Source organism: Haemaphysalis longicornis, unplaced genomic scaffold (assembly GCF_048455015.1).
Source record: "Haemaphysalis longicornis isolate Haplotype H1 unplaced genomic scaffold, Haemaphysalis longicornis Haplotype H1 scaffold_5, whole genome shotgun sequence".
NCBI lineage: Eukaryota > Metazoa > Arthropoda > Arachnida > Ixodida > Ixodidae > Haemaphysalis > Haemaphysalis longicornis.
Window position 1 is genome coordinate 195,009,595 of NW_027526385.1, and position 71,820 is coordinate 195,081,414.

Genomic DNA, 71,820 nt, shown 5'->3' on the forward strand with positions numbered 1-71,820 from the left:
GTTGATATTTTCAAATTCCCCAAGTTTTCCAGGTTGACTTGCAAGCTGTACGAAGTGAGTTCTCACTGGAACCAGTGACTTCAGACGGCGCCATCAGCAAAGGCGCCAGAGGGCTGTCCACTTTCACCTCGCTGTTACTCGAGCCAGCATTACCATGAATTTCGCTTCCGTTATAAAGTACAGCTAATTTTCCTTGATAGAAGCACAAATTCCCTGAGTTTTCCCCGAGTTTTTAAAGACTATTCAAAATCCTGGGAGTTCCTGGTTTTGTAGACATCCTGTTAATGTTTGACTATTTGTCCAAATGCTGTTTGAACTGGTTAAATGTGCTTACAATACACTAAGACTTCTAAGACTCTCCTGACAGCCGATTTCAATGTTTTTCTTCAGTGTTTAGGGGTTGAACACACTGCAGCTCTACCTGAGCTGCGAGGCGTGCCGTATTGAAGGACTCTGGATTGATTTAGACCACACGTTATTTGTCAATGTTTGTAACCTCTTTCGGTATCTCTTTAAAAAGTAGAACAAGTGGCAGGGCACCTAATCTGCTGCCAGTAACAGGTCACACAGCTCCAAAAGCGATTCGCTTTAATCACCGTTCTGTGCAAGGTACAGGCACTACAAACGTACCCTCCCCCCACAAAAAAACAAAGGCACAAGTTGAATTCTGGTCCGCTTCATAAGTCGCCATAATGAAGTCCCTCGCACAGACAGCCATTGTATTTTGCTGCCAATAGTACCTAGGGACATAAACGGCATTTCTGAGCACTCAGGTACTAGTACCACGACCCCCTTCAACAACATAGTGAGAGACTCTATCAACAAACGGTGCGGAGTAGTCGGCAAAATTGCACTATGTCGCACTTTTTTAAGCCCCTTGTCCACACAAATCCACAAGAATGTGCATAAGGCATTGTCCTGAAGGTAAGGCAACCAGCTTGGATGCCGATGAGATGAAAAAACTAGGCGATGAAATAACAGCTCTGTGAGAGCACCTCGATAAATGCTGAACGTAAAACAGCAACGAAATGCAAAACAAATGGTGCACTTTTAAGAACACTAGAAACACGAACAATTGCAAGAACATTGGATTTATCAGCAGTTTACAAATGCGCATTACTATCAATTTGCCATTTTGCGGGGAAAAAAGAAGAAGAAACAAGAAAATAATGCTTACATAAACTTTTTTTTTTACGCTGCAAATTGCACTATCTTTTCAGAGCACGGAGCTCTTCCAAGTGAGATTCACTTTCACGGCTGGTTACAGCAATAAGCAACACTGTAGCCAGCTTTTACCACCACTAACAATAGAGGAGTTTGATTGAAAAAACAAAACAAAAAAAAAACAGTGTTGCATTGTAGCAGTGAAAGTTGTTCAGGCACGGGCATAAAAGTGCCTAGTGTTCCCTGTCATTACGAACGCTATCAACGTTTCCTCACGAGCACAGCGCAACTCGACGTTACAGTCGTTAAGGCAATCTCGAAGCTGCGAAACAGTGTCTGAACACGGGTTTTTAAGAGCGACGAAAAAGATATCACAGGAGTATAGCAACGCAAAAAGGGGGGGATTGCTAAGCAAAAATATGCCTCTCCGACTTTAAACGGAACAATCTGTGCAGCACAAAATATGCACTCTGTGAAAGACAAGGTGATACGGCCGAAACCCGGGCCTTAACGTACCTATGTGTTCTCCCCTCTGAACTGGATTATTCCCTGCAAGTGTTGGTAAGATGAACGAGATAGTTAAGATGATAACACAAGATGAACATCTAGGCTCATGTGAAAATAGACTAAAAAGTAACCCACGTAGAATATACTTTGAAAATCAATTTGGACAATGTTATCTCCGTAGAGGTATGTACATTTAAATGCACTATTGTTGCGTCAGGTGCTACAACCCACTTCACAGTGAAAATAGAGGCAATGTTTATGTTGATGCTTGTAGCACTGGTAGAAAAAAAAAATTGCTAACTTTTAGTTTGTCTGACAGTCAGCCTACGGGAGTAAAAACTTGTGGTACACGCCGGCTAACAAACACACACAGGTAAGACGTTTGGACTGACTTCTGGGTAGACAGATGAAACCGTGAGGTGATGAAGCTACAGTGGCTACAAACCGTTTTTTGCCATTAGCAAAAGGGTTAGCTCTTGCAATTCAGTTGAGAACACACGCTCACATTCCTGAAGTGTGCAACTGCACAGCAGAGGGTGTTTTTCTCGTGCATTTTCCTTGGTTTTGCCAACGTGAAGTGCATTGGTCCCTCAAACCATCAGTGCCCACAAGGTGACACACGTAATTTCAAACTCGAACACTCAAAAGACCGAGGGGAAAAAAAATGGAGACGACCAGACGCCTCACCGAAAGAAAAAGGCTTAACCAGTCACAACCTCAAGCACTGCTTGGTGCTTCCACGCACGCATTATTTCATGCTTGTGCCCGTTTGGGCGCAATTTGTACCACAAGCGTGTCAAGGAGCGGGTTTTTGTTGTGCCATGTGACTTGATCCACGTGACGAAATGTAAAAGCGACAAATTCCACACAACTTACATTCAGTACGGGTGCTTCTAACCTGTGTGGAAAAAACATATACAGTGGAATCTCGGTCATACGAATCTCAAGGGACGGCAAAAATATTCGTATCACCCGAAAATTCGTATCACCAGAAAACGAGAAAAAATGGAACAGTGCCGCGCATGTGACAGGCGGCGGCAACATGGCGTCGGCTCTTGCCGTGAAGAGGTGTAACCTTTTGTTAAAACGCAGCTTAAGGTGTAAACTAAATTGCTCATGCGGGAAAGAGCTCACAAAGTGGGAGAAAACTGCGCTATAAAATATCATCCGCGCCAAATATCCGCGGCGGAGGTGGCCCAGCCAGTTGCTGCGAGCGCTTCGAAATTGCCGCCTTGAGGCACACGTCTCCCCATTGGTGCAAGTCATGAGGCTCTTCCCACTACCGTTCGCGGCAACGTTGGCGGGTTGGCGGCAACCGAGGCTGAGGGAGTACGGCCGGGCTAGGGCGGCGGCGCAGCGCTGTGTCGATACCAACGCGCGCACGCCGCCGCTCTAGCTCGGCCGTGGGCAGAAGTAGTAAATCGTCAACGCGGGAGTAAAAAGAACGCATGCTCACCCTCGCCCCCGCGACAGATGCTACCTCGCTCGGAAAATGACGCCCGACGTGCCCGACGCGCGCGGCAGCGGGAGGAGGAGGCAGTTTGAAAACGGAGCCGGAGATGTTTAGGCTTAACACCCCAGCAGATATTGAATGGGCGCTTTCACTAGCGGCGGGGATGATGTTTTTATAGTAGCGTTTTCACCCACATTATAAGCTCCTTTACCGCTAAAGCAACTTCGCACAGAACAGGGAGCGATATTTAGAGAGCGCTTAGAAGTGGTTGCTCGAGCTCCCGACACCACTTCGCGGCCGAAGCCGCCGCCATGTTGCCGCCGCCGGCCGCGGTGCGTGCAGGTGGTTACGCGGCAGGGTCAGTGCGCCTGAGGCGTGCGCGGCGCGTTTTCGCGAGCAGAAAACGCTCCATGCGATTCACGCTCAATGCTTTTGTGCCCGCGCGCAACCTAGGCCGCACGACCACACCAACACTCCCGCCTCCCGTCCAGGCCGCAGTCGTCTGCTCGCGGCTCGCGTGTTCGTATCACCCGCACCGGAGTGGTAAATGCGTTCGGATCATCCGAATTTTTTTACATTGCATACAATGCATTTTCGCCGGGGAATTTTAAAAATTCGTATCACAACGAAATTCGTATCAACCGAATTCGTATCACCGAGATTCCACTGTACATGACTGTGCTGACCGCACTGTGACTTCTCGCCGCTAGTCTTGGTAAAGAGTCAACGGTCACAAGAGCCAGCTGACAAACTGACGACTCACTTGAGCAGTAGTGGCTGCCTAGCCGGCCAAAACGCTGGATTCTCCTTTTTACAAAGATCCATCCAACTTCGTAAGTCACTATTCAAACCCCAAGTAGCAAACGTGCTACTTGACAGTGCAACAAAGTAACTGCCACCAGTTCGCCTAAAGGCGGGCAGAAATCCACCCATGGTTGTACTACCGATCATTTACAGTGCAAAAAAGACTTTTGTACAGAGAACAAGGCCAAAAAGGCTCCTGCACTTTTTGGTCCCCTCGTCAAATGCAGTAAGCAGTAATGACTTTGCTGTCGATCTCACACGTACACGTTCCAAGGCATTCCAACTGAGGCCATTTCATCTGAACACGCACATTTGTAACTCTGCCTTCCTCGGTGTGAGAGCAGCTACACGCAATAAAAAAAAACTTGGGTTTTCAATGACGGTAAGTCAATAAGTAGCACGAAAAAAAATGTATTCACACAGCCCGTGGCTTTGAGCCTGTCTGGTTGGCAAAATGGTGTAAGATCTCTTTGTGCGTGTTTACGGACATGTCAATTAGTTCCACAAGCAAGGCAATTGCCCACAAGGCAATGTCGCGTCAACAACCCCAACACAACCTTTGCAATTGCTTCCTCAAATTATTGCACTTCACAAAGCAGTGGTCCACGGTTAGCAACTACTGCTAAAGCGCTGCTGCTGTAAGAAACGCACCGTTGTCAGAACAGCCATCAACCCGCGTGTTTTGACTTGCACAAGTGGGTTCTCGTGTCAACCGTTGATACAGGAGCCAGAGAAGTTATGACCTCAACGTAATCACCTCAAGGTTTCCAGCGCAAGTCGACAGACCTCAGAGCACGAGAAAACTGCAAAAAGCACGGACTCGACAGCGTTTTCCCCTCTCAACACAACATGTCTGTAAGTTCAAGGCACAGCACAGTAGCAGTGAGCCTCTCTAAAGTTCGAGACTGCAATCACAGAACTCAACGGTGCCACGTGATGTCGAGCTGCCATGCCTGTCACAAGGGGCCAAGTCAGCCTCAGCCGAGCCAAGTCAGCCGCAAAAAGTCGTGAGCTGGGATGAAGGCGGCGGGAGGCTACCGGTCGGGCAGGTCCTCTTGCGTTGCGGTGCCCGTGTCTGTGGTCATCCGAGGCTGCTGCGAAGACGGCGCTGGTGGTGACCGGTCCAGTCCGCTCCTGCGGAAAAATTGGACACGTGTTTTGTTGCTGGGAAGGCGGTGAAGTACTGCCACGGAAATCTCCAAGCACACTATCATGCCATGTTTGATCGTGTGCAGAGAATCAGAAACATATTCTAGGAACTGTAACAAGTTAGTCTAGAATGTCTAGCCCATGTTCTAAACTATTCTTGCTGAGCGGAGATATTTCTTTTTTGTAACAAGAAAAGCACATCGACAAGTGCTGTTTCTTTTGCACTTGCACTACTCTTTTCGTGGGTTTGTTGACGCCACTTCTGGCACGCCACTGGCAAGTCTGCATACAACAGGACGGTTTCTATCGAATGTGAAACAAACGAAAACCAAAATTTTATGGCTTCATTACAAAGTACATAAAACCACATCAAAGAGACCGGTGTGATGCTCCTACAGTATTGGGTGGCCATGAATGCTGCTTGGGTTTCTTGTTTTTTTTTTTTTTTTTTCTCTTCCTCAGTGGGAGTGCAACTGACCAGGTCGCGGCGATAGCCCGAGCCTTTCTGGACTGAGAAAAGGCCACCCGCCTTTCTGTTTTTTACTTCATTTCTTTTTACTTGGCTCCATTAAACATTTTACTCACCCCCTTACTCAAGCTTTACAAATAAACTGAGACTTCAGAGTTCCACTAAACAGTGGAATGGAGGAACACTTCACCTGGAGGTATGTAGTGCAGCCACAAACAAAAGTTTGACGGCTTCACTTCAATGCCTTTTTCACAGATAATCACTAAAAACAGCCGGAGAAGACGCGGGGAACGTCTGGAGACCTTGCCGGCGCTACCAAGGCGGCTTTTACAGGAGGAAAAAAAAAAAAAACTTGATCACTACAGTGAACGAACACGCATTGTGCAGGGGGAAGAAATGCCGAAAAAGAAATCAAGGAATCTGTTACGTTAGGCCGCCTAGCCTGACCTATCAGGCCACGAGATGCATGACCCACTGGGTGCCACAAAAAACATTCATGGCAAGACTCGCAGGTTGAAGAGACACCACTCTCCACCTATGCTAACGTTGATTGCTCCCTGAACTGGGGTTGCAGGTGAATGCTTGTGTGCAACACGGTGACCTGTGTAGCAAGCCGGGCTTATTACTGGGCTAAGTACAAAGAAGGTTTTCGGGCGTGCCAGTGGACCCGGCGCTCGATCACCAACTGACACACCAACGCGTCTGCCGTGAAGACGTGGTGCTAGTGTCGCACCCTGCAGATCACAGTTGCCAGAGAAGGTGGAGGCGAATGCGCTTCATATTGTAACGGTGAACTCACACGTTGAGGGTTGTACCAGGTGGAAAGAGAGTTTATTCTAAAAGGCGAACTTGTGCCAGACAGCAAGGCAGTCGAAGTAAGCTTCGACTTCTTTCTCGTCTTCTTCTCTCGGCCCCCAAGCGGCCCGAGACCTTCCTCTTCTTCTTTAATGCATTATCAAAATCCCTAATAGGATTCCGCTGAGAACGGAATCAACCTTACAATCGTGGCAATATAGTGCACCCCCCCCCGTCCTCCCCCCCTCTCACCACTGATTAATTGATTGGGGGATCTAACGTGGCGACGCTACACAGGCGATGAGGCGCGCCGTAGTGGAGGGCTCCGGATTAATTTTGACCACCTGGGGATCTTTAACGTGCGCTAAAATCTCGAACACACGGGCGTTTTTGCTTTTTGCCTCCATCAGAAAAGCGGCCGCCGCAGCCGGGAATCGAACCCACGACCTTGGGGCTCTCACCATTAAGCGACAAGCAAGCAAACCACCACCATAACAGTGGTCCCAATGTATTCGGGGCTTATTTAAGCGTGTGTCTGTCTGAGAAGTTAAGACAAGTCACCGCTCATATGCAATTTTTCTACAGTTCGAATTGGTTGAGAAAAAAGTAAAGTTGAAGCAAGCATGCAATGCCAAAAGCCGATAACAGCTGGTCTGCCTTAATGTTAACAAGGGAGAGGGGAAAACGAGGGGGAACAACGGAAATATGCACCAGAGGTAATCTACCTGCGAGATGCAGTTCCTACTATACTGCACACCGAACGACACCAAAGGACAAATGCTCGGAACATCCTTCCGGCCTGTTCACACGGTACTCCCACACAAGTTCACTATTTCATGCCAGACTGAAGGCATGCATGGAAGCCCCGTGTACGAAATTAGCATGCAGAGGTATGCGGGTAACCGTGTTTCCACAAGCTAATTGATTTGATGATACCACCGCCACCGTCATTATCAGTCTGCGAAAGCCTGCTGCAAAACAAGGGTGCCCGTACTTTGAACCAGTGTTGTCTGAAGCGATACAAGCCCAGTCTTCTCCACCAAACTCCCTTGCCTCTTCCCTCCAGAGCGCTTTATGTGCAATGATTATTTTTAACTCCAGATCTCAGTAGCCATTCTGTTACTCGAGCAGTCAACAAGCTGTCCGGTCTCCACATTGCACGGAGCCTAACTCCACAACTTGCTTTTAATGTTGGGCTGTACTCGGGTACAAGTTAAGAACTCATGTAGTGCATAACTCCGCCAAAGCAACGGGCCCGGACGTCAGTGCGTGCGTTTTGAAATGAGATTTCGCTTAACACGTGCCGTCATCTTTTTTTTTCACATGTAGTTTTTTGTCATCACTGCAAGAATTTAAAAGCAGATTAAGTGCATGACACCACAGAAACGACTCATATCCCGTTCAAGATACTCGCAGTAACGTGCTCTTTGCGCTGCGCTGAGCAACTGTCGGCTGCGGTGATAAGGCGGAGGGGCAACTTCCCTAGCCGTTCTTAATTAAGTTGTCCCCGAGTACAGCAGGGTTTCTACAAAAAGAAAAAAAGAAAAAAAAAAGGCACCCAAAATGGCACCAAGAAAAAGAAATACACAGCCCTTGTATGAAAACCATACCTGCCAGGCTTGCCGGGATGGCATTAGGGAGATCTTACTGGGGGGGGGGGGGGGGGGGGGGGGTAGTAGCTACAACAGAATGGGTAACTTTACACACATTTTGTTTTTTTATTTGCTTAACACATAGCAGGAAATGAACTGTTTCTTCGTACAAACTACCAAGAAGCTAGACCACTCAAATGTTCGATGAGGCTGACACCGCCCTTTCCAGAAAGTCCTGGAAATAGTACTGCAAGTGCAATACAAAACAGCAGGAACTGAACTGTTTTGTTGTTTCGTCTAAGCTAACAAGCTACACCACTGGTGACTTGCTAAATCTTCAGAACCGCCGTCCAGAACGGCTGTGCTCGTGTGTAAATGAAAGCGGCGGCGGCGGCGCTGCGTTTTTATAAACAGTAAACTAACAATGGGTCGAACAGGTTCACCATCTACACATGACCGACTACGCTTTTTAAGCACTCCACTGATAACGATGCCAATTGGTGTCGCGTTGTATTGTCAGGTATACCTCCCTCACATTGTGGCCACACTGGGAAAGAGATTTTGCCAAAGACGGGTGCATTTTCGGGAGATTTTTGTTTCGGTCGTACAATCGTACAAAACCATGAAAATTCGGGAGTCTCCCGGAAAATTCGGGAAACCTGGCAGGTATGGAAAACGCGCGGAAAGAGGTCAGAGGTCATCGCAAGCAGCCCCGCTCACTTTGCAGAGGTGGGGAGGGCGTAGGGCGGGGCGGAGCGAATGAGCAGCAGGGCCTCCTCGTAGGAAGGCGGGTCCTCCTCCATGCCAGTGGTGGTGGCCATGAGCAGGGGGAAGGCCGCTCCCGCCGCTCCCGAGTGGATGGGCGAGTCGCAGCCCGTGGCCACGGCTTCGTAGGGCGGCGGCAGGGAGGCCGCCCTCTGCTGCAAGCCCCTGCGGGAGTTTCCATGGTGGACGAGGAAACAGAATCAGTGACTGACTGATTGATTGATTGTGGGGTTACAGTGCTGAAGCTACACCATATTGGAGGACTCCTCTGGATTATTTCAGATTCCCTAGGGGTCTCTAACAAGTGCCGGAATCTAAACACACAGGCGGTTTCGTTTTTGGCCTCCAATTGAAAAGGCCGGGAGCAAGCGCGCAACCTTGGGATCAGCAGCACAACGCCTCAGCCACTGAGCCACCGCGGTGGGTCGATAGAGAATAAGTGAAGGACAAGAAAAGGAGGAAGAAATCACTAACTGCCTTGTCTACACTGTCACACGGGCTCATCGATTTACAGCCCCAGACTCACTGCGGATAGTCCAGTGGTAGTCCAAGGATTCTCAATGCCACTAGCATATAAGGGAAAAACAAATGCCACATTGCTTGTTGGCAAGTCCGTGGTGGCTGCAAGACAGGCAATCAAAGAGCCCCGGCATGTGTAACATGACTCCACACCTCTTTGCAGAGCAGCGAGCAATGTTTTCTGAAGTACTTCTCACAGGGATACCACTCTTTTTTTCTTCTTAATTTTCTTCACTGGTGGGAACATGTGTCAGCAAGAAGGGCAACAGTTCTGTTTGCACCAAAACCAATGTGGCCTTTTAAAAGGAGTACAAACACCAAAATTTTATGCTCCTTTTGTATTGCTTTTATCAATGCCTAATGGCCTGGCGAACCCAAAACAGCAATTTAAGTACTTCAGCGCACGATAATTATGTTGAACGGCCTGAAAATCGTCCGTTTTAGTTTCCCGTGCTTCCAGCCCTGAGGTTCCATTTGACAGAATCATGGTATCACTTCACCGTTTTGTGCAGATGTAAAAACACTGAAAAGGCCGGTGAAGGCGTTTTGACCACCCTGCCGCCGGAGCTGAGAGGCTGAGCTGCCTGAAGGCATTAGGTGTAGCATTGTGGCGGAAATTTGAAGACCGGTTTCGATAAAAGTCCTGATGACGACCTTTAATACAATTTCCCGGTATACATTGTCAGCTCCTTTCAAGCGTGTGGAACTTTATTTCTGGCAGGAGTTCCTTTCTGGGCAGCGGTTATGCCTGTAGGCCTGGCTATGTGCATCAGTTTGTGAACGCACCAGTGCCCAGTCACCGTTCGCCAGACCGCGCGTGCGAAGCGACGTCCTGAGTTTCTGGCGAGCCCTGGAGGCAGCCAGCTATGTCACTCCCTTTTCCTACGGCAGTGTGATGTCACACTGGTGTCCGTTTGCTGTGCGCCAGCCACTCCGTGTGCTGTTCCAACGCTGCCTGTATTAACATTGCCTGACGCGTCGCGTGCTTTTCAATGGGAAGGGTAGGGACGCTTAGTTCAGGCACTGATCCGCTATGTGGCACGTGCCGGCGGACACCTTGCCTTACGTCACTGCTCGCAAGTCGCGAACGCTGCACCCACTTCTACGACGTGTGTCTGTCAGCTTGCCTGTTGGGCTTCAAGAGCCGTTTCGCTTACATCTTAGCCGCGACGGGGCGCTAGTTCTGTGGCGCACTGGGGATCTCGTTCAACGTGTCGCTCGCTTCATACTTGCTGCATTTTTCCAAAGATAAAGACGAAGGCGGACTCAAATAGTGTAAGGACATGCTGATTGTCGGGTAGACATATAGCTAACAGAAAAATGATATTTTCGGATGGGGCAGCCATTATTTTACTGATATTTTTCTTTCTGGAGTATTTAGAGAAGAAAAAATTGCGTGCACGTTTTTTTCAGGCGCTCACTTCTACGATTATTTTCCAATAATATCACGTGCTTGTAAACTTCAGAAAATTATAGGAAACAAAAGGATAAGCAGCTGGGATCCCGCCACGCTGTCCGGGCGCTTCTACAGTACAGTCCTCAATTTTAGAAGCGCGTACCAATGCGGAGTGTGAACAGCGGGGTCAAAACAATACCTAAATGCGGAGGGGATAGAGGTGGGATGCCCCACTCAGAAAATTTCAGAGCCTGTGATCCGAGTAGATAAGCGCGCAAAGCCGGCATCAGCCTGCGGCAGCGCAAGGGATTTTGCTTCGTGACAAAGGAAGTTTTATCAGTGACAGACCAAAGCAGACAGGCATGGTGAAAAACAAGAAGGCGTAGGAGCGCCGCCTCGGGAACGCTAAACAAACTTTCTACTATTTTGCATAGTTTCCGAGAAGCGGCGCTGGCTGGCGGACACGAAAGCACACTGGAAGGCTACGGAGCGGGGAAGGGTAGGAGAGAGCAACAAGAGAGTGGCTGTTTGGCCATTTTTCGCTCACGCGTTAGGCAATGTTTATACAGGCGGCGTTGGCTGTTCCGTCAGCGCAATAAATGAGATTAAATTGAAGTATGTTCCATGCATTGCAGGCCGGCACACTGGAAGGCTACGGAGCGGGGAAGGGTAGGAGAGAGCAACAAGAGAGTGGCTGTTTGGCCATTTTTCGCTCACGCGTTAGGCAATGTTTATACAGGCGGCGTTGGCTGTTCAGTCAGCGCAATAAATGAGATTAAATTGAAGTATGTTCCATGCATTGCAGGCCGCTCATATTTTAGCCAGGGTATTCTGTTTAGTAAAGGAAGCGAACTGTGCAGTAATATTAACACCGAAAATTTGTGTCAGTGCCCCTTTAATTCTTCACATACAAGGGAGCAAAAAACCGCAATCTTTTTGAGAGCTCTGTTTTTATTTATTTTTAACCCCACATCCCTTCCTGCATCATACGGAGGTGAACGAGGCAATGAAGGTGGGCTAGTTGATACATGATCTTTAAGGTGAACAACAGCGCAAATGCACAGGACAAAGTAAAAAAATGCAAAACACAGCACTGTGATCAGCCATGCTGAGCGGTCTATAGTTCATCTCACAAGCTAGCTGCAGCACTGTGGAGGCGACATTGTTGTCCCCCTCAGGGCGCCTAACTCACCGCGAAGGAAGCGACAAAAGGCGCCGGGGCCGTGCGGTGCCACTTGCCGAGAGGGGAGAAGGGAGTGTTCTTTCAGGACCACCTTCACGGCGGATTAGGCGCCCTCAGTGGGCGCACTATTGATAACAATGTAGCCTCCACAGTGCTGCAGCTAGCTTGTGGGATGAACTATAGAACTTGTTCTGATTACATAAGACTGCTGGCGGCTAGGCAACTTTTTCAGTGACTAAGAATATTGTGAGCACCATCCGACACCTTTTCATTTTTATAAATTTTTTCTCTTCTTTTTCTTTTATCATTTGGCATAGCAAGCCAGCACGACAGCTCGACTAACATCACCACATTTCATTAAACTCTCTTTCTCTCTCTCTATGCTTTTAGAAGAAGTTCTAACAGTATGCAGTCATAGGGACCACAAGCCATAAAAGCCTACTGCAAAAATATGAACCTCGAAACACAGATTTCAAAAAAAAGTTTGCCTCGTGGAAGAAAAGTAACTGTCTTGTATGTGTACGTTTACGCTTATTAAGTACTTTAGCCTTCCCTCCTGATGAATCATTCACATTTGTGGGATCAAGGCAGGGATTCCACTCAATCCAATGTGCAAGCAAATAATACTAATTAGTAAAGAGCACGGTGGATTTGTAGGGCACTTTGTTGCCATCCCCATGTGCCGAGCCATCGTAGCTATACTCCAAAGCTCGATGACACCGAACTGGGAACACCACTAGATATTCTAAAAAAAAAAGATAGGCACTGCACATGATGCCAAGGCCACACAAAACATGCGCCAATTGGAACAGGTGAATACTTCCCTCAATGTACTTCTGTAAGTGCACTAGCAAGGCTTAAAAAATTCGGCTGCCTTCACAATTGAGATGCGAAGGCTGAGGAAACAGCAGAGTTGGTGGACTTCACTAACTGGCTCTGGACTTTTCCAAAGACCACTTGAGCTCAGCCAAGGTCCAAAGCCAATGCCCGCACTATGAACCCAAAGGGAATGCTGAGCGCCCCGAATGCGATGATAGTGCAATCGGATAGACCCTGGTTTCATAACGCAAGGGAGCCAGGTTCGATTCTGAACCCAGGAACCGTTTTGTTCCTTGAGGCGAGACACTTCCAGCACCTGCTCATCAGTGCCTTGCCTCCGCACCATTTCTCCTCACACTTCTTGGCCTAGCACTATTTCCCCCCTCTCCTCCACTTTGCTGCACTGAGTTTTGAGTGACCTCACGCATGGATGGAACTTGAGCTCAAACAGCTCCCCTGCTAAAAGGAAATGGGGGAGGGATTTCTTTTGCTCTAACAAATTGGTGGAAGAGGGTTTTTATAGTGTGCATACCAACAATACACATGTATGCGCCTGTTGTGTGTACAAAGTTAAACACCCCACCACCTATCACTGCATCATACATTCCTTGGAAGAAGAATTATGAACATTTTTTTAGGTACTAGTAAACCATATGCACTCTCTGCTTAATCTTTTTTTTTTTCTCGTTTTTTTCACCGGCGAAAAGCAACCAATGAGCTTTATCTTACGACGTTTTAGATTTGCGAGAAACAAGAAGTCAACAGATCTTAGGCCTGGGAGACACATACCGCCCCAACAACGCATTTTTCAACACCGAAGACACTTTTAGAACATCGCCAATGAATGCATCCGGTACCTTTTAGATTAGAAGAAACAACCTCCGAGCCAAACAGTATTACTGCCCTACCTACGTGCATCCAATACCTCACATTGACTCAAAGTATTTTTCTCTCCTGATGGCATTTTTCAAAGCCCTGGCATTCTTCAATGCGTGCTCATGTGGCATCACGCAGGCAACATTTCTGCTACAGGCCAGCTTTTGAATTTCAGTCGTAAAATAGCCTTTTCAGTAACTGCAGCCATAACTGTTGCTTTTGCCAGTGACTCAAAGAACAAAAGAAAGAGAGAACGCCTTTATAAAGATTCACAAAGCAGGGAGCTCGGCTGAAAATACCCTGGGTGTGAGCAAGTCCACCGCCATTGCAAAGAACCTACACCTCCCTTGTCACCTCGTACGACCTCATTTATCGCGATACACTTTTGGCAGGTTGGTTACACAATACAACGGCAAAAAACGGAGCAAAATAAGGATGACAGGGGAGGGCGTTAGGACACAGCACACTGTCTCGTCACCTGTCTCTTCTGCAGCTCTAACTGCATTCAACCTTTCAAACCAAGACTCTCGCAAAATCCTCAGGACATCCACTGCTCGTGTCAATTACACGAGTGCCAGTGTGGCCACTTGCAGCGAAAACATACATGATAAACAACATAGTTTGGGAGTAGGATAAAAGTGATATTCCATTTGATATGCCCGTAACAGTCCTGTATTTCGGTTTTGGGTTTATAAATTATTTTGCCGCACAAACTGTATTTTTTGGGAAACTTTGATGCACTGGCAAGACATAACGACTCTGAGCACGAAACTGAGTGAAAGAGTCCTAAAGTAATGAGAATAGTTAGTCTTGAAATCAACATGCCTAAAACCTTTAAGGGGGAAAAAAAAAGAGTAGGTGGGAAAAAGGGGGAAAAAAAAACAGAAAACAAACCTCAGCAGGGTTGGTTCCACAGCCACCAGGTGAAGTTCCTGAAGAAAGAGAAAAAAAAAAGGCATACATTAATCACATAAGCTACACAGAGCACGCAGCTCAAAGCTTTGTTTATGCTGGTGAAAAAAGTTTTGCCACAATTAATTTTTATCATTACACCTTGCATCAAGCTCGTTATATAACAAAGAGGCTGCAGATGCTGCAAAATCAGATTCTTCCAATGCAGGTGGTCAAGACTAACAGTCAGACTCAAAATTTCTGCCATCATTGTTCCTGGAACGAAAAGCCCAATTAATCAGCACAAAAAGCTAACATCATGTTTTATTATTCCATAATTCAATGCACGTGACATTCCTTGCTGAAGAGCTCCATGTTATCAAGACTGTAACCAATAGTAAGCTGGGAAAACATTCAAAACTTTTCCCAATGTCATTTCTACGCAGTGCAATTGTAGTGTAATAAGTGACCAACAGTGGACAACAGGTGATGTCACAGTATGGTCCAAGTCCAAAAACAGGTGTTTCAACAGAGTTCCCAAATAAAGTGCACGCAGATTGTTTGATTGTCCCAAGTAAGCATCAGACAGTCACTTGTGAAGAAAGCAAAGCTTTATATGTTCAGGTGAAAGGGAAATTTGGCGGTCCATTAACGCAAAAAACTGCCCCAGTGCAACCCTATGGACCTGCGTAGAAAAACAGGTTGGAGGAGTGCAGTTAAAAGTAAGGGGACAGAGATGGGCTGGGCTTATGGGTGACGTAGACACACTCTCGCATCTACCGATTCTGGCATATAGGAACAGTGCATCAGAGGGAGCGAAACACACAAGTAAACACCAACCACATGTTAAAAAGATAGAGACTATAGGGTTTAACGTGCCGATGCTACACTTGAGTTATGAGGTGCACCATAGCGAAGAGCTCCAGATTAGTTTCCACCATCAAGGGATCCTTAACGTGGCCGCACGTTAAAGTTTCACCGGTTAACCACCTGTACGAAGTGGATGGGCACACTGTGTGTATGACTGATTGCTAAGAGCAAGCGGACGCATCGATATTTCTGGGTATTTTAAGCACTTTGTGACACAAAAAATTTATTCTTGGTATTTATCATTTTTGCTTTCACTACAATGAAGTGCTTTTCTGGATTCCTCTTTCAAAGGGAGATGTTTTGAAAGGATGGGGGTTAAGAAAAGCAGGCTCTCAGACCGACACACAACTATCAGCTGACCTACTGTGTTTGTATTAGGACGAAAATATCTTTGTAAATCTCTCTGATTACCAGTAAAGGCTTTCAGCACGAACAAAGAAAATAAAAGTGATACACTCTTTAATTGATTGATTGATTTTAGGGTTTAACGCGCCGACGCAACGCAGGCGATGAGGCGCGCCGTAGTGGAGGGCTCCGGATTAATTTTGACCACCTGGGGATCTTTAACGTGCGCCGAAATCTCGTACACACGGGCGTTTTTGCTTTTCGCCTCCATCAGAAAAGCGACCGCCGCGGCCGGGAATCGAACCCACGACCTCGTGCTCAGCAGCGCAACGCCTTAGCCACTGAGCCACCGCGGCGGGTGATACACTCTTTAAATAGCCCCCCTTTTTTTTTTGCACTGATGCATTAATTTAGCGTCAGAGTAGCATGATCCACTGTGGTTAAAGCCACAACCGACGCTAACAGTGTACGAGACATACCTGCTAACACAAATTTCCCCTTTTTTTTTTCACCGCACTGATCAGCTATTTCACAATGGATAATAAAAAATAGAAAAAAAGATAATTAAAAATGGAAAGAAAAAAATATAATTAAAAATGGAAAGAAAAAAAATAAAGAAATGTCCCTAATAAAAAAGAAGCTCTTTCGATATTTTTGTAGCAGCAAAAAACCACAAGAGGACGGAGGGCACAAACACAGCGTTGAATCACAACTGAAAGTTTATTGTTTCACGTGCAGAATAAGTTACCCTTAATATCAACAGCTGGAGAACTATGAAAACTAGCAAAAAACAGCAATCCCACAAAAACACAAAACAAAACAAGAAACCCACAATAACACCAGACAGCACTCGCAGTAATATCACGTGTGCTCCCGATTGCCCCTCCATGACCGCACATCTACGTTTCGTGTTCTTTGGGATTGTTTCTTTTTTCCACAAGTCAGCAGTTGTTCTTGATAGCAGGAGTATATTTACGCTGTGTACAAAACAGTAAACTTTCAGCTGTGAGTCAGGACTGCGTTTGTGCCCTCTGCTCTGTCATATTAGGAATCCATCTGATAGCCCTTAAAACTGCTCTTCAAACAGCTTCCTTTAATTGTTAACGAAACTCTGCGAAGCTTGTCGGTCTTGCTGCTTTTTTTTTCCCAGTGATTTCAAATACGACATTATTTTGTTAGCCAGTCAATTAGTTACCAAAATAATTAGAGAGAATTATTCATTTTTTTAGGAACAATGGACAAAACAGTGTTGGTCATAAAACTGTAATCTTTATATTTTCCAATACCATGAAACCTGGTGAGTGCAATAGAGAATCTGTTTTTTGATGCACCTCTTGGAACTAATTTGACAGCTCATTAAACTTTGGTGGCACCAGTGGCAAGGAACCATTTCGAATGCCAATTTTAAATGCCAAGGTTTATTGCACTCACCAAGGTTCATAGCATCGGGAAATATAAGGATTACAGTTTTATGACCAACACTGTTTTGTCCATTGCTCCTCCAAAAATGGCCAATTATCTCTAATTATCTTGGTAACTAATTGACTGACTTAAAAAATATTGGCACATTTGAAATCACTGAAAAAAAAAACAGCAGCAAGACTGACAAGTTTCACTGAGTTTACTTCAAAATTAAAAGAAATTGTTTTAAGAGCCATGTCCCCCCTTAAAAATAATTTCTCCTTTTTAATTGATTCTTTGCTAGGCTTTGTTTTTACTTGTTCCTCCTTTCTCAAATAAAATTTATGCATCCCTCAGTAAGCAAGCAGACCACTGTAAACTGCTGCATGGTGTAATATTTGGGTAAATTGAGCAGACATCTGGCATACTCTAACACTTCAGAGAAGACCCCAAATCTGGCCCCTTCTCCCATGTCCTCTCTGTACCTGGATAATATTTTCAACAGCCAATCTTCCAAGTGGTGTAAGGGTTTTCGGAGAGCTGCATTTGGCAGCAATGCCATCATTCACACTCACGTCACTTTCTATGGTAGGCCTAACCGTTAGCTAGAGGAAATGTCAAGCCGGTGTGAAAAATAGCTATTGCAAGCTCGAAGCAATTTCGGGAAGAGTGGCTGTCACAGTGTGATCGCCTTATAGTTTTGTGCAGCAATGGTTTCCACTGCACCAGCACCACCCATGAGACAGACAAAGTGACCCATTTTAATTTTCAATTGCAGGTATCAATGACAAAGCCACTCAATCTCGCTCTGTACACCTCCCAATTATGTTTAACTGCTGCTATTTAATTTTCCCGGAAGGCCATTGGATCACGAGGAGGGACATCTTTCGTTTGATCCTGCAATTTTTACGTGTCACAAGCCTCAGCGAGTCCATGGTGAATTCCTGCGCATAGCGGTAAAAAGGTGCTGATCGGGTGAGCAATTGCCAGCATATCACGCAAGGCTAGGTCCACCCGTCAATACACATCACCACCACCACCACCACCACCACCACCAGCACCTGTGTTAAAAAATCTAGCCATTACACCTGCCTTATCACGTTCTCACTCGCGACAACTTGTCTCGAAGCACGAGGTGTGACTACGAAATCTGTGCTAATTACAGTGGAGGAAGCTGGACTCAGCATGCAAAGCCTCAATAGCTTTGAGACCGAAAGAACCAATGCATCAATTCCCACCTCTCCTCCTACATTGCGAAATTAGCCTAGAGTAAATAAAGTACTGCTTATCTCCGAGGTACACAGCCCATTAAACTTTGTCCTTGTTCACGAAAACGCTTTCTGCTACTCCAAGGTTTCTTGTGCACTAAACTGGACTAAAACTTACAAAAAAAAAAATTTGTGATCCCCAGTGCAACTACTTTCCAAGTGGCTCACTTCTTAGCTATTTTTGCATTCAAATCCATGACGGGGAAACACAAACTATTGACAAACACATTTGTCAAAGATTATTCAATGTAAGGAAGCACCCCCCCCCCCCCATACAGACACACCAGAGAGGAGGAAAAGTTTCTCGCATGCTGCCTCCACTGGGTGCGAGGCTACATTCCCCCCACCCAACAGAATGGTCTATACTGCATGGTCACATCACTTGCAAAGAGCACTGCTGTGTATTTACTGTACAAGCCACATCACCCATAAGCAGGCCAGCATCAAGTTTCAACAGCGAGCATTTTTGTAATTTTTTTCAGCGGTGCGACTACATGGTCATCATCTGTTGATTGCAGGGTAATGAATAGTCAGGCAGTTCCAAGAGCCCATCACTTTCACAACCTTGTTTAACTGCAATTCAGGGTTTCAGCTGCTGAACAGACCCCTGGGCTTTGCAGATATAAACACGTAACTGGCGTACTGGCTATGCAACTTTCCAAAATGTAGCTACATGCAATTCGGCGTATAACTGCTTGAAAAACGTCCAAGTGAACCCTACTCTCACCCTGAGAATGCTAAGAGACAGCATGTACTGAACAGAATGGTATCAGGAAGCGGAAAATGCGAGACATTTCCTTGCTTTTCTTTGTTTTTTGTGTTTGTTGTACAACTTCAAGACAACAGTGCGTTGCTTCAGTGACACCCACTACATTCAACGTTGTTGGTAAACATTTACCGACACATACACATTACTAAATTTTAGCAGTGTGCTCTACCTTGGGTACATATTCTACGCTCCACCCTACATTATTCACAACCTGTTCTTGTTTCAGTGTCCCCTTAGATGCTGTTTAGTAAAAAAAAAAAAAAAAAACTACTGAGTACCGAAAAATAGCAGCGTGTTTTCACCAGGCTTCCTGGAACAGTACAGAAGTGAAAGAACCACAGAAGCAGCAACAAACAGGAAGCCATTTTGAATAAGTGTAGGAAAAAGAAAAAAACATGACCGTCCCATCAACATGACTGAGAGCGTACGGTGTAGTAGAAGCCCAGCTTGTATACTGTACTGTGTGCTGGCTATGTTATCGTGGAGTACAGATATACCACATGTTTTAACAAACGCCACCTGTTTGAACAGTCTAAAATGAAAAGTTCCCCTCACCGAATCAAGAGCTTCCTAGCTCACGCGGCGACCACCGTGGCAAAACAACTGAAGCGCAAGAAGACCTCACGCGCCCTCCCAGTTTGAGACCTTGTGCAATGAAGTGCACGTGTCCCAGGGGAATGAAAACAGGAAGTTTTTGTGCAATGCGCTCAGAGTACACTGTACGTTGGCTCTCGAACCGAGGCCACTTTCGCGTATTTTTCTCTTTTATTTCAGAATTTAAAGAAAAACATTCGAAATGGGCACTCAGCAAGACAAATATTTGCCTAATCCACAAGGAGCGCCTTAGTGAAAGGCTATAGATTACTTTAAGCCACCTGGGGTTCTTTGAAGTGTGCAAAATCATGTGAACACAGTTCTTGAATCAGACACTTTTTTTGGGAGAAAGAGAGAGAAAGAGAGAGAAGGAGAGAGAGAGATATATAGAACCTGTGGAGCCAACAAAGCATATGCCTGTGCGCATTAAGGCAGCAACTACAACAGCTGCTATGGCCACCTCAGTAAACACAGACGCAAGAAAATAGAGTTCAGCTTCTTCACCCCCCCCCTTCTCTGTGGATGAGTTCAAAGCCATCCTGCTGTTAATAGTCACGTTGCTGTTTTAGAAGTGCAGAAATACAAAACTGTTTACTATATTTGTTTTTGTGAAGTAGAAGTTTTAAGCTAGTTGTTCAAAAAACACTGCAGGTTTATATAACTTCAATGTTTTGCCAGATGTGCCCTTACATGACCTTCTCTGGTGTGTTTCTTTACCCGCTTTTTAAGTTTTTTCAAGTGGTGAAGTTGTTATGGGGGGGGGGGGGGGAGCCTAGCAGTTCCTGTTGCCCACAATATCTTTGGCTGCACTTGATGAATTAGTGAAGCTCTCAATAGCCAACTCGACAACAAATTACTAGTAAAACGGAATGGACAATTTGACATCTATTTAAAAGCAGAGTACTAATTCATATACAGCATAAGAAACGCTGGTATTTCTGCAAGCTTAGTGGCCACAATTACCGCGACCACCACAGTGAAATGAGAACTACAAAAATAAGGCTTGCTCCTTATTAAAACATGTATGCAAGATTGAGGTATTCTTTTAGCCACCTCTGTTTGTGCAGAGAGATACGTAATACTAAATCACTGTTTTGCAGACGACCGGGACGTTGTATTTTTATCGGACATTTGGAATGAAACACTGAGAAAATTTATGGATATCACGCCATTCTCACTCCAATTCCTGCTGTTTAAGATGCCTGGTGAACCATCTTTTGACATCTTTAATGTTACTTGGCCTGTATAGTCGGAAAAGTTGTTGACTATGTGTTAGGTGTGCCAAGCCACTTAGATTAACAAAATCGCATCTTTGTGAAATTGTGGCACTTGTATAGTGTGTCTATATAGTTCTTTGGAGCAATCACCTGACCTGAATTTTAATAAATTTGTGTTCACTTTGATTTTCATCTTTTTTTTTCTCTACATGACCGTGTAATTCCCTCATACTGTCGTTATGTTTGTACAGGTCCGCGCAGAAGTAAACGGAGCACGGGAGCGGTGGCCGAACTGCATCGCTGCGCCGCGTATGGGCGCCGACGGGAACCATGGAGCACCGGTCAAAGAGTGTGTTCGCACTGCCCCCGCCGCCCTATCTGATATGTAATCACCGCTCTGCTGGCGTGTTATTCTCGGCGAGATGGTCTTCAAAAGGCAGCGCTGGGCTATAGAGGGGCGCTGGTTGCATTGGCGCTCGCCGGCATCAGCGGCGAAAGAATCCGCTGCCCATGAGCTGGACGATGCTGCGCGCGCCCGGAAACGTGCCTTGTTGAGCGCTGTAAAGGGCGGAATAAAATTGTAGGCCGATGCGGTCTGGCATAGCGTGTCATTGCGATAAAATTAATTGAAGCCGGCAACAAAATTTCCACGTACAATATAGAAAGCACATTCATAGACATTTTCGTTGTTAAAAAAAAAAAAATCTCGCTTACGAGATTTCTTCTTTAATTTAGGGTTGGTCCCAAGTTATTGCTGCCGGTCAGTCCAGGTCTGTTCTGAAGAAAGGGAAATAAAAAATGTCCATGCGGTGGAAATTCTGTATTAGAGAACAGCGTAAAGAATAGGTACAATCGTTGCCTGCTATTACAGCGGGCCTCATAGGACGCCTATTTTGTTGTCGCATTAACCCTTTCGCTCCCGTTGATGAGGATAGCCGTCATAAGATTTTGTACCAAATTAACTGATTAAGAGTATCGTCGCCATCGGTTATAACGACTATACTCGTCATCGGTCATTTTGAGGCCTTGACGGCGCTTTTCTGCACAACATTGAGGCCATGCGGTGAAGTCATCTTTCAATTCAATGCGGAGTTTAATTTAAATCTGCAACACTTTCTTAACTAATAAAAGGTGCTCGTTAAAAATAACAACGTTGGTTTTAATGCGACAACAAAATATGCGCCCAATGATGCCCGCTGTAATAGCAGGCAACGATTGTACCTATTCTTTACGCTGTTCTCTAATACAGAATTTCCACCGCATGGACATTTTTTATTTTCCTTTCTCAGAACAGACCTGGACTGACCGGCAGCAATAACTTGGGACCAACCCTAAATTAAAGAAGAAATCTCGTAAGCGAGATTTTTTTTTTTTAACAACGAAAATGTCTATGAATGTGCTTTCTATATTGTACGTGGAAATTTTGTTGCCGGCTTGCAATTAATTTTATCGCAATGACACGCTATGCCAGACCACAGCGGCCTACAATTTTATTCCGCCCTTTACAGCGCTCAACAAGGCACGTTTCCGGGCGCGCGCAGCATCGTCAAGCTCATGAGCAGCGGATTCGGTCGCCGCTGATGCCGGCGAGTGCCAATGCAACCAGCGCCCCTCTATAGTCCAGCGCTGCCTTTTGAAGACCATCTCGCCGAGAATGACACGCCAGCAGAGCGGTGATTACATATCAGATAGGGCGGCGGGGGCAGTGCGAACACACTCTTTGACCGGTGCTCCATGGTTCCCGTCGGCGCCCATACGCGGCGCAGCGATGCAGTTCGGCCGCCGCTCCCGTGCTCCGTTTACTTCTGCGCGGACCTGTACATGCTCTCTAATGTAGTAAAAAAAAAGCCTCCATGGTATAGAGGTGCAACTGCCTTGCTGCTAGTGACCCGAATCCAAATTCTGGTAGCATTTTGTTTTTTCCTTCCCTCCCTTTGTTTTTAATTTGCACTCAGGCAAGATTTATTCAGTGACTGATCAAACTAGATGCAGGCAAGTTTTGATCATTATATCGCGAATTAAGGGAATTTTTTTTTTAACCTTTCAGACTGGTTTTGGCAGAGGGTGCAGCAAACTCCCGTGTTTTATAACTGCGCTGAACAACACTTCTGGTTCGCTGTGTCTTTGACAAGATGGACATATGCACCATGGTGCCAAGGTGTTCTGGGTTCACAGACACCATTCACAGCGCTTTAACGCACAGTTTACATCGCGTGCATGTGCAATTTTCTTTCTCAGATGCGACACAAAAACAACCAAATGTTCGAACATCCTTGGCACGAGGCACTTATGGCTGCGAGCCAAGGAAGGCCGGCTATCTGAGCCGATCTCGGCCGAAACAAGCAGACAGCTTGAAATTTTATGAAGAAACAGGTTGCGGGGGAAAAAGCTGATGAGTGAGTTCATTCGCCTTCAAAGCTTACACACACTAGCCCATTATGGACTTTGTTTTTAAAACAATCTTCTTAAAGGGACCCCGAAAAGCTTTGTGAAGGTGGCAATCAAATGCATTCAGGTGGTAGAACACATAACGGGGGATTTTTGAGCCAAGTGTGAGCCCCATACGTTGTACAGATAATTTGTAAACAATTTTTGAAGATCGCCTTTCTCAGCCGATGAGCGCGACGCCGCAGCGAGCCGACCGCGGCTGACGCAACGGCGACCGCGGGTGACGCAAGGGCGATCGCTGCTGACGCAACGGCGAAGGCGCCCCCTGATTCGCCCAATCGCCGGCAAGGTCGGCCGCCGGCGGCGTCACTGCCATTGGCTTCCGGCTGCTCTTCCTCCTTCCTGCGCGATCCCGAGGCAAAGGCAGCAAAGGCGGGTCCGCAGTGATTGACGCGAGCCTAGGCGCAGGAATGTAGCTAGCTGCTTTGAAGGAGGCAGAGAGGGAGGAGGAGTCGATCGGCAAGTGGAGAGAGGTGCCTTTAAGTGCTTCTGGCGCAGCTAATACTGAATGTAGATCAATAATTCCAACGGCATTGCATCGCTATATTGGTGCTACGTGACAATACAGGCCTTTTGTAACTTTTACAGAAGGCTTTTCTGGGTCCCTTTAAGACCTGAAATGCTTCAATAACGTGCCGTGTGTAGAACCGGAAGAAATACCAGTTCGGTTATGGTTCGGGGTTTGGGTAAATTCATTTCGTTTCAGTTCGGTTCCAGTTTCACCAAATCGTGCACCGAACCGGTTCACAAACCGGTTCAGAGTTGAATGATTAGTGCAATGGAAAAAAAAAAAAAAAAAACATTTGTAGTTTCAAGTTGTCATAAAAACTCAAATACAATTTCTGCTCATTCAAAATACTGTTTTTTTTTTAATAAACATGGTGCAATATTATACCCCTGTCACACGGGCACTTTCAATCGCGATTGAGTCGATCCGGATCGAGCTCAATCCGGATCGGACACCTGCTACACGGCAGTTTCAATCGCGATCGAGCTCGATCCCGCTCGAACTCAATCCTGGTTTCTCAAGCGCGATCGAGGCTTCCAAGCGCGATCGAACGAAAGCGGCGATACTCTCGTCCCCGCTCAGTAATGTCACCGAATGTAACAACTTCAACTAACGCCACAAATTGTGTCAAATAACTTGACCCAAATAAGCGTGAAATAATATTTACATAGTTACGTATACCTACGACCGCGCGAAGTTACCAGATGCCGGCCGCAAGTACATGGTTAGCGCCATCTGGCGAACACGAGCGCAACCCGTTCAACTTCTCAATCGCGATTGAAACGTGCCGTGTAGCAGCGGCAGTACGCCGAGCGCGCTCGAAAACTCGATCGCGATTCACTTCAATCGCGATTGAAAGTGCCCGTGTGACAAAAGTCGAATTCAAACAATTAGGCGAGATACCAAGGAAAACTAATGAGCCTCTTTCTCACCCAGCCCTTACATTGTCCTATGAACATGGGATTTACTGGTGCCTCCTTTTTAGTTTTACAGTCAAACCTCGGTACAATGAACACCACATTAATGAACTTTTCAGATTAACGAGCGTTTAAGAAATCCCACGCCGACTGCTTATAGTTTTAATGTAAAATTATTTCACTACAACGTACTTCAGAATAGCGAACGTTTCAAAATAACGATCGTTTTATTTAGTTCTGTGCCATGTTAACAACACCTCAGTACTACGAACTCATATTTTCAAGGCCGGAGACTCTTAGAAGTCCGTTAAACAATCGCAGCAACCGGGGCAGTGTGCTAGTAGACGACACGGCAAAGCGCAGCGAAGAAGAGGACGTCTTGCAACTTGCTCCGCGGAATGCGGCAGCCGATGCAAGAGGGAGAAAAAAGGTGAGGAGAAGAGAAAAAATGAAGCATGGGTAGCCTTCTCCATCCCGAAAGCCGCGGCCACGCTATTCGCGCTCACCCCAACTTTTTCTACGTTCCGCAGCTGCTCACGTGGCTTGCTGGATCTTCACGGACATCAGCGGAGCTGACAACAGAGAACATTGCCCAGACCGTGAGCGTTCAGGATGAAGAAGTGAAGATGGCAGCAAGGATGGCATGAACAACGATGCCTCTGAGGGTGCCGAAGCAGCACTCGAAGACTACGACGAGCACGCAACGACTGCGGATGTGGTGGACAGCATACAAAAACTCCGCACATGTCCGGAGAAAAACCGCACTGATTCACTCCCCAGGAATGTGTAAGAGTTTGAGTCCTTCGTGCTAGGAAGCTTGGTCTACTCGCGCTAGATGAAAATCGCCAACCACTTTAAATAAACGTGCATTGTTTCATGATCACTAGTGCATTTTTTTTTGTGAAAAATGACTCCAAGGATGCACTGCTGTACACGTAGGTCATTGTAGGCATTGAAATGCTATTTGTTTTCTTAAATTTTGCGATTTTCACTATAACGACCTTTCAGAATAACGAGCAATTTTCCACGGTCCCCTGAAGTTCGTTATATCGAGATTTCACTGTAGTACCAGTTGGAAGCTAACAAGAAGTTAATACGATGACCCTATTTAAATTACTTCCTCGTTCCGTCACTGCTGACGATTGGAAGCAGAAAACTTAAATGTCTTTTTATCTTTGATATCTTTTCTGGTGCAAACAACGTCCTTGAAGCCATATGGAAGTTGAGCGAGTTACCAAAGGCTTTCGAATAAAACGAGGTTGCGCTTTGTTGTCACAGTCCACTCTACGTCGCAAGCCAAGAAAAATAGCCGCAGACAAATAGTGCCGACCCAAGGACTGCGGCATGTTTGGCATCGGTCTTGCTATCACATCAGCCAAGAAGGAACGCCACCTTCATCCTCATGCCAAGGGAATCAACAACAACAACAACAACAAAAAGAAATCAATGTCAAATGCGCATGGACGCACTGTTTTTCCTTAGCCTCAATGTCAGTGCTTCCAAAGTATGCATGTAACATCTCCAGGTTGATGTGCTGCTGTTTAAATCGCTGCATGATTTGAATGTACTGATGCTTTACATTCCTATGGACCACCCCTGTAACGGCCGAAAGGCTAACACTATTCGGAAAATAAATAAATAAATAAATAAATAAATAAATAAATAAAATAAAATAAAATAAAATCCACCTGTGAAGAGCAGTGATTGCTGAACAAGAGACTATAGTACGAAAGACTAGTGTCAATATGTGAGCTTGAATGTGTAGTACCGACCGCTGGGCACACCTCTCAATTCTAAAGGATACAATCTCAAGAATCTCGAATTCACACTTGAAATTTTTCGCTAGCACAAGTCTTTGAAATTTTTCGCTAGCACATCCATCCGGTGTTTGTTTTAAAAACTTACTTCTGCAGCGCCCTTCACGTTCTTTCTCCCTCTATCTTGCTGCATAGGGTTTGCCTCACTTGTATAAAGCTGATACCTCGAACCAATAAAAACATATGGTTTGCATAGTAAGCGGAATTCTGCCCCCTTCCTTCCACTGCCCTATCTATCACGGTGTTGTTTTCACTCTTACAATTATGCAACAACCAGCAAAAATGCAAGCACTTCTGGGGTGCTACAAGTGGGCGCATTTAAGGTTCAAATCTTTGCCGGCTTGCTGGCCCCTGCAGAGTCCCCAGCGAGGGAAGAGCGAATTCGGTGCTTCAAACCTCCTGCAGGCTACAGAGTGTGGAATTCCTTTCGTCCAGCTTTGCATCCTTGCAATATTGGTGCGCAGTCCTTTCACTGCATTGTGACCATGTAGAGAGGGTTTACAGCAGTTTCATTCACCTGAATGTGAAAAACGTGCAAGAGTTTCCAAAGTTGACGGTGGGTGAAAGAGACAAGCCCCGAACGACACTGAGCGCAGGTCTCTTCCGTAGTCAGTCAAAGTCTAAAACTAGTTGCCACTGATCAAACACTGAAACGTATCAGTTGGGCTAGTAAGACTCGCAGGACTAAGGGGACCAACCATGCAGTGCAGTGGGGCCCCTCTGTGGGTCCGAAATTCTCTCTATTTGACATACAAAAGTTTTTCACCCCTATCACCCGTGTTATCAACAACGGATGGTCGGACCGTTTTGTCGAGAGAACGGTAACCGTTATTCCATTTTTCGGCTCCCTTCCGGTTTGGGTTCAGCCTGCACAATAACAGTTTGGGTTCAGCCTGCACAATAACAGTTTGGGTTCAGGTTCAGTTTCGGGAAAAATACCGGTTTGGCTCCACTTTTCAATTCGGTTCTGGTTCAGCACCCTGATAGTGTGTTTATAGTGTACAACCAAGAATGGACCTGCCCTTGTGTATTTTACAGTTCAACCTTGGGACTGAAGAAGGTTGGTTTTAATAGCAATAATAAATTGAACTGTGTTTAAATGTAAAATTTACTGACTGATGATATTCAAGCTCCTGTAGACTACCAACAGTGCATTTAATCGAAAATGCGTGAAACTTTATGAAAATAGGCCAATGTCATCGCTCAAAAAACACCTGCTACCATTTTGTGTGAGAAATTGTAATTACTAATTAGCGCAAAGTTCTGAAAACAAGACAGTCGTCTATGTTGTAAATAAAGAAATACCCGTTGACGACCTCCACAAAAGCTATTAACTGGAAAAGTACGTACAATAAGGTGACGTCGTCGTAACTTAAAAAGTGAAGATAACTCATGACAAGCTGAGCTTGTCCAAGCCCTTTATGGGGTTGAACCGTGACAACAATACCTTCGAAGCAATGTGACATACACAAAGCTCACGAATAACAAGAGAACTGGTTGGTCTTATACCTGAACAAGTAGCAAACACTTGCAATCATGCCAAAGACTGCAAGATTTTCTAACAAGGGGGGTGGAGAGAGAGAGAGAGAGAGAGAGAGAATTTTGGCTGAAGGGCACAGGAATTTATCGGGGACAACTAACATGGTGGAAATAATAACGAAGCACATATGCAACACCTCTGTAAAATAAAACAATAATTCTGTATTAACGAATGCAGCAAGGAGACATAGCGTTGATTAAATGCACCACATGGGTGATCAGAAAAGTATGATAGATAACTTTGCATGTGAATTCATATTCACAGAAAAACACCGTGAGCTTCCAAAAACAAATGTGCTGCTGTCAAAAGAAAGAAAGAAAACATCTGCAGGCCATCATCGAAAGTGCGCTGTCATCAACATGTTAAACTGAAATAAAAATTTAAGTTTCTGTGCCTTCATTTCATTATGGTTCAGTTCTGGTTCTACAGAATTAACGGACCTGTTCAAGAACATCCAAAATGGTCAAGAAACTAGTTTGGCAACCGCAAAATGACAACATAAGCACCAAAAACTTTAAGCTGAGGAGTTAAACATCCTACACTGAGTGTGTAAAACTCAATGGAAACAGGGCTTTTGAACAGGACAGCAAAATGAGTTGTATCTTGGCTCCTGTTGTCTCGTTTAAAAGCAGTTTTTATTAAAAGTGAGGAAACACTGCGCTGACCATGGAATTTGGAGCCGTCGGCACCAAGCTGCCATTCAACACCACATAGGAATGCTACTTAGAACCTCCAGCAATCAGAAAGCAAGCTTGCACATAACACACACACACACGCACACACACAAACAAAAATGGGTGTTCACTGCACCAGTAAAATGCAGTTTTTCCGGTGATACACAACTGTGCAACCACCCAAACTGCATAATGGTGTAGATGTGGGCACCATAGCCACATTCCTGCAATGTGTGAGTGCAGACAATAAAACTCACAGACTTTCCAAGCATAGAGAATGACTATGTAAGAATGCCTGGAAAACAACACGTGTTTGATGCATGGAGGCTCTGGCTGGCTGGTCCAAAGTAGGCTAGTCAAGGCCTATGAAGGGAAAAAGCTAGGGGCTATGATTTGTTGGGTCGCAATTTGTTCTAAAAAATCCGTGTAAGTGCATTGTGACTAGCTCGAGACGCAAAAAAATGCTGTAGTCAAATGCATTAGGGACAGCATACACTTCGTTTTTGTTTATTTGTTTTCTAACAATGCACACCAAGTGCGCGAACGAGCTCACCAACTTGCAGAGCCCAGCAAGCCTTCTTAATTTCGCTTGGTTTGTGTGTTTGCAGGTTTAGCTCAAAGCAATCATTCGCAGCGATTGTTCGTCTTTGCTTTCAACTGAGCCCCAACCAGTGAACCTCTGTTTTTACAAGCTTCAACTGTGAAACAGGGCCCATTACGTGTCACACCACTTCCCTCCTCACGCTCTTGTTTTTTTTTTTCATTGAAATTCCAATTTTTCCTACAGAATAACATCCCGTCACACATGAAACAGCCAGAGTTATGTCAATGCACCAACGCGGTGGGGGAATAGAACGTTTATACCATTCTGACTGTTTGAAGGTTGAAAAATGTGCAAGCGACCATGAGGTCTATGGCAGGTGAAGGAGAACGGTGCAACCGGCCCTGACTGCGCATTATCAACAGCGCATGACCGAACCCATTTTGTTGTAAACCGGTGAGCGGATGAGAAAAACGTGCACTTGAGCAGAAGAAAATAAAAAGGAAAGGCAAGGCGGGCGGCCTTTCCTCAGCTGAGAAAGATGTGAGCTGTTGCTGCTGTCCGGGCTCACGCGGTCAAACGTTCTTGAACTTCAGGCTGTGAGCTGGTCAGTTGGTGCAGGATGCCATATTTTCGTCCATATAACCCGCCCCTGCATATAATCCGCACCCCCCCTCCCAGAAAAGAAAAAAAATCCTTGCGCATTGCCTGCACATTTGATAGAGGAAAGGCTGCACCAAAGCTACTGCTCCAGCAACACATCACATACTATGCAGACAGAAGAAGCGTATATTTAACGAGTATAAAACACTGGATGCAAGGTGAAAGTCTTAATTCAGTAGTAAAATTCAGCTGTTAGAGTGCGCTCGTCCTGGCTTTTTCTTCCTTGTCCTTGTATGTTTTGCGCAATCGCTGCAATGGAAGGCTTAGTCAGTGTTACTGCGTAGCAGCTTCATGGCACAATGTGCATTGCCATGAAGCTGTACTAAAGAAAACACCGCACGTATTATCCGCACCCGTACTTGGCCACTGAAGTTTTTGCAGTTTTGGTGCGGGTTATATGCGCAAAAATACAGCAGCGGAGACGGCTGTGTCGGTAGTGGTAGAGTATTTTAGAGTAGAAAGCAGGAATGAGTTGGACGAGGGGTAGTACCGCCGAGTTGTCCCCTCTCGACCAGAATGCCTGGAAAGTGATGTCGCGGGCGTGTCTTGGAATCATCACAACGTGGATGCAGGGGATGGCTGGAACTGTTTGAAGGAACTTGATGGGTGGGTAGGATATGCTGGCTGTGAGATAGCTACGTTCTTTTTTTTTTTTTTTTTGCATGGTTAAGTTTTGATTCGGATTGAGTATGCTAAAAAAATACGTTTTGTCTCTGCTTCCGGTTTGAGTTAAGTTCGACAACCTGGCTGCGATTTTGGCATCACTGAACCCCAATTGGCCCTGCACCAAAACCAACTGCGAAACATTGCGGGCAACACGCCTTCTACGTTGCAAAGCCACAGTGTATTAAGCGGCCCACTTGTTCCTCAGAAAACCCTGCAGTGCACGAAATGCAAAAATTTCACCCTCCAAAAGAACAAGCAGGCAGGCAAATCGCTATCGACAGCACATGACACACAACTGCATTCACTCTTGAGCAACCCCCAGTATCGCCATATGTCCACATGTAAATGTGGACACTGTGAAACTGGGAAAGATGACCTTGCTGATCTATCTAAAGGGGGATTGACCTTGCCATTCTTTTTCAATGGGGATGTGTCGTGTTCGCAGTATGTGCGCACTGTCCAGGGCACCAATTTTCCAAAATAGCTGCTCCCAGTTGCAGCAACATCTGTGATCAATAAACTCTCCTCGCCCTGGTATAGAAATTTTAGCTTACGCAAAAGGCCGGATTACATTACACCCCCCGGCAGCAACACACTGCTTTGCAATGGCCATAATTTGTTAACTGGGGACCACAACCTATCATCACATTTGTCGACACTCAGCTGAAGGGCCAATTTTCCCAGCCCTCCATTCCTGAAAGTCAGGCGTTCAAATTATGGGCTTCACTGGTATGAAGAGCACTGTCGTAGATGGCTTGAGGATCAATTTTGACCACCTGAGGGGGCTCTTTAACGCGTGCCGAAATCTCGACACAGGCGTTTTCACTTTTCGACTCTTATCAGAAAAGCAGCAACCACGGCCAAGAATCGAACTCGCGTCCTTGAGCTCAGCAGCTGAACACCTTAGCTGCCGAGTGACTGCTGCAGGTAAAGGTCAGGCTTTCAAGACGAGACAAAAACTGCCATATCCACCTCCGGGAACTCCACTCTATCACAGTTTAGCAACTGTGAAATAATCAAAAACAGTATTCTATCATTCACTGCATATTGTAGCTTCCTTCACCTAAAGGACCTTTCTATCCTAACAGAAAAGGTTTCATTAGGCACTCTCTCCCATCTCAAGCTCAGCCCCAAGTCAGCCTTAAGATGCACCTATGGGTTTGCAATATCTTGAGATCTCGCAAAATTTCTCCTTTAACTCACACAGGAACTGCTTAATCATCTTTCAACGTTGCAGAACATTTTTCACTTCCATTTTTCATTTCACTTTCATTTTTCAGTTGTGGCACTGATTATAAACCGGAAGTGTCGTTTTGTGTGACCGTAGCCGCTTATCCCAGCGGCTCGTGTTCATGCACTGTATTTATTCGAATACAAGGCGAGGTTTTTTCCAAAATATAAAGTCTCAGTCATACCCTGCCTTGTATTCGAAGCTCAGTATATATATATATATATATATATATATATATATATATATATATATATATATATATATATATATATGGAGATTTTTTTTACTCTCCAAACTGCACCCTCGCCTTACAATCGAATAAATACAGTTCATTCGCTTCACAACAAGCTTGCACAACATACCTGTGAGCTGCCACAATACAGCTGCAACAAATCGTGAAAAAGAAATGGCAAGCAGCTATGACAGCCAAACCCTGTTGTGTAGTGATTCAGCTGATGTTAGTTCTCTGCTTTTGACGACTTGATAACTCCTAGAGGTAGTCGAAAGCATATCGCACATTCTTTTCTATTATGGCCGGCTGCCAATGTTTCACTCGCTATTTTGGACGCTCTGACCAGAAACCTCAGATTGCAGTTAGAGCTAACTGGCTATGCTGATTTATGGCAGACTAGTTTAATTTGTGAATTATTAGCTTGAGGTGAATGCTGTTGGCTCATATAATTATTAGCTATATTCTTTCTCGCTATGAAAACCCCTGAACAGTTAGCTTTCAATTGTTTGTATTGCTCAAGATAAACCTATCGACAATCTGATTACTTCCTTGTAATGATTAGGCGTACATCAGCTGTTTCGCCGGCAACGAATATTTGGCGGTAGTTTAGGGGATTTAGATTAACATAACTGGCAACAATAACGAATGGAGCTGTTGGTTTCGCAAATGACTCCTGGAGGAAAAGTTCGCAACGAAATGGTTACACGCCAAGTCTATTTCGAGATACCGGAAGTACATGTGCGCATCAGCATTGCAAACCGCACAAATTAAAATCACCCACTTTCCCATCAAAATATATTTGCCAGAATAACAATGGCATCCGTTTCTTGGTTCAGTCATCAAGTCCGGGGACTCAACCAAGGCAATGCGCGATTCAAACAAAGCTAAATCAATTTCGATAGCCAAGAATGTTCACTGCAGGGTTGATTTTACCGCAGAGGAAACGCGAAGTCGTGTCAGCCGTGCGTCAACGGCGAAAAGGGTTCATAACCGGATCGAACTTGAAGCTGACACGGCGTCACGTACGCCAGAGCGCTCACAACTGACACGCCAGAACAACAACGCCGACTGCGTTTCAAAGCCTGACATCCCGTGCACATTTCAAAGAACTCGTACGCGGCTAAAGCAAGGTCAGTAGGTGTTGTGGTGCCAAAGGTTCTGTTGCATACTTTCCCCAAGAACAAAAAAAAAAAAACAAACATCAAAGGTCCAGATGCAAACGAACCTGTATATGCAAACTAGAGCATGACCCGTTTAGAAACTACGTACGATCGGCGCCGCGGCGCGACCGATAAGAAGTCGAGCAACGCGTCGGAATAGAAAACTCACCCTCAACAGCGAGTGCTGCCTCGCCAAGTAAGCGATCATGGTCTCCCTACGGAGGTGCATGATCGTCTTCACGGCGAACATGAGTCCGGAGCTGATGAATATGGGGCCGATGAGCCACATGTGCGTCAGGTTGGGGAACACCTGCTCGCTGTCGTCAAGCACGAGTATCGTGAGCACCGTGCCGAGCGAGAACAGCACCAGCGCGAGCGAGAAGTAGCAGTACGACGCGCAGTTGCACGACGCCAAACCGCGCGAGAACCTCCGCCCGACGCCCCTCCGTCGTCGAGTGGGGCTGTCGTCCGCGGACGAAGGCTGTGCAGCTGTAGCGGCGGAGTCTTCTTCGTCCATGTTGTTCCGTGGCTGTCGACGACGCTGGTAGCGATGTCTTTGATGTCTTCTCCTCAGACGCAACCGCCCGCGGCGAGCGCTTGCCGGAGCAGGTCCGTGGTTGCCATGCGGGAACTCGGCTGTTGTCGCGCGCGGGCCGTAGAGGCGGCGCGCGGCAACATGCAGCTTGTGCGACTACGAAGCGCGGGTACGACACCTGTTTGGAAGCGTCGGAGGGACGAAGTCGTCGGTGTCGATATGGCAGCGGCGGCAAATAGGTTGGAGGAATAAAATAAAGGAATAAAACGAGAGTTGCGGCAACACCGGATGCCGCGCTGCTAGCTAGCGAGGTCAGCGAGCGAGAGCGAACGAAGCGTGAGCACTCCTCGCTACACCAGTTTTGGGTACCTATTTCTAACGGCCGCGACACGCCGCGATCGACGACACTGCAACAGCAGCAATGAAGGGGAAAAGAAACGCGCGCCCGTGTTGTGTGATTGCACGGTCTTTGTCACGTGACAGTTCTTTCTTTCTTTTTGCTTCTTTCGAAATGTGGCGGTTTTTACGATGTGCGCGTTTTGCGCCTCAGAACGGGTTTACGCAGAACGCCGCTTCGGGGGGTTATTTCTCTGCTCTCGATTTAATCGGCATTGACGTCAAATGGAGAGTGGGATCCCTGACCTTGCGTCGAAGAAGCATCGCCTCGGTTGGTTGGTCGAGTGCCTGTTTTATTGTTTTTTTTTTGTTCTTTTTTTTTTTGTCGGTCGGTTTTCGCGTAGCGGCTAGCGTACGCGGCTAGCGTCGGAGGGTACGGGGACCCGACTGGACATGTGCGCATTCGTTCCGGAGTTCCAATGAGCGGTGACGCTAATGGCTGGGCCCGCGAGCGCTTGCACAGTCGAGTACCGCTACCCGCCGGTCCTCGCGTAGAGTACGCTAGCCACTATGTGAAAGCTATATCTATTGTCGCTGACCGCGTGTGAAATGACAATGTTGGGGTGAAAACTCAGAGCTGAACAATATAACGATGTCTAGTTCCGACGCACTTCACCTCAAATTGATATTCGCGGCCTTGTTTATTATGCGTTACATATCGGTCATTTCCATGCCAAGCGTCCCAGCAGTAAAGTCGACTATCGCGGATTTCTTCAGTAAAAATTGGGGGTCATCCTTGCATGGCCCGTAATGCTCCCTCAAAGTATTTTTGTCGAGACATATTTTTCTCTTTTTGTAATAAACGTCCTTTTATCGAAGGATTAAAGCAAAATTAGGTCTGTGAAAAAATTCGTCAAAAATCACTTTAAAAAAATTGGGCCCATCTCCCCGCGAGGGGGACTCGAGTAAATGCGTCGCATAGGGAGTGGGTGTATTGCGTTAACGTTTAGTGTTTGGGGAGTTGGTGGTAGTGAATGCGTTGTATCAGCAGCTTCTCGACGTAGTTTGAATGAGTCAAGAATATAAGGCGCGTTCGTAGCCTCCCATTCTGTGTCGGCTTTGTGGCGCAGTGGGTAGAGCACCATGTACATTGCGTTCCGCCCGCAGGGTCGAGGGATCGAAACCAGGCGCCGGATAGTTTTTTTTTTTATATATAGTGTAGGGGGAGGGGTGCGGACTACGACTACGGACGTCAACGCGGGTGACATCGTGAGTTACTGAAATGCTCTGCATTTAAAAAATCGCTACCATTATTTTTCGTGGACATCATGTTGAGACGCGCCCTGAACTGCGCTATGCCACATTTTTAAAAGATTTTTTTTTCTCTCGTCACGCCATTGAGAAAAAACACGATGTTGGGTATTTTCAAACATTTTTAGCAGATACTAGCACACTCTTTACGGACATTGAAACCTTTTTTTCTGAATTTAACCATTGTGAAAAATTCGTAAATAATATATTGGCACAGAAAAAAGGAGAAATGCACGAGAACACATTTGTCAAATTTGGAAAAATCTCCTTTCCGGCCCGTTTTCACCCTTAAGGTGCGCATTGTTGTGCTCGTATTAAAAAAAAATCGAATGCACGGCATTCACTAGTGCAAATAATCGCAGTTTATTCCAGAACGTTTAATGGAAACAGTTTTTGTTTTAGCAGAGAAAAACATATTTGAATTTGTACACCGACACTTCGCCATATGTTGTTCCACAGAGCGTCTTCTCTGCACTGCATGCGCCTGCCTTCATGAAAGACACGTGAGCCAGCACCTTCGCGCTGCAAGAATACTTTTCCCTGCAATAACGTGCTTAAGTGAAGGCTCGAAGGGTAGTGAAAAAGCTTTATATGAACCATCTTCCCCTACCCTTATTCCCATATCGCACAACAGGGCCTCCTGGCCTCCTCCTTCCAAAAGTCATCCTGCAATGGTATTTAGTAGCTTCAATACGGGAAAAAGGACAGACGCGTGGGAAAGATGCCGCGTGGAGCTATTGGTGGTGCGTCTTCTTTACGAGTACGTGTAGACTAGTCAACAGCTGGCTGGGCATCAGACGTCAGTGCAGTGCATGTTATGCGTGGTATCCCGTGTGTATGCCGAACGTTAGGAAGCAAACTGCGGCCTAGTCATCGAGTTTAGCGGATTTATTTCGCTGCGTTAGCGGGAATCAGATACACCGATGCTATAAATGCACCTCTGATGTCCAGCCAGCCATTGAGTCTGCACGCACTCATAGAATGGGCGCACCACCGCACGTTGTACTGTTCCCACCAGCACGCCAACTATCCCTTTTTTTCCGTACAGACGCCACGAAATACTATTGCAGGGAGAGGTTTTCTTGCAGCGCGAAGCCGCTGGCTCACGCGTATGTAATGAAGTCAGGCGTATGCTGTGCAGAGAAGACATTCTGTGGAACAACGTGGTGTGAGAGAGAGAGAGAGAGAGAGAGAGAGAGAGAGAGAAAAGCTTTTATTAAAAATATGCACGCAGGCCTTTTTAGTCCTCACATTCCAGAGGACCTCTGGTGACGTCTTCAAGCCGCTGCCTGGTGTACGCCGCCAGTTGCCTTTGCTCTTCGTTGGTGCTTGTTGCGGTCAGCCATCCTTTGTTGGGTGTGTTTGTAGTGTTGTGTATGGTTGTGCAGTTCCAGAGTATGTGATCTTGGTCGAGTATGACGTTACAGGTGGAGCAAGTAGGGGGTGGTGTGTCAGGATCTCCCCATATCTTGTGTAGTCTAGCTGGAGTGTCCAAGGTGTCTGTTTGAGCTTGTCTTATTAGGGTTGCTTGGTGTCTTGTGAGCGTGTCAGAGAGCTGTCGCAGTTAGTGTGGGTGTACAAATTCAAAAATGCTTTCTCTGCTAAAACAAAAACTATTCCGATTAAACTTTCTGAAATAAAATGCAATGATTCGTACTAGTGTATTCGTGTACCTTGTATTACTAGTGTACCTTGCATTCGATGTTTTTAATACGAGCACAACAATGCACAATTTAGGGGTAAAAATGAGCCAGAAAGGAGATTTTTCCAAATGTGACAAATGTTTTCTCTACATTTCTCCTTTTTCAATGTCAGTATATTATTTACGAATTTTCCACAATGGTGAAATTCAGAAAAAAGGTTTCAGTGTCCGCGAGAGTGTGCTTGCATTTCCTAAAAATGTTTGAAAATGCGTAACACCGTGTATTTTCTGAATGGCGTAACGAGAGCAAAAAGAAAAAAAATCTTTTTAAAATGAGGCATAGGGCATCCAGGACCTCAACATAATGTCCACGGTGCGCTTTCAAAAATAAAGTGATTGTTTGATGATTTGTTTTTTACATACCTAACTTTGCTTTAAACCCTCGAGATGAAAGGGCGTCTACAAAAAGATTTTTTTGGACAAAAATACTCTGAGGAAACATTGTGGGCGCCGCAAGGATGAGCCACAATTTACTGCAGAAATCCGTGATGGTAGACTTCGCGGCCGGGATGTTTGGCATGGATTGACCCATATAGGGTAGGGTGTAAGCACTTGAGAAAACTCCCATTTCCCCTCGCGGGAACCCCTGTGTAGATGCGACGAATAGGCGGAGCGGCGAAGGGACCGCGTTTTATAGCGCGCATAACGTTGGGGGGACTGCGTAACCCGGTCCCAGTCGATGACGACGTTGGCGTACTTGTAAAGCGGTGTGGACACTAGGTGTTTGAGCCAAGCGTGGATGCATGCTTCGCCGGAGAACGGCACACCAGTTATATGCGCAGCGCGCCCGGAGAGGAAACCGCGGAAGAGAGAGTAGTGCACATGCGCCGGCCGCAGCGCGTCTGCCGCGGCTATGACGCAACGTGCCGCGGCTATGACGCAACACAATCCAACACAATCCACTTTAATCCAATCCAATCCAAATCCAATCCAGGCCAAGCCAAGCCAATCCAATCGAATCCAATCCAATGCCCCTCGCGAGAGAGTGTTCGCTATCGGAGAGGAGATGGGGGTGAGCGGCGGAGAGCGCAGCTGGCGCGGCGAGGAGAATGGGGAAGGGGTGGACAACGCCGACGACGACGACGACGACGCCGGAGGGACAAGGCGAGTGAATCAGATGCTCTGCATCTAAAATCGACGGCGTACGCAGTATTATCATGTCGGGGGTAGGCAACTCCGAAACCATGTAGTAGGAGACCGTGAAATGGAGGAAATTGGGCGGTTGGCGGTGGGGGGGCACAGGTGTTTGCCTAACCACCGCGTTGGCTCAGTGACTAATAAGCCCAAGGACGCGGGTGCGATTCCAGCCACAGCCCGATGGAGACGAAGGGCGAAAACGCCTGTGCGTCAATGTAGATTTCGGCACGCGTTAAAGATCCCCAGGTAGTGGAAATTATCCTCATAGCCCTGGTGTAGCGTCAGCGCGTTAAGCTCCCTAATCTCAATCTGTTAACTCGGCCTGTCATTTTGCTGTTGTTTATCTTCTTTTACATTTTCTAATACCCCTGATAAAAAATCAGGTCGCGTACGCTCACGGCATGCAAGAGTCATAGCGCATAATTTCAATTCATTCCTTTTTGAAGCTTTGATTTTTAACAGCGATGCTGTTTACGCTGGTGGCTGGGCCGGCGAACGTGCGCAGAAAAACCTCCCCTAGCGATGACGTCATCGTCCGCGCCAGCACCGCAGTTCTACCCAAGGAGGTTGTATATATACAACCTCCTTGGTTCTACCGTAGCATTTCCTCACGCTCTCGGACAGGACTCGTGTCGCCACCTGTCGGAGGTGCGATACAACTGGTACAAGCAAGGCTTCGGAAACGCGTTCGCTATATCGCTTGTTGCGACGAGTGGTGCAGTTTTGACGGGGCAAAGAGAAGAATTAATGCCAAAATGAAAGAAGCCAAAAGGTCGAGAAGCGACAACGTTAATCGACTTCTTAATTGGCGTCCCACACGCCCGACCACACAAGCCGAACGGTGGCCACCAAACGATTACAAAAATTTTGAGCGAACGCCCGTACCGGTGTGCCCTACTCTAATCTGGGAGCTTCACCACAAAGCCGGTGGGCAGGCGTACATTGTACATACAGTAATCGACCAGATTTAGGGGAAATCCCCAAGGTGGAGTAAGTTTCTGTAAAGGAAAGTTTGACACCCACCTAAATGCTACAAAGGAAAGCGGAAACTTCGCAGTTGAAGAAAAATTCGCCCTGGTCCAGGATTCGAACACTAATCCCTCGTTATAACGAAATCGAAACCCAAACGCATGCATTTTAGGCCGCATTACTCGGAGCGCACGAAGAGTCGGACCCGGCGAGCGGAGGCGACCCAGCGGCGAGTCAGGTGGGCAACATATCAGGTTAACAAGCTGGTGTTTCCCGGGCGATTTTATCGAGCCGATCACGCTCGATTTGCGCCATCCGACTGCAGACAAACGGTCCAAATGCGTGGTATAGGGTGATTGAATTTTGTTCCTAGACATTGGTCAATGGAGTGGACGCGACGGTGTGCGAACACTGACACTCGAAGCGCAGAATTTGCAGTGTCGTCGATAGCGGGACGAGGAAAAACTCTTGTTTTGCAAACTTCACGGCTGCACACGTCGGGAAAAAAAATGGCCCAGTGATCATGCAAAGCCCCTAGAGCGAAACCTGTCAGTTTTCATGATTTCTTTGTGTACCCACAATGAGCGGTTCATCGTTTTTTGAGCTCAACAAACACAACCTCAGACTTGAGCCACTGCATTTGCTGCGCTTTCCAGCGCGAAACTCTCGCAGCGTTCCTGGGCCGTTCAGAAAATTGAATAGATTTCCTCCACCTCCTTCTCTTTCTGCTCCTCCTGCCCCCTCCTCCTCCTCCTCCTCCCTCGTCTCTGCCGCCGATCTCGTCGCCTTGGTCCGCGGCGGCAGAGACGAAGAAGTGGTATCGTCTAACACCGTGTTTGAGCTTCCTTTCACTTTGTAAAAAAAAAGTTTCCACTCCTGTGCTACACCAATGCAACTCAACCAACCACCGTTCATGCATCATGCATTGATTTAACATTACCAAGAATATCTCTTTGAAGTAGTAAAGCGCGTGATTAAGTGCATTTCACTTCTTTCTGGTTTCGCTATTTGTAGAGCGACGTGAGTGACAAAAGCTTGATGTGGGCGAGTTGGTACATACTGCTAAAAATTAATCGGCGCTAAAACAGGGACGAGAGGAACACGTAACTCACAACACGGTGCCGAACTTCCAACTAGAATTTATTGAAAAAAGATGCTACCCGCCGCGGTGGCTCAGTGGCTAAGGCGTTGCGCTGCTGAGCGCGAGGTCGCGGGTTCGATTCCTGGCCGCGGCAGCCGCTTTTCTGATGGAGGCGAAAAGCAAAAACGCCCGTGTGCACGAGATTTCGGCGCACGTTAAAGATCCCCAGGTGGTCAAAATTAATCCGGAGCCCTCCACTACGGCGCGCCTCATCGCCTGCGTTGCGTCGGCGCGTTAAACCCCACAATCAATCAATCAAAAAAGATGCTGCTTATATACACAAAACTAAAAAAACTAAAAACGAAAGCAAGTGTGACGTCAAAATGCATCACGTTTTTAAAAAGCCACTTCTTTATCAGTCAGCGATAAGGACGGAGTACTCACGCAGTTATCCCCTGCCTGTCTAATAAAAAGAGCTTCCATAATTTCGCGCTCAAGCCTTCCTCGTGCTTTCCGCAAGAACTTTGTCCTATCTAGCAGGGGGCTACACTTGCATCTTTTGCAGCGATCTTTTGCAGCATCTTTTTTCAATAAATTCTAGTTGGAAGTTCGGCACCGTGTTGTGAGTTACGTGTTCCTCTCGTCCCTGTTTTAGCGCCGATTAATTTTTAGACGTGAGTGAATTTAAGTGACTTAGCATGGGTAATCGTTGTGGGTGCCGTTTGTGTGGGTACCACATTCACCGGGTGGATTGGCGCGATTTTTTTTACGTGAACACTAGTTCACAGGCTTTAGCACATCTGCGTACTAGAAGTGAGATGTCATGCGTTGGTGTGAGCTTCCTTCAATTTTTGTAACTCCAAGCACACGCGCCAGGCGCGCACAGGGCCGCTAGACAGTCCGGGTGCAGAGCGCACAGCGGCGCGAGTGGTGGCGTAACGCCATCACGTGGCATTCAGCGAGAATGCAGGGGGTAACCCCGTAGATGTGCTTGGTGAGTGCACCGGTCTTCCCGATATCCGCGTGGGCTCGTAGCTAAACTCCCACAGCGCCCCGATGTCAATATGTGTTGCTTCAAGTTCGGCAGTTTTCTTTCTAACAAGTGTCGTAAATGTTTTGTCCTCCAAAAGTTTCGACTTTAATTTCCATAGGTCCCAGGTAAAGTGGGACTCTTCTTTCTTGCCCCCAATCCTGAATTTTACCAAACAATGATCGGAAAAGGAAACCGCCTGCACATCATAGCTTTGGCATTTCTGTATTAAATCAAGCGATACGTAAATCTTATCTAGCCTCGCGCGGCTGAAACCTTGAAAGTGGGTGAATCGGACGTCTTTTAGATGCGGAGCGTCTTATGCTCGAGGGTATGTCCCGCGGCGTCGGCGGTGGTCCGGCGTCCGCACATCACCGTTTCTTGGCCAATCCCCCACGTGGGTACGTGCCATAGAAGAGGAACAACAACAACAACAACAACTCCGGTTGTGCTTGCGCTTGACTCCGTGATTATTCAGATGAAGTAAAATGGAAGCAACAGCCCCGTCAGTGAGTGTGCTGACGCAATTAAGTGAGAGCATCAGCGCAAACACTAACAGCAATTACACCCAACTACAATCCACGGAACGTGTATCGATCTCGTCTTTACCAACTGCAACGACGACGACTGCATACAACCGCTGCTACGATCCACTGACTGTTCACTTCAGCGACCATAAGGTCGTCATACTCAAAGTAAGAAGGCGTGCAAACCTAAATAAAGACCTTTAGATACCACTTCAATCTCGTCTCACTCGCGTATATACGCATACAATAAGGAAAATTACACCCATCTCCCCGAAGTAAACCATGAGTAGGATATATGAGCATTACGGGGTTCACTACTTTTTACCAAATTTGGCTAACAAACATAACGGAAACGCAAACGGAACCCCCATGACGCTCCGCATCCTACTCATGGTTCCCTTCGGGGAGATGGGTGTAATTTTTTTCCCCGTCTAGACATTGTCCCACATCAGCGAGTCCATAATCCGCAACAATTTCGGATAACAAATTAGTACTAGCATTTCTATACGCGTTGTTACTTGTTTTATCCCGGGCAGAAATTACGCAGTTGAAATCACCGATTATAATGAGCATTCTGTCTGTATCAACGTGTTGCCTGAGAGTCCCCAAAAAATTTTCCCTCTCGTTTGCATCATTTGGAGCGTATACACATACAATTCGGAAGTTGACAAGACTGCAATCACACACAACAAGCCTACTCGAACGACACGACGTCACACTCCACAACCAGACCCGGCAGTTTCTTCAGCAACAATACACATCCCGCGGAAGTCCCAGCATGACTTACGCAAGCCTAGTACCTCGACGTGAAACGACGCGCCATGCCAAAGCCATAGAACGGTGTAGCTGTATTAAATATGAAGAAACCAAAAAGGAAAAAATACTTAGAAACAACGTACAAAAATTAACGCTGGAGAAGGGCAGAATGCCCGGGGTGTTTAAGGACGACATTGCACAGATAAAGCATAAGCTTGAACTTACCGACGAAGAATGCTATCGCGGTGCCCTAGTACGCGCGAGAGCAAGCAATGGGCATGCGAGGCGCGCACAAAGCGTGCGCTCGGATTAGAAAAAGCACATGCAAGACGCAGTCAGATCAAGGAGATAACTTACATGGGGAAAGTAACGACCGAAAAAAGCGAAATCGATAACGCTTTTTACGAGTACTACTAAGCACTGTTCGCTCTTCAGGCTGTGGACGCAGAAAGCTTCAAGCGGGATTTCATTGACTGCTGCCTCGTTTGGAAGACGACATGAAGGAGTGGCTTGAACGAGCTATTTCGGAAGACGAAGTGAAATGTGCCATTGAAAGCCTGAACCCGGGAAAGTCGCGGGGGCCGGATGGGTTAAGCGCTGCTTTTTATAAGATGTTTAAATGCGAAATGGTACCCGTGCTAACGAAGATGTTTAATGCAGCGTATGAAATTAAAACACTGCCCCAATCATATTCCACGTCCCACTCAGTCCTCATTCCTATGACAGATGAAGCGGAGAAACTTAAACTTGTCAAGTCGTACCGGCCAATATCATTAACAAACGTGGACTACAAAATCTTTATGAAAGTTCTGGCACAAAGGCTTCAAAGTGTTGTCCAACAAATTGTAGGGCCACATCAGACGTGCGGAATTAAGGGTCGCAATATTTTTACAAATATCCATAAAGCAAGGTGTGTCCTCGAGTGCTGCGACGCCCTAGCTGCACACGGGGTTGGCAGTCCTGCAGATTGACTTGGAAAAAGCGTTTGATTGTGTGTCACACGAGATATTTTTTTTTGTATTTTGGACCATGTGAACGTTGGATTCGTTATTAAAGAGGGCGTCGCCCTGGCGTACCGCAATTGCACTACGCGGCTGATCAGGAACAAAAAGTTGGGAACCCCAATTGAAGTGCAAATGCCCGTGTGTACGAGATTTCGGCGCACGTTAAAGATCCCCAGGTGGTCAAAATTAATCCGGAGCCCTCCACTACGCGCCTCATCGCCTGCGTTGCGTCGCCGCGTTAAGCCCTACAATCAATCAATCAATCAATTGAAGTGCAGCGTTCGGTACGCCAGGGCTACCCCCTCGGCCCCCTATTGTTTTGCATATACATCGAAAGCCTGTGTATGAGTATAATCAGAAATGGTGCCATCGAAGGTTTTCGACTGCATGAGTCTGAAGTCAAACTTTTGGCCTACGCAGACGACGTGGCTGTTTTTTGTATGAACGAAGAAAGTGTTCAGTTGGTAGTTGACACAGTCAAAAAGTTTGTCATGGTGACGGGTAGTTTTGTGAACTGGGCAAAGTGCCTGGGATTTTGGCATGGGGAATAGTCATCAACACCTTCAACCTTTGCTAATGTTAGTTGAGTCACCAGTCTAGTGAAGTATTTGGGCGTTGAACTGGAATATTACAGGGATAGCGAACCATACTGGCGTAGCCAGACACAGGCGTTGAGGGAGAAGGCCGAGAAATGGAAGGGGGCAAGGTTGTCAATTTTTGCAAGGGCCACGGCATGTAACTTATTCTTTGTAACGAAGATCTGGTACATTATGCAGGTACTGCATTTTTCGCGAATCAACGTCCAAAGGCTTCACCGGGTATTTGCGGTGTTCGTTTGGGGATCACATGGGAGAGGTGTAGCAGAACAAACCTTTTTCGGAGAGTCCGAGATGGTGGCTTGGGGCTGGCGCACCTTTGTGTGCGACAGCTGGTAAACCGGTTTTTGTTTTGGCGAGATGTTCGTGACCCGTTCTTGCAGAGTGTCATGCAAGTACGGCTGGCGTGTGCTATGCCGGAATATGTAGTATCAACATGGTGCATGCCAGGTGGCGTGTATGGGTATTTGAAGGAAATAGTTATGACGGCCCGCTTTCTATTTGCACGTTTTTCTGGCGGGTACCTGTCCTCTGTGACCCGCAAAAAAACCGTATAAGGACATTTGCGACGTTGCTTTCCCGTCCCAATGTATAGATATAATTACCGTGCTGGGCCAGGCCAAAATGTGCTAAAGCGCGTCAAAAGAATGGAGGTTAACCCTGGAGTGAAAACCTTTTTCTTCAAATTACACTGAGGCACTTTGTCTGTTGGAACCTGGATGCAGGATACAGGGATATTTGTGCCATGGGGAACTCAGTGTTCAAGTTCTAAACAGCCAGAAGCGACGGAGCACGTTTTCTGCACTGTTGGGCTGCGGTATTTTGGTGGGATGTTCTCAGAGGACCCTTCATAAAGACTTCCCGCGGCTGAGCCCCCATGGCATACGCTTTGTAGCTGTAGAAAACGCGGAGGGGGCACCCTTGGACCTCGTTATGTTGGTGGCCCTGCATAGCATATGGCGCTCGCGCATGGCCTGGCTCCATGGTGATGTGGACGCCCGCCCTACGTGGATATGTTTTCGTGAGTCCATATCCCAGTACGTAGAAGTGCAGAAGCGCAAGGCATGCGCTCCTGAGTGGCTGTCGAGGATAGAACCCTTGACTACGCTTAGGGAATTTTAGAGACATCAGCCTTCATAGGTTGGTGGCTTGTCGCTCGAGTTGCTCATGTAAATAAGTTTGTGTTGTGGTTCTGTGTTGTGTCGAAGACTGGCATTAAAGAACAAAAAGTGCTCGTAGCTAAATAGGTAAGACAATGGCTCTCGCTTTGTTACTCTATTAGTTCCAGGTTCGATTCCTGGTGGTACCAGTAAATTCTTTTATTTGTTCGCGCGAGTTTTCTAATGGTCGCGAAAGAACTCTTTGGGGGTAGAGGTAAAAAGCTTTGCTTTAAAACGTGTATATATCCATATCGTCGCCATCCGTCACACGAGCTTAGCTGAGTTTGTAGATATAGCGTGTCGTTCACATGAATAACGGTGGAAAACACGGAGCGTCTCTGCAAACGGAAACGCTGCTACACGCGCGACCGCGGAAAGCATCTGCCAGCATGCTAAAGAAGGGGCGCGCACGACTCGGCATACCGCAGCACGATAAACTTGTCGCCGCCCGCCAAAAAATGCCTGTTTCTGAAAACCAGTTTACAAATGCGCGAAAGGCAGTGATAGTGCAGTGAAAAATTGCGCTGAGGGTCGTTGGCGGCGCGGCTTTGCAAAGCGGTGACCGAATAACTGCGGCGACGCTGAGCCAAACAACCATGCCTGACCCGGACTCGGACGGTCCTGTTCGCCGCGACAGCGGCGTATGCAAGAAACGCAAGCGGGCCGTAGTTGTTGGTGAATTCTTCAATTATTGTCGTGATCGAGCTTGTTCTGTTTGGGGCTTTAAGCGCTCGTTCCCCCTACTCTAGAACCGTCGTGCCGACGCTAGCATGGCCAATTCGAAAAGCAGTGCCGCGCAGCCGGCAGAAGGCGGAGCATGCGCGTCGGTGAATAAAACAAAGGGTCCCGTGCCGACAAGCGGAGCCAACAGCTTCGCGTCTCTCGGAGCGCAAATGTCCTGCCAAGTGTCCTTAGGCTGTCTTGCTACGAGCTGGTCAGCTCGCAGCATCTAGGGCGCTTTGAGGCGCGAACAGAGAACGAAAGGTCCAAGCCTGATAGCCTTCGAACCCTAGATCCCCTCTAAGCATCCAAGAAGCGCAGTGACAATCAAAGCATGACTCATGGCACATAACAATGGCTTCAGCTAATACACGGAGTGTGTGGTAAATCAAGCTATCACCTGGTAGCAGTCATGCGAGAGGCTGACGGGCCCCTGCGTCAGCGGCGCCTCGGGAAAGACGCGAACTTTCAAGGCATCTGCAAGCGTTGATGAGGCTATCGAGTTTTCTAAATGTCCCCAGTCGCCAACCTTTCAGGGCGGTCTAATCTTGAAACGCTTTCATGACCAGTAGGAGGGATATTTTGATACTTGAGCATACAATCCCAAAATGGGGCAGCTCTGCGCGGGTGCATCTCCTGTGCATTGCTTTGAAGTTTGAACGATAGATCAAGCGCATGGACGAAGACAGCGAAAGAGATACATAGAGGGGAGGGAGAGAGACAAAGAGAATAAACTCTTAAAAAAGAATAAACTTCAGACAAAACGATCCTAATCTGACACACATTTGTGCGGCTATGAAATTCCTGAAAGAAGAATTGTGCGACATGGGTAAACGATGCTAGGGAGAGAGGACATTTAGAACACTGGAAGGGTTCACCTGAGGGGAGTAAGAGGCCGCAAACAGAAAATACAGTTAGGAATGGAACAAAGAATTTGAATAAAACAGGCGGGGTGTTGCTTACAACCTAAGCCCCGGTGCAAAAAGAAAGGTCTTGATCATGATCATCACCATCGTCGTCATCATCATCATCAATTGTCATATTTAGGTTGAAAACAGGAGCGTGCGCTGTAATGATAAGGCCACTTCATGGCCCCCTCGGTGGCAGGAACCGTTTCAAACAGGACTGATGACGATGTCATGCGCGCCCCGTTGCCACGCTTTCGATCCGTTTGTGCAAGCTTCGTCGTCATCCTCTTTTCCGAGTCGCTCTGAATTTGGAGCAATTGCAGTGCACTGGAATGCGGCGCGTCTGCGGCGCTTATTGAAACGCAGAGAGACTAACGCGAGACAACTAGGCTGCATTGCAGTATATAGTCAAGGACGAAATCAATTTTTACGTAGCTGGACTTTCTCTTCTCCTGTAATCGCAATCGACCCGCGACAATCCATGTCTTCTTGGCCAGTTTCACTGGAGATTTCTGCCATTTCCAAGGCAATTTTGTCGGCCAACCAGCCAAGCCTAGCCAATCCTGTCGAGGCACTGACAGTATGGCATCGGGGGAGCCGTGCTGTGGAAGCAACCAGTCGCGACCGCCGCGAAAAACAGGCATGCGCCTTATACCTGTGCTACACGGTCGTTTCAAAGACCTTCGGAAGTCCGTTGAACCGATTGTCTATCGAGGGCCCCCATGTAAATACATAGGGAGCAGTTGTGGAGGAGAGTCCAATCGTCAATAGAAAGTTGCCGTCAATAGAAAGTGCGCAAAGTTTACAAGCATTCCTCACAGAGGTACACCCACGTCTCCTGAACGAGTACCACCGACAACAGCAGCGCAGGCTATCGTTTCCGGTTCCGAAAACGACTATATGACGTCACTTTGAACCGGCCAGACACGCCGGCCAATGTGTCGTCACGCCGAAAGCGATTTCACTAGTGCTGCCAATTTGTGGAAGCTCGCGGCCGGGACAATCAAAGTCGATTTTCGATGTGATTCCGGCCCCGGATCGCTGCAAAAATGTTTGTGAGGCATCTGTACAAACTACGGAAGCCAATTATATAATGTTTTCCGCGTCAAAATTTGGTGTCAGTACTCCTTTACAATCACATCAGCCGAATGGAAGCCGCTCGCTTTCCACCCTCCATGATTAAAAGTGTGTGGGAAAGCATCCTGTAGAAGGTAAAACAAGTGCAGGAGCAGAAAGAAAAAATGAAAATGCATGTAATACCCAACTTTCACAGGCTTTTACACAATGTCAAGAAGGTCGCACCCTGGTATAATGTGCATGTTGTGTTTTCTGTGCCGCGGAAGCTGGCTAAGGTTTGCCCCATGATAGCTTAGAAGGCACCGGAAGCATGCTCAAAGAACGCAACACGCTACACTGAGTGTGTCAGCAATGGCATTTACAGTATCTCCTTGAAGTGCGATAGGGTGTATACTGGACAAACAGGATGCTGCTTCAATGAACGTGTGAGAGGGCACCGGTTGGTAGTCAGCAGCAACATGGGCGGGCATCTAGCAGACCAGTGCAAGCGCCGTGGGTGTGAGCCATTACTGGAAAAGACGGCCTTTCTAAAAAGAGCAAAGAACAAAACGGAAAGGAAGATAACCGAGGCAGTCTTTATAAAAAGAGCAGGCGACAGGTGCCCCAGCGTGCCGTCACTGACATTAAGTGACAAAGAAATGTCCTTTATTAGAGACAGTGTGTAATGGAATAGTTTAGAATGTGCAGTAGTCGTTCCCCTCGTGGTTCATTTTGTGCCTGTAATACGCGCGCCCACTCTGGTTTGTTAACTTCTGGCCTGCGCAATTATCCTGCTATGCTATCTCCAATGTTGCACTTGTGCATACCAAAAATTCTAATCCCCCGTTACAGCTGTTAGTTGGACAACACCTTTGCTTTGTTATTCGTTTTTTTCCTTTACAAGTCGTAAATAAGTGTGGTTTTCTTGGAATAAATAGCTGGAAGTTGGCTTATCTGGTCTTCATCCACGTCTGTTTAGCTCCACGTTTTCTTTTCATTCTTGTTTTGCATGGGAGCTTTAACCAGAAAGCCTGTGGCATTCGGCAACAAAGAGCTGGAGCGGAAAACAGAGCAAGGACTCACAGCTCGAGAACGCCCCTCATGGTAGAATGAACGGTTCATCAACGCTGTGATTGCCTGTCATCGTGCGATTTAGATTGCCCAGGCGTCTTTACCGGCATTGTGTTTGCATTGAAGGAAGGTGGCAGGATAGTCTCCGCAAAGTCATGCGTCAAGGATACTATTCTTGTTGACACTGGACAGACACAAGCCAAAATTACTGGCTACTAGACTATTTTTGCACACACAGTGGTCACTTTCTTTCTTGTCTTCCCACAGTTGGTAACACACCCTTACATAATGCATGCACCACAAAGAATGCCACAAATGCAAATTACGAGCAGACTTATTCCACACAGTCTGGAACTGCCCTATAATTTGGCAACAGAACACCTACCAAACATCCAGAGAGTCCTGGGATTTAGCACTGTCCAGCTCGGACCTTTCGACACAGCGTGAGCTGCTAGAGAGAGCCAAGCTGGGAGCCTTTGCTACTGGAGTCCTGGAAATAGGACTTCACCCATAACTCTTTCCACATTCCCGTCTTCCTATTTTCAAATAAAGTTTACTCTCTCTCTCTCTCACGTTCATCGCAGATGAGTTGGGGTGCATCAAATTATTTGTTACATGGAGCTGTTTTTTATTTCACTAAGGGGTTCAACTCGCAGGAAGAAGCTTTATTTCATGTAGGGCATTTTCGGCTGCAGCATGGCCCATTTGTTTTCTGGCTATCTCACTCGTACTATCGATTCCTAAATTTATAACAGTAAAGAAACAAGAAAAACAGAAGCCAGAGCACAATTTAGGGCATGGGACATTCCTAGCTGCTCATTGTTTTGATACTTGCTGTAAGACTTGTAAAAGTCAAGCTGGCATAGATCCCTAGATCAGCTTGTTTTTGTTTTGGAATCGGCATTTTCAGTACACATGCTGTTGTCTTCATGGCTATACACTACCGTGTCACTCGCTTCATATATACACACATTGAGATCGCAGTGGTGGATCTAAAGTATACCATCCATTACAGGCCAGGCATGGGCGCGACATATTGGGTAGTGACAAGTGGCCTGCATACATCAGTTCCCACTGGAGTGGCAGGATGAGTGCTTCGGGCAGGCTAGGGGCACCATGAATGACGTCAGGATATGCTGCAAGAGAAAGAAATGGAACATCGTGAATGAAGCAACGTTCACGCAGCAGTAAACAAATAATCTACGACGACTGAAAAGAAGGGCAAACGATCAAGAGAAGACCACACAAGCAGTGGTCCTGCCCTCTGTTGTTATCCTGGTCGTTCCCACTGCATTTCCATCAGTTATTGAACGCCGACTGGCTTCACTATTAAATATGAAAACACACAACGAAGTAAGCATGCCTTGGCGGGAACTCCTGGCAAGCAAATGTACTGGTTGCAGTAAGGAGGTACAACAGGCTGAAGCAGCGTGTTACAACGCCCTCACGAACCACACGCACACACGAAAACCTTGCCAACAGCGTTCCGTCACGCTCTAACTTCACGCATAGACTGTACTGCAAGTTCATTTTCGTTACACGATTAAGATGGGTTAGGACAAGGCACGTTGCCTGGAAAAATCGCTGAAGATAACAATTGATGTTAATGACGCCACACTGAAGAAGAGACAAGGAAACGCCATGGGCGAGACGGGTTTGAATGCGAGCAAGTTTCCGGGCCGGGCAACGAACCGTCAACAGCTCGCGATCGCCGACAGACGCGAACAGAGCAGCATCAACAGCGACAATAATGCAAGACGGTGAGAACGTGGCGTTAAGATTTTCGTAAAAGGCGCTATTATAATTGTCGCGAGCCCAAAGCAACCGTTGCAGTAGCAAGTATGTGGACAAGATTGCAGACCCATTGCAAACCCGCCAAAAAGGAGCGCTCACCTGAGTCGGCAGATGGTAAACGGTCGGACGCTCACAGCTGAGTGCAAAGCCGTAATGCCATAACACGCTGGAAGTCTTGAACGACGATTGAGTGGGTGGCAACCATCGCCAGTTTACGCATTCTTGCGTCGACCGCAAAAGTCCAACGCGACTACATCAATCGCTACGACGCGCACGACGTGTAGGCAGCACTCAAAAAAAATGTGAACATACGGCGCGGGAACGCTGGGAGCAAACGTGACGTTACATCCGCCTAGCGCTCCTCCTCACCCGCAGAAATGGTGGTTAATTCCTCTCGTGAAGGGCAGGTCTGCTTTTGTCTCTGCGAGATGCGGACGCATGCACAGACCCGGTGACAACTGTCATGGCGGTTTTCAGTGTTGCCAAGAGAAGAAATTGCACGCCATACTTTTATGTGAATACCATCTATACGTGTTAAAGGAGCCATGAAGAGAAAGTACAACTTCGTTTAATTTGAAAGAACTAGGATTCAGTATCTCACTCAGCTCCGTTACAGCCACAAAAGATGTTTTTTAACGAACAAAAAGCAAAAAGTATTTAAAAACTTTCAAATTTTGCGCCACAGTGACGTGCATGAGCAAGAATGGCGTCATACGGGCCAACAATAAAACAATTTTCAGGGCGTTAACTGCACGTTAGCATTCGAGTGATGCGGTCAAATGGAAATAGAGGCACCATTACAGACGTCCAGTCATGTGCCGTCGCGACAGGTCAGTTAGGCGGCCGCCAATCGCACAAACAAGGTTCTGTGACGTCATAGAAAAGTTGCGGGAAATTGGCTAGGGGGTCGCGACTGCTTCAGACGTTTTCTTTAATATCTCCGTTATTTGTTCGAAGATTGCGATGATATTGGTATCATTGTTGTCGGGACTAAGCACCCTTTCCAATAAACCCAACTTGTATTTTGTCTTCATGGCTCCTTTAAGCTTTCGGTCTTTTGTGCTTGGATATGGTACCACCTTCCGTAATTACATAATACATCTTGAATAAGCTCGTTAAAGCTATTTTTACGTCTTCCCACATCTAAGTATGCACGTAGTAACAGGTTGAGCAGGCGGGTGGGCATGAGTTAAACTAATGAAACTTTAATATTCCTTGACAGATAGCAACAGCAGAGTGGGTCATTTGTCGCCAGAGACAGCCTCCTTTTCTTCAGCTGGTTCCTCCTTTCCCTTCTCGTGGATCGCTTGCGAGTGGTCGGGAGCCGTGACCAGGCGGTAGAACGCGTACATCCTTGAAAGGACGAAAGCCTGCGTGCAGCACGCACAAAGAGCGGTGGAAAAAAAGTGACACAAGATTTTTTAACCAACAAATCACCTTTGTGAAAAAGTGCAGCAAAGGTCGGGAGAGACCTCTACAAGGCTTGATGAAAGAGTCAAACCAAATAAAATAATGGTTATTCTACTCGGTTCTCGCATTACGCGGTTTGTATCGGATATGGTGGCTTTAGAATTTTCGTTCTCCGTACTCGATTCGACGACTCCTTGTTTCCGAGCTGCGGTGGAATTCCGAATGGTGTCTGTTTCCAAGAACATCCGGTTCGAGTGGGCCCCTATTGGTTGAACGCAAACTAGGCGGATGTGACGCAAGCAAGCGCGGTTGTTTCTGTGCATACGTCAGTGGCACCGCAAGCGAAACATCGTCACGACTTTAAACGGACGCTTTTGAGACGGACAGAACCCGCCCTAGATTTCAATATTAAAACATTATGCGCACCATCACCCCTACAACGGTGCGCCATTCCTGTACGTCAACCGAGTGCGGTCTATGATCCGTGAATTGGCGAGACACAAACGCGTTCTGCGCCGTAAAATAAGCGAAAATGATCTAAAACTGCGGATATATTGTACTTTTAAAAGCGAAGAATGTTTTAGCGACGCGAAGCTCAAAGCCGCATGACTGCGTTTCTTGTGGTACATGTTTAAAACAAAATGCACCGAATCCACACAATCTCGATCATATTCAGTATACCGGCTGAATGCAACAACAATAATAACTCTTATCCTCATTTAGCAGTAACAAATGCGAGGGTCGTTCAACACTGGTATCGCTAGGATATTATTTCGGTTGTGGTCGTGGGAGGAGGATGCATTCTCCCATCACTGTTCTCCAGGGCATAATACGCGTACGCATAGGCTTCTTGTATCGAGTTCCGTATCGATTTTGTCTCCGTTAAGTACCACCATGTTGGCGACACGGCGGAGGTGGTTAGTTCGTGCAGGCGAGACACAGTGAGCAAAACATTCAGCTCTCTGTGGAAGCAAGTCTACGTACGCTCACCTCACCGAGAAGCCAGACCGCAGCGCTGGCCGCTCTCGTCTTATGGGAGAACTGCGAGGGGAAACCAGCGGCGGTGCATGAGAGCGAGTTACCTTGCTTCGCATGTTGGAAATGGATTACGGACACATACCGTGGAAGAAATGGCCAGAAAGTTGAGCAGGTTGTCCGGCTGCACCAAGTTGAAAAAAAAAGTTAGCGGACGTCCCAAATGGCCGATTTTTAAGCTTCGGGAACTTATCGAGCGCACATGCAAAATGTCGCTTTCGGGGATAATGGAAATTGGACATCTGATCGAACAGCGAAAGAGGTGCCGTGCATTAAGTGACTGCTGAGATATCTGTTTCCCTGCGTTCTGTCATGCTTCAGAGTTTCAGTAATGTGGTGTGTGCGGGATTTATAACCAAGATTGCGAAAAAACAGTTTACGTTATCCGACAGTAACGTTTAACAGGGAGGATTGAATGATACGAATAGGAAGCACTGACTCACCATGAGGAAGAACTCGTACATGATGCTCCCGTAAGCATACGTCACGTTGCCGACAGCCCGGATGATGATCCAGGCGAATGCGACCTTCATGCCTCTCGTCCGGAACTGTGAACAGAATAAGTGCATTTGCGCTCACCGCAAGAACTATAGAGATCGTAGATAATTGGGGGCCGTGACTAAACACACGCATGCCCATGCTCGACTTTTCGTGGATAGCGAAGTCGATCTAATGCAAATGTGAAGCGGCAATGCAATGGTGAGGGCAAGCGAGGCCCATTTATGTTTCCATTGGATGTAGGTTGTCAGAAATTTCACTAATAATTCGTTGTTGTGTTTCTAATAGTATGTCTTCCGGATGCCACTATGCTCAAGTTAGATCGAGAATGTTTTTTTTACACACTCCAGCGCATTTCTCAAAACTTCGCATTGAAATGTTTAACCCAAAGGCGAAGTATGAAAGGAAAGGGTTACGGAGAAACACCGGAAAAATAAGCCCGTCGCTGACAACTGCCGTGGCAACGCGTTTTTTTGACGGTGCTATTAAGAACAGTTTGTTGAGCTATTTACGACCGTGTCAGCGGAAAAAAAAATCAACGACTTTTTTTGGGGCTGCACTGAGTTGCTCCCCTTCATGTAGGGGCGAATTAAGGCTCAAAAAAATGACCGCGTATCTGCTCCTTTCGTTGCAAATGCCGTCAAAAGACGATAGTCTTTATCGGCTTTTGCGAAGTAAATGCCTCCCTTCGCTTTACCGCTCACCTCTCATGTTGTTCCTCTTGCGTCGCGCTCCTCCCAAGGTAAAGACGCCAAATGTTTGCTTAAATCATTCTAAATTTCCCGCGTTCCACTGCTCCAAACCGGGCGTCTCGATGTGAACGCTGCCGTACGGCGAAGACGCGCGTTAATCGATGCGCCCTACTTCAACGTTTATAGACCCGCGTTTCCCTACTCCACGTGCGTTGCAAGCAGAACGTGGAACCTATATAGTGGAACCTCGCGTAGCTGTGGCCGGTTGCTTTCTTAAAATGGCGCCAGAAGCTATAGTGGCGCGGGCGACAGCAGGCGACGGCCGAGTGAATTCTTTTTCTGCAATTGATGAAGTATTTAATTTCGCAAAAGTCAAGCATGTTTGAATTTTTATAAAGGAACGCTGCAAATATCACTTCGTCATTGATTTGTTGTCCCATATTTGCGTAATGTCTTGTTCTTCTTTAACAATGTTGAGAAGTATGAACATTACACCGGACATTGACGGGTAGATTTAGCTGTGACTATATAAGACTATTGCGCAGGCATTGTTTTGCTTTGGCCGGGTGGCTGAATAATGCTCCTGGGCCTTCACAGCATATGGAGGGCGCGCATGGCGTGGCTCCATGGCGACGTGGATGCCCGACCGGCCCGGCAGTTTCTGCGGGAGAGTGTCACGCAGTTCGTTGAGGGGCTGAGAGTTCAGCAGCCAGTACCAGATTGGTTGGATTTTTTAGAGCCGTTAATTTCTCTAAAGTGATGATTAAATGACAAAGCCTAGCCGGAGGCACGGCTGGTATGTTAATGTCGGTGTTTGTTGTACCAAATGCAGTGTGGTTATTTTTGTGTTGTAAGTGTGTGTTGATGACTGGTAATAAAGAAAAAAAAATCGAGTCACAGACAGACAGACGGACAGACATACAGACATACAGACAGACCAAAATTTCTGGGTTTAAGGAGCCCAAGAAAGACTATCGTCTTTAAAAGTTTAATGTTCCCACGACGAAGTAAACGCTATAGGCAGCCACTGGGGGGTACTATCGGCGTCAAATGAAACGCGAACACGAAAGTATGAACCTGAACGCACAAATAGCGCGATTTCTTTCCATGCAAGACAAAATGACGCGTGGCTTAGTTACAAAAACAAAGTTGGGAAAAGTGCATTTCCAAATATACCAATAGCGTGACATTATATGAACTCTACGAACAGTATTTTTCAAATTTGCGTGTTCTGGTTAATATTTTCGTGTTCGCGTTTGATTTGGCGCCGATAATACATCCACGGTAAAACCTGCACCGCCTAGGCATCAGAACGTGCGCCGAAGTTTCGACACATGCGTGTTTCTTTCCTTTTTCTCATCCTTCCAAAGCGCAGGTGATATTGCCGGGACTCGTATTTCTTGCTGTATTGCAGGGAGACGTATGGTTGGGTGTCGTAGCCGTATATAGTTACCGACCAACCGCGGCGAATGCGCCGTGGAGTAGACATATAACACAGATGTTAAGGAAGGGGGGACATTATAGACTAGTCGGACAAGGGGTATGGATGCGAGTTCGCGTAGGAGAGCGCGTATACGGCACCCACACCCAACCTAGTTTTATGATTTGTTGGGCCGCAAGAGACAGACAGAGGCCAATCGCCGTTGCCTCCTCACCTGAATCCACAACAACTCTCTCTGAGGCAAAACAGAGAAAAAAGAGGCTGCGCGTAATAAAACTTCCGCGTCATTCCACTTTGTGAAAGGCGGATGTCTGGAGGAGATGTTTGCGGGTTAGTTTAACGTTGCCATCGCACCTGGGAAACTTCCAGAAGTATTGAATAGGCTTCCCGGTGCAAGACACGATGTGAGAAAGCCAGCTTTCAAAGCTTACACCGGTCTCCTTACAGTCAGCTACACTTGTCAACGCAGGTAGGGGAGTCATTGCTGAGGAGACATTTTCTCGGGGGCCAGACATGCCATCTTATACCAAAATATGAAGCGCCGCCTCCGAACCTGTTTAAATTAAAAGGATGCACTGGAATGAAGAGGAGGGAAGCGGATTTCCTCGTCTCACAGGCGGGGAAAAAATACGGGGGAGTTAGTACATAAACGCTACGCTGTAAACATTTCCCTTGATGGGAGCGTTTAAAGCAAGTTCGTCGAGCGACAGCTCGGTTTTACTTGATTTGCTTTGCTTGAAACGGACGAGACCACTCGTTTGCAGAGATTTAAATTTGTAGAATGTCTTAGCTTACGCAAAGACAAGACAAATGTCTTCCAAAAGGAGGCGCTTTGCAGCAGCAACTACCACTCACAAATTCAACGCAGGCAAACACGGATGCTGTACCGCGCCATCAGCACTTCCGACATAAAACATAGCCACATGCCAGAGCTCGTGGCGTGGCTGTGCCCTTCAGCAGCCGCTCCATGTAAGTGCGGAGCAGTGTACCGGCTTGTCGCCGTAGCTGTTCCAGGGTCACGGTCTCTGGCCACCGCAACCACACGGCGTCACGCGCCCAAACCAAGGCTTTAAAATGATCACCGCTTCCTCCGGTAGGGATCGAATGTCTGTCCCTCGTATTACGAAGCCGATGTCAACCCCATTGCGCTGAACAGGCACACGTTCCTCATAATCAAAGTGTTGGGGCTGATCTTTGAGCTGCGCCGTCAACATGGAAGCTGCTGTTGGTAGGTCCAAAATAGGTACCAAGGATATATAACATCAAAAAAGTCACGGAAAACGCATTAGGTACCCCAAATTAATGAAAACACCATCCAGTGTCTCTCGTATAGGCGTTTATTTTAAGTGGCTGCGACGTCCTCTCTTGTCTACTTTCTGTATCAACGCCAGGACTCGTCAAGAGAGGGTGCCACAGCCCCTATGGCGAATCACTGCTCCGAACTTGACAGCTGTTACGATGAGTGTAGCTGCTTTAATTTTGCATTCCGTAACTGCTAGTGGCGCTGGCTGCATTCAAGTTTGACCCTGACTAAGGTTGAAGGTAGATTTACGGAGAGCAGCGTTTTCTGAGTTTGTGTGTGAAGCGGTAGATGTCGACGTCACTTGCCTGGTTAGCCGAGATGATCCACCACGCACACATCGACATCGTGAGGACGCGCACACTGGCGTAGATACCCGTGCGCAGGTACTCTGAAGATTTGTCTGTGAGAGGGAGAGAGAGAGAGAGAGAGAGAGAGAGAGAGAGAGAGATGCATTGGAAACAGTTTCCCGACCTCTTCCTGCACAAAGCCACCTTGCTCAAAGCGATGTGCGGAGAGAGAAAGAATGAAACTGGTGTTGTGCGTGGGTGCTTCAAAGAACTGTGCTGCACTTTTTTTGAAGCTTACTGTTTGTGGGAATCCGTTCTCGGAGAGACATATATGACTCATGGTGAGCCTGAAAGACATATAATACCTGATAGCTACGGCTTAAAACCAGTTAGCAAGACCATCATTCTGTTTTCTGTGTCTACGTGCTTTGCACCTCTTGAGCTTTGCTAGAGTATTGCACGCTTAAAGCGAAGCTTTCTATGCGTCACTGAAGGCGTCGTTCATTCGAGTAACACGCACTGAAGGAAAGCCAGCTTTACACAGTGGGCTTCACAAAACAATGATGTCGTTAAGCGAAGGGTCATCAAGCACCTCAAGACAAAAAACGCTTCGCTTGGTCGGGCAAAAGCTGGGCCCCCCGCGTTGTGAAGCCCACGTCAATTCGATTGCATCATTCTGACACGGTCTAGGCAGTTTGAATATTTGACTTTGATGAAGACTCACGCTGCGTGGGGGAAAGCTTCGCGTTTTCACCACCTTTCTTTTACGAAAGGGGCTACTATTTTGTTCTTCCACATCTTTATTAGATAACGTGGGTCCGAGAGCGAGAGTACTAAGGAAATGTGAGAAGTTGTAGGCGTCATCTATGGGTAACATATTTTACGCACCTCTACAGTGCACTGCAATAAATTAGCGCGGGTGAATAGATAAGTTGCGTATCATGGTATAGAACCTAGATTTGATACCTAGAACGTTATACACCATGCTGAGTTGTAACGCTAGAATTCGGCAATAAATAATGCCGCGGTACCAATAGTTGTTTAACTATGGTCAACTCAGGCTTTTTTTTAAGGTTTGGGGAGGATAAAAAAAATGCAGGGAAGCTTCCCCACACACTTTCGCCACACTTTCCTTCTCCCCTGCTGCTCGCCCCATCTCGTTTAATTTTGGTATCCTCTTTGTTCTCTGGGTTACACCGAGGGACGGCGGCGCCGGGAGACCACAGGAGCAGGCGCTTAAGAGCTCGCGCTCTACAACTTTTTTTTTGAGCCAGGGACAAGACGTTTCCTTGCAATCATCGCACCAGCATTAGGAACAGTATAGCAGTGGGGAAGGAGGATACAAGAGATGGAGGGTTGGTGTTCCAGCTCCTCTGTGGCAAGTAGATACACAAGCAGGCCACACGGCTTCAAAAAGTTCTATCGGTAATGCTGTGAACGCTTGGCTCCACAAAGCTCGACTGACAAAATTCCGTCTCCCGTCGGCCTCATTCGCATCGAGTATCGAGACATCGAATATCTAAGAGTCTTCACGCGCATTGAAGACTGTTAGATACTCATGCTGCTTCAGCAAGTTTTCTCTCAGTGTCGCTTGCGTCCCTGGCACATACGTTCTTGACCGGGGGGATTGTACCTTAGTGTTTTGTCTATGATTTGGTGAAAAGAAAACCTCTTCTTACGTGCGTACGCTTCGGTGTTTTTTGTAGGCATCGCCATTACCACTCCTTTAATAACCGCATATGACCCGTTGTTCAGTATTGTCACGGCGCGGAGGACGGTCGGAATCAATATCACTCGAATAAGACGAGGGACGAAGTGTGAATCCCCGATTCGACACTTCTTCACTGAAAGCATATGCTTCTTTCGACCTTCACGGCTGGCTAAACCCGTGCGCTACCAGTGTGCCGCGTGACTACGCCAGAGAGCAGAACAACCCGCCATTGTGGGCCTTTAGCAGTATAATCACATTTACAATAATTCTGGGACCCCTTCCTGTACACGTGTGTTACACGCTGCCATTTTAACATTACAATAAAGTGAAAAAGAACTGAAACAAACCAGACGTACTTTGATGACGTGCCATCCTCTCTTCGCTGACGTGAGGACCGATAGAGCAGAAGCGTATCTGGTGGTGCGTTTCAGTGTTTAAGCTTTCTCCTGTTACGCAATCGTACGATCTCACTAGTTCTTTCGGTGGAATAAACCGTGAATGTGTTTTCGTGTACTTTCTAATAGTTCCGGGATTAAAGAGTCACTGGGACGCTGATCTACTTACCGCCTCCACGCATGTCGGCGATGGTCTCCAGGCAGTATGTCGTCTCACCCACCAAAGCCAGGAAGTTAGCCACCTGTCGGGCACACGATGTGTGTGAGAGAGACGGAAAGAAAGAGAAAGGGAAGGCGAATGGCTTGAGTGAGGGAAACGGTGATAGCAAGTAAACAGAGAAGACATCGTAACGATTAAACAAGGAATTTCGCCGCACTTTAGCCGCATCAACAAGGTTGTAACTGAAGTTGTTAGGCACTTTATTGCAATGGTTTATGTTACACACACCCTCCGTAAGTGTCCTGATGAACTGTGTCCTTGTAGCCAGGCGTCAGAAATAATAATAATCCGAAACATCAGAGAGCAGGAGTAGGGCCAAAGTTATTAATGTACTGGCGAGGTTAGCCAGACCAGCCGCCCGACTTACTAATTTTCTTTGCGAGGCAGAGTACCGAAACTCCATCCGTACCGTGAAAAATATTTTCGCCCTGCGCCAGCGAGCACTACATAAAATTTCAGAGAAGGGGTGCCAATGCGGGTTTCAATTCTAGAAATAAGGGATTCCTCTAATCTCCCGCGGGACTGCAGCCACTTTTTTTTTAGAGCTGAGTTGCGAAAAAAGAAAAAAATCGGTGGATAGAGAAATAAGTCGTTGCTTACTCCGTAAAGGAAGACAACCATGCCAACATTTGGCATCTCGGAGCACGTCTCGAAGAGCATGACGACCGTCCTCAAGCCTTGTCGTGTAGTGTACCGGCTACTGTGAAAAGAATGATGTTATGATGATGATGATCATGACGTTCTTGGGATGAACGTAAGCAAATATGGAATCTGCCTGTATTAATGGCTTGAAAATTATGATTTCGATGCAGCGAATTATGATTTCGCACAACGTAATACTAGTTGGATACCCGATGAAAAACATCGAGAAACCGTAAGAGGGAAAAAAATGAGATTAAAAATGGCGAGGAATCCAACAAAGTGCAAGAATACAAGAAAACCATTCCCGCAAAAATCGTTTCGAGCCTTAAGGGAGGCTCACAAAACTTCAAATACTCAGCTGACTAGGTGGCGTGTTCTTTTGTCATCAGCGTGGCTTGATGGCCTCGTTCTTCACCTAACCGGTTTTAAACTAGTGGTCACCGTGTATGGTGATGATGATGATGATGATGACAACGATGATGACGATGCTACCCTTGATGTGTTGGGTTCGTAACCACAAAGGGGGATTAGTTAGGACAATAAAGCGTTCCCTTATCTAGGGATCGATAGAAGGCAAGCGTGGCAGGGGGCAGCAGAAATTTGGTGGGCAGATAAGATCAAGAAGTTTGCGGGGATAATTTGGAGATCTGTAGGAGAGGCCTTTTACCTGCAGTGGGCGTAGACAGGCTGATGATGATGATGATGATAAAGCGTTGACTGCGCTCCAGTTGGAGCCAATAGGTTTAATGCAAACTACCCAGTAATTATGGCCTCCTTAGCAATTCGAACGACCTGTAGCAGAATGAATCAGCTCGAATGAAATTGCAAATCTCCTTTCACCTAACAAATCTTTGAGTCCCCAAGAGACAGAATAAGTGGCACAGAGAGGGTCAGCCCCAAACGGGTAATTGGCTCCTCCAAAAGAAGAAAGAGAGATAGAGAGAGAGAATAAACATTTAATAGAGCAGACGGTGGTGGTTAAGCCGTCACTCGGTGGGATGGGCTTGCCTCAGTCCAGGTCCCCTTGGGCCTTTGCTGCAGCCCTGGCACGGGTGACCAGAAAGATCTGGTCAGCGTGACGGGAGCTGGTCAGCAGGCCCTCCCACTGCTCTGGGGAAGGTTTTGGGTTGGGGGTAAGCGATGGGGTGTTTTGACAGGCCCGCACCATGTGTTAGGTAGTATTAAGAGAGGGGCAGAGGTGAAAGGTGAGGGTGTATTGGGTAGGGGAGATAGCGTGGAGGATGGGTGCATTGTAATAGGTCTTTGTAATTGTTAAAAATATTAGAAGAGGAAGAGGTGGCTATTAGCAGCTGCCCTCAACTATCACCATTATTGTAGAATTACATCCGCCATTAAAAAGAATCACCCGCGTCTCGCGGTCCTCGTCTCGGTTCTTTAACAAAAATGGTGCCGTAACCAGGATCAATGGATAATAAAGTTGAATAGCTGAGTGCGCACCGCCCCACAACGATGGGACTGAACTGTGACCGCTGACCACGGACCGCAGGCGGACTTGACTACCCAAGGATCAATTGAGGCCTCGCCAAGCGACCAACGATCAGACTGCCTCAACAACTCTACCGACTCTTAACGGACGCCTGCCGGGACCAACGGAAGAAATGGCTTAGGTTTCTCGCCGACCCAAGCCCTTCTCGGTGTTCTCGGTGACCTACAGCCATTACTGACGCCGAGCATCGACATAGAGGCCCTTTGCAAACGAAGAAGTCTAATCCGCAACGACGCCACTACACTTATCAACGACATAAATTCACGGATGAATACCGAGACGCCATCAATCGGTGAGCTTATTTCGCTCATGAAAAGCCTAATGACAAAACATGCAATACTAAAGAAGCTTGACAGCGAGATTCAAGAACTTCTCGACTTGGATAATTTTGAGAAGGAATATGAGGCCACCTATGAATTCAAAGATTTTATCCTGTTGACCAAATTTAGAATGGAGCCATTGTTCCCGGAATTGCAAAAGTATTCTGCCGATGACATTGTTACAATAGCCCTGAAAAAGCAGGATGGTATCGCAAACGTCAACGAATCGCCTTTGGATAACAGTCATCTTCTAAACGAAAACAGCGATTTAAAGGAGCCATGAAGAGAAAATGCAAGTTGGTTTTATTCGAAAGATTTCGTGTTTTATAGTGCCCCCCGCGCTTGTCCGATTACAAACGATGCTTTATTCACTGAGAAATTAAACAATTTAGGTTAAAATTTTGATTTTCCCGCTAAATCGTTTGTTTTCGGGGTCTGCAATGACATCACAGGAACCAACTGCTCTGCAGCCTAGAATACCTTCATTCACCATCCACCGTACAGGGTAGAGACACGTATACGCTGGCGCCGCCATTTTGGGTCGCTCGCTCGCCGCCGAAGCAAGTCATTGTGTCAAAACCGCGCTAAAATTATCGCCGCAACGCGGTTTACTGAAGAAGTTTGAATCATATTGTCTGTTTCGCGTTGCTAGGTCTCGTGGGAAACGAAAAGAACAACGCGTTGAGCACGTTGGCCCTATTGCGGCGGCACGGGACCGTTCAAAGGTTGTCTCCACCCTGTACAACGGTGTTGGTTTGTTCCTGCGTTTCTTTACGTTACCCGTACCTAGACGGCGCCACCATACCGTGGCAAGCGTTTGGTTTGTTTTTGCCCGTAAACCTGGCTTGTTTTTGTTCTGGGAGAAAATATTCGTTCCCTGAAACACTGCTGGCTCGACAAATGTGGTCACGTAAGACACCGTTGCTTGCGTCAATCGGCCAGTGTCGTCTGAGACAACCCCAGGCCCCGTAGGGCTGTGAAGCTAAACCAAGCATGCTGTGCGCAGTACGAACAGCAGTACGCATCAGTACTTCTATGCTTACATGTGCTTTCGTAACTTCCACTGTTTGTCCCATCATTCTTATTGCTTTGTAAAGAATGTGCCCTAAATTTAACCGCAAATCGCTCGTTCGGCTAGTTTGTAAGCTCTACCTAATTTGCGTCTGCTTCTGCCAGCCTCCGCCAATCGCAGAGCATTCTCGTGTGACATCATAGGTTCTGTTGCGGGAAATGAGCTGGTGGGTCGCATGGCCATTCCCGTTTTTCCTAATTATGTAGCTTATTTGAGCGAAGTTTACGTTAAAAGTGGTGTCAGTATGATTCTAACGAGGCAATCTTTTGAATGAACCAAACTTGTGTTTTCTCTTCATGGCTCCTTTAAAGACGCCTTTGAAAGAACCTCATCGGGAGCCAGAAGTCAGCGAGCAAGTTGTTTCCTACAAGCAAGATTAGTTCATGGAATAACCAAATGGAGGCACCCGTTCCTGTTCCTCGCTCAGACGACTGCGACCCCAACGATAACAGCTCTAGATTACCGACCACAAAAATGACGAATAATCAGAGCAATGAGAACGCTGTGCAAGAACCGGTCGAACCGTCTTTTGTGCAAGGTTTTAGCGACAAGACAACAAGATCAGTGCGCAAGAAACGGCCTAATGAAGGACCACAAAAACCAGAGGTTAATGCAGAAGCCCAGTAGCGTTATCGAAACCCCAAAAGAAACTCTGGCTCACCCATGGAGACGCCTAATCAATGTCATCACAGCAGCACAGCTTCAGAGGGCATTTCGTTTACCAAGGTAGAATGTAAGAAAGATCTGAAAACCCCTGCGTGCAAACGAAGGACGCGAAGACGGCAAAACCGAAAGGGCCTACGATGTGCAGGCGCAACTTCTCCAAACACGGCTTCACCAAAGCACGTGACCAAATGCTGACTGATCGGTACAACGAGGAAGAAAAGAGCAGCCTCACGAAGAAGGATCGTTCTACCCATGGAAGGAGCCAGGCAGTACGTGCATTCCTCGACACGACAAACTATCCGACGCTCATGCCACACGAAGCATGTACGAACCCTGCCAGGTTATCCAGGACAGACGACGGACAAGACAAGCCGCGTGCCCTGGTTCAACTCCGCAAAACGCATGTGCCACAGAAGGTGGAAACATAGGTGGAAGCAGAAGAATGAAAACTTGGACAATAGTGTTTTTGATGTTGCCTCTATATGAGCAGGAGAGATGGACAACCGCTGATATGAGCAGGAGAGATGGACAACCGCTGAAAAGTTAACTCCTAATATTAAGTTAACCTTCCTTTACTTATCAGCCGGCCGGGAGGATGTTAAAAATATTAGAAGAGGAAGAGGTGGCTACTAGCAGTTGCCCTCAACTATCACCAACTATCACCATTATTGTAGAATTACATCCGCCATTAAAATCACCCACGTCCCGCGGTCCTCGCCTCGGAACTTTAACAGTAATCGAGGCCAGATGATTGCTTCCTCCTTGGTTCGTTGAGGGTGGAGTTGGGGCAAAGTAAGGCGAAGGTTGCGACGTGGTAGCGTGATGGAACAGCGGGAGGTGGAGGAGCCTGGACCGTGGGTTCTGTTTCTGAGGGAAATGTCCGGTGTGGAAGGGCACGGGCAGCGGCGTTAGCCGCCTCATTTCCCTCGAGGGACGAGTGCCCAGGGGTCCAGACGATGTACAGCTCAGGGAGGGGATTGATCGATGCGATTATGGGTAATTCGGGAAGTGAGGTGCGTCCACGTTGAATGTTACGGAAGGCTTGCTGGGAATCTGTTTTATTGTAAGGTATTCGGAGCCAGTGTAGCGGCGATGGCTATGGCAATTTCTTCGGCAGTGGTGGTTGATGTCGAGAGAGTTGTGAGGGAGGTGAGAAGTGTGCCTTCTGAGTTTACAACCGCCAGAGCATGAGCCTGGCGTGAGGGGTAGAGGGGGCGTCGGTGTAGCGAGTATCGGGGTGAAAGCGGAATTGTGATCGAAGACGCTTAACCCGGGAGACTTCTACCTTGGTTGAATTCTGGGTGCATATTGTTAGGAATTTTGGCTACAGTAATGTGGGACCGGATTGAAGATGGAATGCGCTGAAGGGCTTGTGAAGCAGGTGGGGTCGGGTATCCGAGGACCTGGAGGACGTGTCGGCCGGTAGAGGTAACTAGGAGTCTGGTGAGTTGGCTGTTGCGTTGAGCTTCCTGTAGTACTTTGGGGATGTTGTGGATTCCGAGTTGGAAGAAACGGCAGGTGGAGGTTTGAGCGGGGAGGGCAAGTCCAATTTTGGAAGCTTTTCGAATTAGCATGTCGACTTTCTCCCTTTCTTTGGGTTTGAGGGCGATGTTTGGGGTGGAATATGTGATGCGACTAATTAAAAGTGCTTGAATTAGTCGTACTGTATCGTCTTCTTTGAGTCCCTGACGTTGGTTTGTGATGCGTTTGATGAGGTGGGTGAGTTGGGTGACAGTGGCTTGAAGCTGGGGAAGAACTGCAGCGCTAGAGCCATCTTGATGGGATTGGACTCCGAGTATACGGAAGGCGTGTACTTTAGGAATGGGTGTGGAACCGATTGTTGGAGCAAGATCGGGTGTGGGAACTGGACATCGCCCACGAGTTCGGGATCAGAGGATGAGGAGTGCTGATTTGCTGGGGGCACACGTGAGGCCTCGAGGGCGGAGATAAGCGAGAATGGTGTCGATGGCTTGTTGTAGGGTATCTTGTTGTATGACAGGAGATCCGGTGGTCGTCCAAAGAGTTAAATCATCGGCGTATAGGGCATGGTGGAGACCAGGAGTGATTAAGGAAGACTAGAAGGCTAATGATGAAATACGGGAAGAACAGTGGAGAATCCAAAACAGCCAAGGCAAGCAAAACAGAAGCAAGGCAGAAAAAACCGAATAAATGGAGAGAGAAAATGGAAGCTAAAACGCCGTTAGAGATGTACAGGGTTGATAAATTGGACATCAGGAAGGCAAATTTCTACAATGATTCGTTGGGCGACTAGTGCTTTGCTTTTTGAGGCTAGAGCAGGTTCCTTGAGAACTAAGAGCTTTGTGGGGAAGTATTCACAAAATGATGGTGTATGCGTGGTCTGCGGAAAAGAAGCAGAAACTATGCGGCACATAGTGTTAAAATGTGAGGGTACCCATCCAGATCTACATGAGGGAAATATTCGGCTTGCAGAATAGCTAGCCCTAGGATTTAAGGGTAGCACAGAGGAAGTTAACTTCAAGGCTGTAGAGGCGACTAAAAGAAGATTAGAATGCTGGTGGACGAAAAGCAGAGGGGGGAATATTGCTTAGGACAGTTAACACCTGTAACAGGAAAAAAAAGTATTTTGTGCCTAATAAGTTTCTTGTGCCTGCCGGCCGTGCCATAAGCAGCGCTAGTATCAAGCCGAGTGTACAAAACGTAGGTATATTAGTCCTTTTTGGTCAGGTGACACGTCATCACCCCGTTACAAAGGGGAAACCATTAGGAATCATTGTCATCATCATCATCGTACATGAAAGCCGTCAAGCTCATCTGTCGCGAAGTGTATTCGGCAATGTATAGCCGACGCGTTGATTGTCTGCGTGTAGGCACTGCCGAAGCAAACAGGTGGTCTTTTTTCAGAGACTGTTTGCACATCTTTACAGTAAATACTCTACTCTAATGTTCTTTACTGTACCCTTCCCATATTGTTCTTTAATGTCTGCTGCTATACATGTTGCTTGTAGTTTTGATTACTCAAACATTAGAATTTCCAGCTTGTTTGATTTTGCTTCTTCATTGTACTGTACCAAAGGGGGCTGGGGCCCTGTCAGGCTTTACAAGCCGATACGAATAATCGCATCCACAGTACGGTTGTCATTTTTCTTTTTTACGGGCGAAGCCCTTAAAGGAGTACTGACACCAAATTTTGATACCTAAAAAATGATATAATTGGCTTCAGTAGTTTGTACAAATGCCCCACAGAAATTTTTGCAGCGATCCAAGGCCGGAATCACATCTAAAATCGATTTTGATTGTCCAGGCCGCGAGCTTCCACAAATCGGCAGCACTAGCGCAATCGCTTTCGGCGTGACGAAACATTGGCCTACGTGTCTGGCCGGTTCAGGGTGACGTCATATAGTCGTTTTCAGAACCGGAAACGATATCCTGCGCTGCTGTTGTCGGTGGTATTCGTTTGGGCAGGAGACGTGGGCGTAGCTGTGTGAGCAATGCTTGTAAACGTTGCGTGTTCGACGTCTTTGCTCTTCAGTTCGTTGCCGGCGCATGGTGGTGTTCGGCACTGGTGCCGAAAACGGCGTGGTGCGCGATGTCGACGGGCACCGCGGCGACGCGGCGGTGCGCGTCGCCGAGCTCGCCCAAGTTGTGCTATGGCAAGCTCGCGGTATGCGAAGTACTGCTCGTGGAAGCCTGCCCGAGCAAATCGACGACGACGCCAAGATGCATTATTTTCCACGCGACGACATGCAGCGCTAAACGTGGACTTCGTGGAGTTCGTGCACGCCGGCGGCCGCAAGAACTGTCGCCCAAGCCAGCGGGCTCGGGGTTGCACGGGTCACCTTGGGTGTTGGGAACTTAGTATCGTGGCGACTATTTGATCGCTGTTATCTGTACAACTGCGAATGACCATCCCACACAACTTTTCACCACACTATCATCCCCTTTTTCGCATATGAAGCTTTATTTTGGCAATAATTTCCGTTTCTGCGATCGGTGACCAAGACATCTGCCGCGGCCTGTTTTGATTGATGATGATGATGATATTTTGGCTGTACCCTTTGAATCGGGTGGGTGTGCCGCGCACACGCTAGCCAGGACAAACAGGAAGGGAAATGCATGACAAACAACGACACTAACGCGGCCCGAACGAGACAGAAACATATGGCACACCAAAAAGAAACACTTGACAACACTCAGCCATATACGAGAAACCAAGAAAAAAAAAACAAAAAAAGCATAACATAACGAAGAATCTCAGAATGTACAATTAACGTCCCTGGGCTGCCGTCGCACACCAGCGTTCCAGGCGGCGCTTTGTACGCGCAACAGCGCGCACGGGCTGTCCCTATCCGCACGCCTCGCGCGGATTATTTTTAAAACTGTCCGCACGCCTCGCGCGGATAACTTTTAAAACTGTCCGCACGCCTCGCGCGGATAATTTTTAAAACTGTCCGCACGCCTCGCGCGGATAACTTTTAAAATTGTCCGCACGCCTCGAGCCCGAATGCAGCCAATGCAGCGCCGTGTGCCGAATTTCTTTTTCCGGGTGTTATTATGGACGCCCCAGTTTCTTCCGCACTCAACTTGGATGCTATCCGCGTGTTACGTTGTCGTGGCTGGTTACTTTAGTGTTCGCTAGTACGATGATTTCCTTACTTAAACCAAGTGCAGCGTCGGTCTGCTAACGCTCGGCTTCGCGTTGTGTGCTGTCCTGAGCCAGCCAGCTCACGGGTGAAGCCGGCGTGCTAAGCCCTCGTCGGAGAAACAGCGACCACGACGACACCGACCATCGCCTCCTCGATGCACCGACCCATCTCCTGAAGAATCGAGGACGAAGTTCGCCATCGCTAGTTCTGCGCTTCCTATCCTACAAGCCACGTTGCAACAATGTGCCAGAGATCACCACACGAACAAATGCCGTGCTGCGATATGGCGAATACTGTGAGGTGAAGATGATTGTGTGCATCGGGGCGTAGAGCTCGACGTACTACCACATTCGGCTTGTGATTGCTGTGACGGCGTAGCACATGGTAAATGCGCGAATGAGGTGGGGCCGAGTGCAGGGTCTGCGCTATCGCCCTTCATGTCGGCGCATTCGGCGGCTGAGTTCGATGCTTTCATGGGAAGCGATTGCTGCAGGCAGCCGTTGCAAGCAATGCGCGGTTGCACTAGTCAGCTACGGTCGCCTTGGCGTTTGTTAATCGCCCGAGGTTCTTTCTTTCAACGTAGCTGCTACCTGCGTAACATTGAAGGGAAAAAAAACGTGATTATCGCACGGAACTGATAACCTGAGCATGCGTGTGTGGTATATTCTGTGCAGACCTTGAGTGCTTAGTATTGTTCTGCTGGTGCTTGCTTGCTACTGCGCGTATTAGTTTTCAGGCTAGAGGAACAGGCACAGTGCCGAAGCGATACTGAATCAAGTGTTCATGCATTGGTTTTGAAAACAACACGAGGTGCGTAGAATAACGCTCACAGCACAAAATAAAAACAACTAATGGAAAAAAAAACTAGCGCTGTTTGCTGTCCTTTAATGTGCCCGTTTTTTTTTTTTTTTTTAATGTGAGCATTATGGTTTACCCACTAGCTGGCCCCCTCATGTCCTAGCTGTGCTAGATGTGATGAGGCGTCAAAGTCCCTTCGAAAACACTGCGTATGAAAAATCAGTCGACTTTTTGCCTATAAAAATTTAGTTCGAAATTACAAGTGCTCCATTTTAAAGCACTCGCTTTTGTGGAAACTGCTGTTGTGAGAAGCGAGTCTGATGCATTTAAATAACACACATCATTGCCACATTCTTGCTAAGTAGCGGCACATTGTATGCACTGCTATTATGAGCGCGTTAAAGCATTATAAATGCAGTATTCATGCCGAGAGAGAGAGAAATCTGTACTATATAGGCAGCCATAGTCCAGGTTGCCTGGCCGTCTCGTAATCTTCATTAGAAGACGGCCAGTCTGGAAATCTCACAGAGTTCCTCACTAACCCGAATGCCATGACCACCAGAAGTTCTTGCATCGACTTCACGTCCACACCATGATCCGCGCTCAGCCAGTCTTCCCAGGAAGCGTGTGGCGGCAGGCATAGTGTATGGCACCCCCAGAAGAGGGGTAGTACTGGTGGGGTGTGAAGGGCAGTTGGTTGTCGGTCAAGTGGGGCAGGAGGATTACATTTATATAGTGGACACGAGGCTGGGCAAGAAGGGAAGGGGTTTGTGCATTTCGGACCATAGACGCAGCTTCACGAGACAGGGTGAGGTGGGGGACCCGGAAAGACTGCCTATTCTAGCACATGTGCAATATGTGGGCTTAGATATACAAAGCTTCTCAGCAAAACTGTACACAACTCAGGATCTGCTATGATGCCAAAGAGGGCACTGGCAAGCATTTCATCACACGAGTTCTTGGTGTGTTACGTCTTTCCTTTGTCATTGTTCCAACCATGCTGTTTTTTCCTGTTGTGCAGAACCAACACACTGCCACTGTTTTATATTTTATCACATGATGCGACATGTGTTGACCCCTAGCCAAAAATTCTGTGTGCGTGCATCATGTGTCGGTCCAAATTTTTCTGTTCAATATACTCTATATGGTAATAGAGGAGCTAGAGCCAAAAGCAAACACTTCAAAAGCTGATAATTCCAACCTGTGCCACCAGTGTATACATTCACTCTTGAGAAGGGGAATTATATCACAGTCATCACAGTGTGTGCCTTTGAAAGTTCTTTCCAGAGAGGATGTATCCGTTAATCTTTTGTATTATGAGTGCATGAGACGGCACACATATTAGATGCAGAGCATCTGATTCACTCGCCTTGTCCCTCCGGCGTCGTCGTCATTGTTGTCGTCGGCGTTGTCCACCCCTCTGCCATTCTCCTCGCCGCGCGAGCTGCGCTCTCCGCCGCTCTCCGCCGCTCACCCCCTCTCCTCTCCGATAACGAACACTCTCTCGCGAGGGGCATTGGATTGGATTTGATTGGATTGGCTTGGATTTGGTTTGGATTAAAGTGGATTGTGTTGGATTGCGTTGCGTCATAGCCGCGGCACGTTGCGTCATAGCCGCGGCAGACGCGCTGGGGCCGGCGCATGTGCAGTACTCTCTCTTCCGCGGTTTCCTCTCCTTCGGGCGCGCTGCGCATATAACCGGTGTGCCGTTCTCCGGCGAAGCAACATCCACGCTTGGCTCAAACACCTAGAGTCCACGCCGCTTTACAAGTACGCCAACGTCGTCATCGACTGGGACCAGCTTACGCAGTCCCCTCAACGTTATGAGCGCTATAAAACGCGTTCCCTTCGCCGCTCCGCCTATGCGTCGCATCTACACAGGGGTTCCCGCGAGGGGAGGTGGGAGTTTTTTTAAAAGAGTAGTTACTCATAATGTTCAGTTCTTCCTACGAGACTGAACTGGGCCAATCTTGTGAGACCATAGGCAGTGCAAGTGTTTCAAGATATGTACTCGCTCGTGTTGTGGTGTTTATCAATTTCCTTTTCATGGGTTGGTGTTCTGCCTTTTTTTTGCACCGTTTTGCCTTTTGAATTCGTGCGAAGCTTGAAATTGTTTTATGAAACAGTAAAGTTCCAACTTCTAAAAGATTACATACACAAGAAGCTATTTGCATAGTTGCTCAAATTGGAAATTTCATGTCAGTAGTCCTTTAAATCACCTTTATTCTTCACAGGGGCAAGGAAGATGAGAACAGGGCTCAG

At 47.1% G+C, this 71,820-nt stretch overlaps 2 protein-coding genes across 2 annotated transcripts; both read right to left on the reverse strand.

Moving 5' to 3' along the window:
- Window positions 1–571: 571 nt before the first annotated feature.
- Window positions 572–34,160, reverse strand: LOC144138920 (uncharacterized). The gene is made up of 4 exons (XM_077671434.1): window positions 33,413–34,160; window positions 14,386–14,423; window positions 8,654–8,863; window positions 572–5,062 (listed from the first exon to the last, which is right to left on the reverse strand). The coding sequence occupies exons 1-4, from the start codon at window positions 33,758–33,760 to the stop codon at window positions 4,963–4,965; spliced, it is 696 nt and encodes a 231-aa protein (XP_077527560.1). The 5' UTR covers window positions 33,761–34,160; the 3' UTR covers window positions 572–4,962.
- An 18,017-nt stretch (window positions 34,161–52,177) lies between these two features.
- Window positions 52,178–60,588, reverse strand: LOC144140063 (uncharacterized). The gene is made up of 7 exons (XM_077672264.1): window positions 60,529–60,588; window positions 59,878–59,950; window positions 57,621–57,715; window positions 53,825–53,929; window positions 53,467–53,505; window positions 53,337–53,387; window positions 52,178–52,306 (listed from the first exon to the last, which is right to left on the reverse strand). Exons 1-7 carry the CDS (start codon window positions 60,586–60,588, stop codon window positions 52,178–52,180), a joined length of 552 nt encoding a protein of 183 aa, XP_077528390.1.
- Window positions 60,589–71,820: the final 11,232 nt, after the last annotated feature.

Excerpts from the sequence above, each read along its gene's own strand:
- LOC144138920 (XM_077671434.1), bottom strand. The coding sequence starts at position 33,760 with ATGGACGAAGAAGACTCCGCCGCTACAGCTGCACAGCCTTCGTCCGCG. Across the intron at positions 8,864-14,385 it reads GTGGAACCAACCCTGCTGAG|GGGCTTGCAGCAGAGGGCGG; the intron begins GTTTGTTTTCTG and ends AAACTCCCGCAG. Across the intron at positions 5,063-8,653 it reads GCCCTCCCCACCTCTGCAAA|GAGCGGACTGGACCGGTCAC; the intron begins GTGAGCGGGGCT and ends ATTTTTCCGCAG.
- LOC144140063 (XM_077672264.1), bottom strand. The coding sequence starts at position 60,588 with ATGCTCTTCGAGACGTGCTCCGAGATGCCAAATGTTGGCATGGTTGTC. Across the intron at positions 59,951-60,528 it reads TGGTTGTCTTCCTTTACGGA|GTGGCTAACTTCCTGGCTTT; the intron begins GTAAGCAACGAC and ends TGTGCCCGACAG. Across the intron at positions 52,307-53,336 it reads CGGTCTGGCTTCTCGGTGAG|GCTTTCGTCCTTTCAAGGAT; the intron begins GTGAGCGTACGT and ends TGCTGCACGCAG.